The sequence below is a fragment of the Lolium perenne genome, chromosome 4 (genome assembly GCF_019359855.2).
Source record: "Lolium perenne isolate Kyuss_39 chromosome 4, Kyuss_2.0, whole genome shotgun sequence".
Taxonomy (NCBI): Eukaryota; Viridiplantae; Streptophyta; class Magnoliopsida; order Poales; family Poaceae; genus Lolium; species Lolium perenne.
The window spans coordinates 287223368-287295456 of NC_067247.2; the positions used below are offsets into that span (position 1 = coordinate 287223368).

Genomic DNA, 72089 nt, shown 5'->3' on the forward strand with positions numbered 1-72089 from the left:
AACATATCGCAAACCCATCTTTCTTTCAAGCCTTTCTCAAATCTCGAGGACGAGATTCCTTTTAAGGGTGGTAGTCTGTAACATCCCAAAATTTTATAAATTTTGAAATGTAAAAATAAATAAATTTAATTGATTGAATTGTGTGTCTTTGTTGAAATTTCACAAGGAATCAAAACTTTTGAGTTTTATTTAAAAGTCTTTCCCAAAATGGAGTTACCACACAATTTTGCTTTCAAAGTGTTTCCAAACCAAACCTATTTCTATTTTATAGTTCTGAAATCATATAAAATTTTATTTAAGACAAATGCCCCAAATCTTATTTTGGAATATCAATGCCCAAGTAGTCATATAAAGCATAACATGCATAATAACATTTTTGTAATTTGGTTTTGACCATAGTAAGTTTTATATATTCATTTGAGTCGTTTTCGACTACAATGTCAAAATCCAGGTTTGAAATAAAACCTTCGGAAAGTTTCGATTTCATAAAATCCAAAGTATGTTTCCAGTTTTCCTAAATAGACTATAAGGCAAGTGTGTAACAATCTACTCATGCATTTTTTTGAACTGAAAGAATAATTTGTGACCCAAAATCATACGGCGCAGATTACAAATTTACAAAATTTATTTAAATCAATTTAGTGGCTAAAACTGAAACTAGAAAATAAAACAGAAAAGAACACCGGCCGGGTCAACTAGCCCAAAGCCGGAATCGCACTTGACCTGGCCACGGCTGAACGAGAGCAGCCCCGTGACTCTTCTTTTCCCCTATTTCTATAATCCTTTTTATTTCTGACAGCTGGGGCCCGCAATCATCACCAACCTCCAGCCGTTATTCTCACGTACCAGTTCGTTCGTACTGACTCGATATCCTGGCGATTTCTTCGCCAAATCCGTTCCGATTCTTGCCCCCTTTCCACGAAAAATCACCCCATAAATACCCAACACTCTCCTCTACTTTTGCCCCTTCGAAACCCTAATTTTGGTGCCGCCAGGCTGCCGAAATTTCTCGCCGGAGTTCATCACCATCCGAGCTGCTCCATCCGCACGCAGCAGCCGCTCGGGGAGGAGAAAGAGGACGCGAAGACCGCTGCTGTGACCGGCATCTCCTACCGCACCTCGTCGCCCCAAGCCCTTCCTTGTTCGTCTGACCTTTTCCCCTAAACTCACATCGTCGTTTTGATTATTTACCACCTCGCGCAGAGCACCGGCACGAGCCGCATCCGTCGCCGGAGTTTCGTCGAAGCTGAGCTCGGTCAGCCAACCACCGTCGTTGAGATGACGCCAACACGATCGAAAAAGAACGCCCACACGCCGTTGTCCGCTTCGCCGAGCCCAAGAACCACAGGGGCAGCATCGGCGAAGACATTCCCAGCAACTCCGTCTGGCATCCTCACTAACACCACCGGTAATGGCAACCTGTGTACAGTTTACTCCCTCCGTTCCTTTCTACAGTGCCTATTGTTTTTTGGCACGGAAATTAGCGCGAGCCATTTTTTCACACAAAACCTCCTAGCGATATCACAGACAAAATAGGAAACTAAAAACAGATCTCAGAAATACATGACCAGATTGGTTTCCAGATTTTTTGGACTTGACCTGTTCGGTGGAAGGGGTTCTTTGCAAAAAAAACATAGCTTTACTCTTATATTATGAAATAAATGCGAAAAAACAATAGGCATTATAGAAAGGAACGGAGGGAGTATTACATTAGATAAAAGTCAAATCCATCTTAGACCATTCGATCTGAATCTGACGGGTCACTTCAGCCAAATTAAGTGGATCACCACGTGAACACAGATCGATCGATCGGTTCGTGTGTTTGCTAGCTCATAGCTGATGTCCAACCTTAAAATTCCATAACAATAGATCTAGAGATCCGTTTTAGATGATTTCTCTGATGTTGAATTCGTAATTAAATTCTCTATAACTTCCATGTAGACAGTGTTTCCATCAAATAAACTTTTTCGGACAACTTTTCGTACAACATCAAAATTTAACCGCAGACATGTTTAATCTTGTAAACATTATAGGAAAATGTACCCCATGACCAAATATAGCGAATAATATACCCCTGAATTCATAAAAATAAGTACAACACAATTATGACATAAAATTTGACTTTTAGACAAGTTGTAAATATTCAAATTTAAATATGTGAATTTGAGTATTTTGGATATAGTTCAAATTATATAAACCCAATTTAGGTATTCCTTTTTGCAAATGAATTATAGTTGAACTCTCCATCCAGTATCACTCCTGTTCAAATTAGTTGATCATATTCAGTTCACATGGATTTACAATTGAAGTTGTATCCTTCTATATGTCATATCACGCCACCCATAACCCTTTGATACATATCTTTCCCCTATAGTTTTATATTAATCATCGGTATCTATAGAAAACTCACCAATGTTTTAACGCACACATTTAATTTGAAGCTTAAACTCATAATCCCATTTTGTCAAAGTGAATCATATGATCATACCCATCTACCCAAATCATTTAGATATTTTCATCATGTCCAAGATCATATCTATCTTAATTATGTTTGCCTAGTTCACAATATTCCAAATACACATGATTTATTTGAGTAAATTGTGACAAATCTTATTTATATATTTTCCCTGTGCAAATGTTGTGGAGACACTCTACACATGTGTTGAAACCTTGACATCCTCTAGAATCTTTGATCCACATCTTGAATTACCATTCATGTCTATCCAATCTCATGTCATTTGATCATATTTATTAAGTTTGGGCTATTCAAATTACAAATGTGTTATTGGAGTAATTCAATATATCATTAGTCCATACCCAAGCCCTTGTGTAGCTTGAGCTATCGTGATAAGTGTTGTCACACTTAAACTTAATAGCATCTAACTTTTCACCATGTGGAATCTATGTGATTCTTATCACATGGACCATTACAATTTTGTCTGTTCCTTTGTAACCAATCTGTCTTCTCCTATTGGTCATTGATGGTACTTCTCTTTCTAAGTAATTGAGCTCATCATTCAAATTCTCAAATCATATCTTGCAAACCATACCTTCAATTTCTCATTTATTCACAAATTAAATGGAAACTAAAATACAATGCATAATAACTCTTTGTTTGTACGTCTTGCTTGATTTTGTTGTTGTTTGAATGTGTGTTTATGTTGTGTTACTTGTATGTTATAGTTGTACGGAGAGCTACGAGTTTTGATTGAGAGAAGAGCAGAATTCTTCAGATACCAAAAAGGCAAGTGTCACACACTATTCCGTCCTATTATTTTTGTATGCACATTGTAGTTATTTTCAGTAGCTATGTATGTGTAGGAGTTGTTTCAAATTATTTATTGCTATGCCAATAAACCTATTTAGGATAGCCATATGATTCCATGCCTTGTTCTTTGTCGCCACCGTACTGTAGTATGCTTAGCATTGCTATTGTAGATGCGTGGTTGGGATTTCATGATGTGATATGTGGTATTGTGAAAGTATGGTTTTATGTAATAAAACAACCTAAAATAATGAACCCCTGGGTGGTAAGTGGTAATGCTTGGTTTATGTTGAGTGATTGCACCGGGGTCATTTCTATGGCAGCACCGTGTGCATCACACTTGAGGTTAGCCACCCAGGAACAAAGAGATTAGCCCGGTTTTCTTTTTTTAGTAGCTTCCAGTACAACCACATGCTATATGGGCTCTGGCTAGATTGAGTAGGTTGCGAGAACTCAACCCAATGTACAGAGGGTGGTAGGTGTTGGTAGGACGGAGCGCGTCCATTGTGGTTGAGGTATTGCTTCTGAAAGGTCTTGTCCTAGTCGACATCTGTCCATTTGAGCAAAATGCGCATCATGGAAGAAGAACAGACTAGGTCATGTGGGGAATGTGTACAGCCTCTCGAAAGTGTCAAACTAAGTACTTAGCCGTGTCCCCGGTTATGGACATTATGAGCAACTAGAGTCTGGAACTGTTTGGAGGATCTCATCATTCCAATTTCTTAATAAAACTTGATTGTAGCACCCTACCTTTAAATAAAGGCAAGATACTTGTGTATAGTGCTATTCCCGGGATCACTGATAGCACACACATTACAAAATATAGTAATCATTGCAATAGTATCAAATTACTGCATCGTCGATCCAGAGGGTACAATAAAACCTTACATTTTGCTTAGTCACATGGACTAGCTCAGAATAAACACAGCGGAAAGTAAATCAGCAATGAGCCTTCATCATCTTCATGTGCCACAGGCAGTCATGTTGGAATATAGACTCGAGATCCTACCACGTACTTCTCCTCAGAAAATCCTGCACGTTTGAATATGCAGCCCCACGAATGGAGGTCAGTACAATGATGTACTGGCAAATGACACTTATATGGTGGCTGTTTTGGGCTTAACTATCTACATGATATTTGGCAAGTGGAGTTTAGGCAATTTTGCACAAAGCCAATTTTATCCTACATTTTATTTCAAAACAAAACATTTTACAAAACTCATAATGATGTCATAAACAGTATCATGGTTACATCTCCCATGTACTATTCGACAGTTGCTACTCAAGTTTTAACTTATTCAGAAAAGGTGATGAGATTCTTCCGTACATTCTGTAGGGATTCGTTGCATAGAAAACAAAAATTTTCCTACCGCGAACACGCAATCCAAGCCAAGATGCAATCTAGAAGACGGTAGCAATGAGGGGATTATCGAGTCTCACCCTTGAAGAGATTCCAAAACCTACAAGTTGAGGCTCTTGTTGCTGCGGTAGACGTTCACTTGCCTCTTGCAAAAGCGCGTAGAAGATCTTGATCACGGCGCCACGAACGGGCAGCACCTCCGTACTCGGTCACACGTTCGGTTGTTGATGAAGACGACGTCCACCTCCCCTGCCTGGCCGGCAGCGGAAGTAGTAGCTCCTCTTGAATCCGGCAGCACGACGGCGTGGTGTCGGTGGTGGTGGAGAAACCCGGCGGAGCTTCGCTAAGCGTGCGGGATGTGGTGGAGGAGAGAGGGCCGCTAGGATTTGGGAGAGGGGGGCGCCGGCCATCTAGGTGGTGCGGCCACCTTGTGTTCTTAGGGTGGTCGGCCCCCTCCCCTTGGCCCCTCATTATATAGGTGGAAGCCCCAAGTGTTGGACTACAAGTCTTCGAATAAGACCCGAACCCAAAACCTTCCATGTGATAGGGAAACCTACCCAAGGTGGGAATCCCACTTGGGGTGGGATTCCCCCCTTCCATGTGGGGGGTTGGCCGGCCCCCTTGGTGGAGACCAAGGTGGACTCCCCCCTCCTAGGGTTGGCCGGCCATGGGAGGTGGAGTCCCTCCGGGACTCCGCCTTCCTTAGTGGTTTCTTCCGGACTTTTCTAGAACCTTCTAGAACCTTACATAGAACCTTCCGGATCATTTTAAATCTCATAAAATGACTTCCTATATATGAATCTTATTCTCCGGACCATTCCGGAAATCCTCGTGATGTCCGGGATCTCATCCGGGACTCCGAACAAATATTCGAATTCCATTCCATATTCAAGTTCTACCATTTCAACATCCAACTTTAAGTGTGTCACCCTACGGTTCGCGAACTATGCGGACATGGTTGAGTACTCACTCCGACCAATAACCAATAGCGGGATCTGGAGATCCATAATGGCTCCCACATATTCAACGATGACTTTAGTGATCGAATGAACCATTCACATACGATACCAATTCCCTTTGTCACGCTATATTTTACTTGTCCGAGGTTTGATCATCGGTATCACTCTATACCTTGTTCAACCTCGTCTCCTGACAAGTACTCTTTACTCGTACCGTGGTATGTGGTCTCTTATGAACTTATTCATATGCTTGCAAGACATTAGACGACATTCCACCGAGAGGGCCCAGAGTATATCTATCCGTCATCGGGATGGACAAATCCCACTGTTGATCCATATGCCTCAACTCATACTTTCCGGATACTTAATCCCACCTTTATAACCACCCATTTACGCAGTGGTGTTTGATGTAATCAAAGTACCTTTCCGGTATAAATGATTTATATGATCTCATGGTCATAAGGACTAGGTAACTATGTATCGAAAGCTTATAGCAAATAACTTAATGACGTGATCTTATGCTACGCTTAATTGGGTGTGTCCATTACATCATTCATACAATGATATAACCTTGTTATTAATAACATCCAATGTTCATGATTATGAAACTAATCATCCATTAATCAACAAGCTAGTTAAGAGGCATACTAGGGACTCTTTGTTGTTTACATATCACACATGTATCAATGTTTCAGTTAATACAATTATAGCATGGTAAATAAACATTTATCATAAACATAAAGATATATAATAACCACTTTTATTATTGCCTCTTGGGCATATTGATATGTCTCCGAAGTATCGATAATTTCTTATGTTCCATGCCACATTATTGATGATATCTACATGTTTTATGCATACTTTATGTCATATTTATGCATTTTCTGGCACTAACCTATTAACGAGATGCCGAAGAGCCAGTTGTTGTTTTCTGCTGTTTTTGGTTTCAGAAATCATAGTAAGGAAATATTCTCGGAATTGGACGAAATCAACGCCCAGGGGCCTATTTTTCCACGAAGCTTCCAGAAGACCAAAGGGAAGACGAAGTGGGGCCACGGGGCGCCGCCACACTAGGGCGGCGCGGCCCAGGGGGGCCCGCGCGGCCCTAGCGTGTGGGGCCCCGTGTGGCCCCCTGACCTGCCCTTCCGCCTACATATAGTCTTCGTCGCCGAAAACCCCGCACGAGAGCCACGATACGGAAAACCTTCCAGAGACGCCGCCGCCGCCAATCCCATCTCGGGGGATTCAGGAGATCGCCTCCGGCACCCTGCCGGAGAGGGGAATCATCTCCCGGAGGACTCTTCACCGCCATGGTCGCCTCCGGAGTGATGAGTGAGTAGTTCACCCCTGGACTATGGGTCCATAGCAGTAGCTAGATGGTTGTCTTCTCCTTATGTGCTTCATCGTCGGGTCTTGTGAGCTGCCTAACATGATCAAGATCATCTATCTGTAATGCTATATGTTGTGCTTGTTGGGATCCGATGGATAGAGAATACTATGTTATGTTGATTATCAATCTATTACCTATGTGTTGTTTATGATCTTGCATGCTCTCCGTTATTAGTAGAGGCGCTGGCCAAGTTTTTACTCTTAACTCCAAGAGGGAGTATTTATGCTCGATAGTGGGTTCATGCCTCCATTAAACTGGGACAAGGATGTAAAAGTTCTAAGGTTGTGGATGTGCTGTTGCCACTAGGGATAAAACATCGATGCTATGTCCGAGGATGTAGTTGTTGATTACATTACGCACCATACTTAATGCAATTGTCTGTTGTTTGCAACTTAATACTGGAAGGGGTTCGGATGATAACCTGAAGGTGGACTTTTTAGGCATAGATGCATGCTGGATAGCGGTCTATGTACTTTGTCGTAATGCCCAATTAAATCTCACTATACTCATCATATCATGTATGTGCATTGTCATGCCCTCTCTATTTGTCAATTGCCCAACTGTAATTTGTTCACCCAACATGCTATTTATCTTATGGGAGAGACACCTCTAGTGAACTGTGGACCACGGTCCATTCTTTACATCGAATACAATCTACTGCAATACTCGTTCTACTGTTTTCTGCAAACAATCATCATCCACACTATACATCTAATCCTTTGTTACAACAAGCCGGTGAGATTGACAACCTCACTGTTTCGTTGGGGCAAAGTATTTTGGTTGTGTTGTGCAGGTTCCACGTTGGCGCTGGAATCCCTGGTGTTGCGCCGCACTACATCTCGCCGCCTTCAACCTTCAACGTGCTTCTTGGCTCCTACTGGTTCGATAAACCTTGGTTTCTTATTGAGGGAAAACTTGCCGATGTACGCATCACACCTTCCTCTTGGGGTTCCCAACGATCGCGTGTTGTACGCGTATCAAGACTGTTTTCTGGCGCCGTTGCCGGGGAGATCAAGACACGCTGCAAGGGGAGTCTCCACATCCCAATCTCTTTACTTTGTTTTTGACTTGCTTTATTTTATCTACTACTTTGTTTGCTGCATTATATCAAAATACAAAAAAATTAGTTACTTGTTCTACTTTACTTAATTCCATGCATGTTTTTATTTCACTAGTTAGGCTTAATGGAAAATAACAAAAATATTAAAGATCTTTATAGTATTTATCTTGAGTTAGGACATGAGGTGTTTGAAGAGAAAATTAAAAAAACCCATGGAACTTTGTTTGCAAAATAGTTGTAGCAATGTTATTAGCATGAACTCTTTGAACACTATTATTGCTAATGCTATGGAAGAATTTAAGCTTGGGGAAGCTGGTTTTGATGAGCATGATATTTTTAGTCCCCCAAGCATGGAGGAGAAAATTTACTTTGATGATACTTTGCCTCCCATTTATGATGATAGTGGTATCTTGGTGCCACCTAATATGGAGGATAAAGTTTATTATGATTACAATATACCTCCTACATTTGATGATTATGGTGATGAGAATAAAAATGATAGCTACTTTGTCGAATTTGCTCCCACTGCAATTAATAAGAATGACTATGCTTATGTTGGGAGTAGTAATTATTTTATGCATGAGACTCATGATAAGAATGCTTTATGTGATAGTTATATTGTTGAGTTTGTTCATGATGCTACTGGAAATTATTATGAGAGAGGAAAATATGGTTGTAGAAGTTTTCATGTTACTAAAATACCTCTCTATATGCTGAAATTTTTGAAGCTATACTTGTTTTATCTTCCTATGCTTGTCACTTTGTTCTTCATGAATTTGTTTATTTACAAGATTCCTTTTCATAGGAAGTGGGTTAGGCTTAAATTTTTTTTGAATTTGCCTTTTGATGCTCTCTTTTGCTTCAACTCTTCATTCTTATGTGAGCAACATTAAAATTAATGAGCCCATCTTAATGGCTATAAAGAAAAGCGCTTATGGGAGACAACCCATTATTTTACTACAGCACTTTTGTTTTATATTTGAGTCTTGGAAGTTGTTACTACTGTAGCAACCTCTCCTTATCTTAGTTTTGTGCATTGTTGTGCCAAGTAAAGTCGTTGATAGTAAGGTTCATACTAGATTTGGATTACTGCGCAGAAACAGATTTCTTTGCTGTCACGAATCTGGGCCTAATTCTCTGTAGGTAACTCAGAAAATTATGCCAATTTACGTGAGTGATCCTCAGATATTTACGCAACTTTCATTCAATTTGAGCATTTTCATTTGAGCAAGTCTGGTGCCTCAATAAAATTCGTCTTTACGAACTGTTCTGTTTTGACAGATTCTGCCTTTTATTTCGCATTGCCTTTTTTGCTTGATGGATTTTTCGATTCCATTGACTTTCAGTAGCTTTGTGCAATGTCCAGAAGTGTTACGAATGATTGTGTCACCTCTGAACATGTGAATTTTGATTGTGCACTAACTCTCTAATGAGTTGTTTTGAGTTTGGTGTGGAGGAAGTTTTCAAGGATCAAGAGAGGGAGATGATACAACATGATCAAGGAGAGTGAAAGCTCTAAGCTTGGGGATGCCCCGGTGGTTCACCCCTGCATATTTTAAGAAGACTCAAGCGTCTAAGCTTGGGGATGCCCAAGGCATCCCCTTCTTCATCGACAACATTATCAGGTTCCTCTAGTGAAACTATATATTTATTCCATCACATCTTATGTACTTTGCTTGGAGCGTCGGTTTGTTTTTGTTTTTGTTTTGTTTGAATAAAATGGATCCTAGCATTCATTGTGTGGGAGAGAGACACGCTCCGCTGTTGCATATGGACAAATATGTCCTTAGGCTTTACTCATAATATTCATGGCGAAGGTTGAATCTTCTTCGTTAAATTGTTATATAGTTGGAATTGGAAAATGATACATGTAGTAATTGCTAAAATGTCTTGGATAATGTGATACTTGGCAATTGTTGTGCTCATGTTTAAGCTCTTGCATCATATACTTTGCACCTATTAATGAAGAAATACATAGAGCTTGCTAAAATTTGGTTTGCATAATTGGTCTCTCTAAGGTCTAGATAATTTATAGTATTGAGTTTGAACAACAAGGAAGACGGTGTAGAATCTTATAATGTTTACAATATGTCTTTTATGTGAGTTTTGCTGCACCGCTTCATCCTTGTGTTTATTTCAAATAAACCTTGCTAGCCTAAGCCTTGTATCGAGAGGGAATACTTCTCATGCATCCAAAATCCTTGAGCCAACCACTACGCCATTTGTGTCCACCATACCTACCTACTACATGGTATTTCTCCGCCATTCCAAAGTAAATTGCTTGAGTGCTACCTTTGAAATTTCTATTCTCTACCTTTGCAATATATAGCTCATGGGACAAATAGCCTAAAAACTATTGTGGTATTGAATATGTACTTATGCACTTTATCTCTTATTAAGTTGCTTGTTGTGCGATAACCATGTTCCTGGGGACGCCATCAACTACTCTTTGTTGAATATCATGTGAGTTGCTATGCATGTCCGTCTTGTCTGAAGTAAGGGAGATTTACCGCTAGAATGGTTAGAGCATGCATAATGTTAGAGAAGAACATTGGGCCGCTAACTAAAGCCATGATCCATGGTGGAAGTTTCAGTATTGGACAAATATCCTCAATCTCATATGAGAAAATTAATAATTTTTGAATGCTTATGCATAAAAGAGGAGTCCATTATCTGTTGTCTATGTTGTCCCGGTATGGATGTCTAAGTTGAGAATAATCAATAGCGAGAAATCCGATGCGAGCTTTCTCCTTAGACCTTTGTACAGGCGGCATAGAGGTACCCCTTTGTGACACTTGGTTAAAACATGTGCATTGCGATGATAATCCAGGTAATCCGAGCTAATTAGGACAAGGTACGGGCACTATTAGTATACTATGCATGAGGCTTGCAACTTGTAAGATATAATTTACATAACACATATGCTTTATTACTACCGTTGACAAAATTGTTTCTTGTTTTCAAAATCAAAGCTCTAGCACAAATATAGCAATCGATGCTTCCCTCTGCGAACGGCCTTTCTTTTACTTTTATGTTGAGTCAGTTCACCTATCTCTCTCCACCTCAAGAAGCAAAAACTTGTGTGAACTGTGCATTGATTCGTACATACTTGCATATTGCACTTGTTATATTACTTTACATTGACAACTATCCATGAGATATACATGTTACAAGTTGAAAGCAACCGCTGAAACTTAATCTTCCTTTATGTTGCTTCAATACCTTTACTTTGAATTATTGCTTTATGAGTTAACTCTTATGCAAGACTTATTGATGCTTGTCTTGAAGTACTATTCATGAAAAGTCTTTGCTATATGATTCATTTGTTTACTCATGACATTTACATTGTTTTGATCGCTGCATTCATTACATATGCTTACAATAGTATGATCAAGGTTATGATGGCATGTCACTCCAGAAATTATCTTTGTTATCGTTTACCTGCTCGGGACGAGCAGAAACTAAGCTTGGGGATGCTGATACGTCTCCGACGTATCGATAATTTCTTATGTTCCATGCCACATTATTGATGATATCTACATGTTTTATGCATACTTTATGTCATATTTATGCATTTTCCGGCACTAACCTATTAACGAGATGCCGAAGAGCCAGTTGTTGTTTTCTGCTGTTTTTGGTTTCAGAAATCCTAGTAAGGAAATATTCTCGGAATTGGACGAAATCAACGCCCATGGGCCTATTTTGCCACGAAGCTTCCAGAAGACCGAAGGGAAGACGAAGTGGGGCCACGGGGCGCCGCCACACTAGGGCGGCGCGGCCTAGGGGGGGGGGGCGCGGCCCTAGCGTGTGGGCCCCCCGTGTGGCCCCCCCGTGTGGCCCCCTGACCTGCCCTTCCGCCTACATATAGTCTTCGTCGCGAAACCCCCAGTACCGAGAGCCACGATACGTAAAACCTTCCAGAGACGCCGCCGCCGCCAATCCCATCTCGGGGGATTCAGGAGATCGCCTCCGGCACCCTACCGGAGAGGGGAATCATCTCCCGGAGGACTCTTCACCGCCATGGTCGCCTCCGGAGTGATGAGTGAGTAGTTCACCCCTGGACTATGGGTCCATAGCAGTAGCTAGATGGTTGTCTTCTCCTTATGTGCTTCATCGTCGGGTCTTGTGAGCTGCCTAACATGATCAAGATCATCTATCTGTAATGCTATATGTTGTGTTTGTTGGGATCCGATGGATAGAGAATACTATGTTATGTTGATTATCAATCTATTACCTATGTGTTGTTTATGATCTTGCATGCTCTCCGTTATTAGTAGAGGCTCTGGCCAAGTTTTTATTCTTAACTCCAAGAGGGAGTATTTATGCTCGATAGTGGGTTCATGCCTCCATTAAATCTGGGACAGTGACAGAAAGTTCTAAGGTTGTGGATGTGCTGTTGCCACTAGGGATAAAATATCGATGCTATGTCCGAGGATGTAGTTGTTGATTACATTACGCACCATACTTAATGCAATTGTCTGTTGTTTGCAACTTAATACTGGAAGGGGTTCGGATGATAACCTGTGGACTTTTTAGGCATAGATGCATGCTGGATAGCGGTCTATGTACTTTGTCGTAATGCCCAATTAAATCTCACTATACTCATCATATCATGTATATGCATTGTCATGCCCTCTCTATTTGTCAATTGCCCAACTGTAATTTGTTCACCCAACATGCTATTTATCTTATGGGAGAGACACCTCTAGTGAACCGTGAACCCCGGTCCATTCTTTACATCGAATACAATCTACTGCAATACTCGTTCTACTGTTTTCTGCAAACAATCATCATCCACACTATACATCTAATCCTTTGTTACAGCAAGCCGGTGAGATTGACAACCTCACTGTTTCGTTGGGGCAAAGTATTTTGGTTGTGTTGTGCAGGTTCCACGTTGGCGCCGGAATCCCTGGTGTTGCGCCGCACTACATCTCGCCGCCTTCAACCTTCAACGTGCTTCTTGGCTCCTACTGGTTCGATAAACCTTGGTTTCTTACTGAGGGAAAACTTGCCGCTGTACGCATCACACCTTCCTCTTGGGGTTCCCAACGGTCGCGTGATGTATGCGTATCACATATCTCCTTCAGTCTCCCACTTGCACTAGAGTCAATAATCTAGATTACATTGTAAGGTACCTAACACCCATGGCATTCTGGTGTTGGTCATGCTTTGCCCTAGGGAGAGCTTTAGTCAACGGATCTGCTACATTCAGATCAGTGTGTACTTTGCAAATCTTTACTTCTCCATCTTCGATGTACTCGCGAATCGAGTGGTAACACAGCTTGATATGCTTTAGCCTCTTGTGTGACCTTGGCTCTTGTGCATTGGCGATGGCACCCGTGTTATCACAGTAAATGATTAATGGGTCCAATGCACTAGGAACCACACCGAGCTCTACAATGAACCTCTTCATCCATACCGCTTCTGATGAAGCTTCTGAAGCCGCTATGTACTCTGATTCTGTTGAAGACTTCGCCACCGTGCACTGCTTCGAGCTTGCCCACCATCGCAAAGCACCATTCAATATAAACACGTACCCAGACTGTAACTTAGAGTCATCAGGATCAGTGTTCCAACTTGCATCGGTGTAACCATTTACAACGAGCTCTTGGTCACCTCCATAACAAAGAAACATATCCTTAGTTCTTTTCAAGTACTTTAGGATATTCTTGACCGCTGTCCAGTGTTCCATTCCTGGATCACTTTGATATCTGCTAGTCAAACTAACAGCATGTGCTATATCCGGTCTAGTACATAGCATGGCATACATGATAGATCCTACTGCCGAGGCATAGGGGATATTACTCATCCTTTCTCTTTCTTCTGCCGTAGCCGGTCCTTGAGTCTTACTCAAGACCTTGCCTGGTAACATAGGTAAGAACCCTTTCTTACTTTCGTCCATTCTAAACTTTTTTAGAATCTTGTCCAGGTATGTACTCTGTGATAGCCCTATTAGGCGTCTTGATCTATCTCTATAAATCTTGATGCCTAATATATACGATGCTTCACCAAGGTCTTTCATTGAAAAACTATCTATTATATACTAAAAGCAAAATAAGGATATTTTTCGAGGCACCAGGTTAATCCACATATGCTTAAAAAATATAAACCGATGATATTGATGTGAACGTCTAAGATTTAAAGATAAGAAGTGTTACGTACAACAATACGCGTGTACAAAAATAAACTAATGTCACGTTTGTCACGTCTTATAACTACAGGATTTTCCTTTAAAACGTAGACCCGCCAAGAGATTTCCATTGAAACATATAATCGGAAAGAGAAATTAACTAGACGTGAAGGGAATCGTACAAGAGTTGGCTATCCACATCTGTTTGAAACCAAATGAGCAGATACCCGACACGTTCTAGATAAAACGGACAAAACGAGCAGGACACGGTCTATGGTAAACTTCGTATCTCCATGGGACTCTTGGTACATCCTTTTATTCTTTTTATGGTAGCCAATCTACAATATTTGAAGTACATACAAGTTCAAACCTGCTGCACTAGGGATGCATGTATATCATTGAGAGATGCAAGAAAACGTATTTCCGTGACATGTAAAGCATCACCTACAAAATATTGCAAGGTACAAAGTTTAGCAATCAGGCTAATTAATGCACGAACTTGATTAATATACAATTAATTATTTTCCTGGAGGCATTTCCAAAACAAAATCTCAACCCGGTATTTCCGGTTACTAGCGAGAGAATTTGTACAAGACGAAAATTACTGGTATCTATATAATTTGCTCAAAATTGATACTCTTTGGTAAATTTTGGACGAGTTTGCAAATTTGCTTGACAAATCTCAGACGATATTACTAAATGGTAATTTTGAAAACCAGTAATACCGGTGGCCATCGGTATTTTTACCCACCCGAGATAAAAAAATGATAATACACATTAATATGTCAATATAAAGAAAAAAAATTCAAGTCCAAAAGAAAAACCAGATTTGAAATATCGGTCGGTGTTTTTGGTTACTAGCTAGAAATTTTGTACCAGACAAAAAATCCCAGTATCTATATAATTTTCTAAAATTTAATTTTCTTTCGTAAATTTTGGATGAGTTTGCAAATTCGTTTGACAAACCTCGGATGGTATTCGATCGGTATTTTTGGGTATTTACAAAAAAGTTACTTGTGACTACTGGTATTTTTCCCACCCGATATAAAAACGATCATACAAGTTAATCCGTCAACCTAAAGAAAAATTTCATGGGGCAAAAGTAATGGCAGATTCGAAATCGGTCGATGTTTCTGGCTATTATTGAGCAAATTTGTACCAGACGAAAATTACTCTGTCTATATAATTTTCTAAAATTCATTTCGTAAATTTTGGATGAGTTTGTCAACTCATTTGACAAATCTCGAATGGTATTCCATCGGTATTTCCAGGTATTTTGTGACCACATGTTCTTCCCACCCGAGACAAAAAACGTTGATATACGCTAATACGTCGACCTATAAAAAAATTCACAGGAGGCAACGGTAGTGTATCAGCAACAACCTCTTTTCAAAAATAACAACGTATTTAAACTATTGGTATTTCCAGAAACCGGTAATATCTATGACTACCGAAGTTTTGTTGCTCCCGAGATGAAACTCTCTGATATAACTTAATACATCGATGTAAAAAAATATATTTTACAGGAGGCATTAGTGGTGTATCAACAAATTCCTCCTTTCCAGAACTAACGTCACATATTATATTTGTAGGGACATGAGAAAATTAGGCATTAATTGCATGATCTAGGCCGATTACATCAGTCTATTAGTTTCTATAATGTATGATAGTTGACATGGTTTTATCTCATATGTTATCTATACGAACAATTCTTTTTTCAGTGGAGTATGTTTAATAGATAAGAACAAGCTCTCATTACCCGTGCAAAGTTAGGGCAAGAATTTTATGGTCAAATCTTGAAAAGTCACGAGTTTTTCTTAGGAAATGCTGATGTGCCACCATATCTATCTATCAGAGACACCACATTAAGCCATATAACCCAAATTATATTGATAGTTAGATCTAAATGTGTGGTTTGGATTTAAAGAACGATTAGCGGTTAACTGTATAATCTGATTTGACACTGCTGATTATCGAAATTCAAAATATGAAGGAGACTAACGTACCAAATAACCGTTAAAAAGAAAATTTATACTTCTAACCAAAGACGATTATATAATAGTTTGTAAACAAATGATCATACCCGATTAGTCTAGCGTATCAGGACCTCCGGTTTGGATAGCTTGCTAGATGCACACCATAAATTCTTTGGAGAGAAGATAACTTCCGTTTTTAGCGCATGCATGACCTCATGAATAGCATCAACAAATGCAACATACGGTTTGTACATTTATCTTGCAACAACCATGGCAATTGTCCCCGTGGGCACTTTTGACACGATAAGGATAATGCCCTCACAATTGTGAGGTTGCACACGAATCTTGCTCCACAATTATTTAGCTCGAAGCCTTGGATACAAGTCATTTCCATGATTTCAAGTAATATACCATCGGTCATTTCCCTAAGCGCACACACTCATGCATGGTGAGTGCATGATACCATGTGTACATCACACATACATGCCATGGGGTTTATCACAACTCTTTGTTAATTAGTTATTATGAGGAAAGTCTGTAGTTGGTTCCAAAAGAGTGAATAAACCCCGTGTTAGATAAATTATATCCGATATACTGCAATGTTTCAAAAAAAAAACATGTTGGAAAAAAGCTATGTAAATGATTATAAATAATTTATTACGTGATTGGATTAAAAACTCACCGCTATGTTTGGCTACGAAATTTTTCAAATGGTAATTTCAAGATAGACATGTCCAAATTCTAAACCCGGTCCACACAAATTTATGGTTATACTCCCTCCGTTCCATTCTGTAGTGCCTATTGTTTTTTGGCACGGAAATTAGCGCAAGAGTATTTTGTACACAAGATCCCTAGCTGAACGATTTGAGATCAACGTAAAATTTAAGAAATCCATATCTTCCTAACTTATCATAACAATTTTGGGAGCTGGGTGATTTGGGAGCTGAACGGGGAGGGGGTAATTGAAAAAAAGCTAAGCTACAACCTTATATTATGAAACAAATGCCAAAAATCTATAGGCACTATAGAAAGGAACGGAGGGAGTATTGATTTGGAATTTGGGTGAGAGCATATTTCGCAGTAAATAAACAATAATTATATTCATATTTCTAATTTATTATTGTTTTAATATTATTCTGTATGGATTTATGTTGTTTTATCAAAATTTCCACACTAGCATAATGATATAGAATCAAGAGAAGATTTCTCCATGTGCCACATGAGTTAGTTTTAGAAAGATCATGTGAACAACCGTTGGAGTTCTTATTTGGAGTCGCACTCAGTCATACATAAGTAATCTGTTAGCATAGTCAGATTAAACAGAAAATAGAGTAAGAATAATATATACATGGAGGTGGTTCGTCGGTCTATAATTAGAGACAACAATGATGCAATAACAATATGTTGGATTCTCGTGATAAAAATCCACTAATACAAGGTCACACCTTCAATATCGACTCAAAAGTTTGGTGGACTTTTAGTTACCAATTTTTTTGTAGAATATGTGACATGGTATTATTGGAAATGTCATGGTATCTATTTTTGAAAAATAAAAATGATTCAAAAATAATATCACAAATGTGATGTTTTACCTTATATAATTTTGTTGGAGAATTTCAAATTTGTATTATCTATGACACCATAAATTTATATCATCATGAGCTTTAACAAGTTAAAGATGATGCCCTCGCATTTGCGAGGGACACCTTGCTAGTTATTCAAATAACCTTTTACACTGCTTAATAGTTCTATATCATTCCCAATCAATAATATGTCATCTACGTATAATATCAGGAATGCTATAGAGCTCCCACTCACTTTCTTGTAAATACAGGCCTCTCCATGACACTGTATAAACCCGAAGTCTTTGATCACCTTATCAAAGCGTCGGTTCCAACTTCTTGATGCTTGCTTCAGTCCATAGATTGAACGCTGAAGTTTGCATACTTTGTCAGCATTTTTAGGATCGACAAAACCTTTGGGTTGTACCATATACAACTCTTTCTCAATGTCTCCATTAAGGAACGCCGTTTTGATATCCATCTGCCAAATCTCATAATCGAAAAATGCAGCTATTGCTAACAAAATCCTCACAGATTTTAGCTTCGCTGCAGGTGAGAAAGTCTCATCGTAGTCAACTCCTTGAATTTGTCGGAAACCCTTTGCGACAAGTCGAGCTTTATAGACAGTAATATTACCATCAGCATCTGTTTTTCTCTTAAAGATCCATTTATTCTCGACAGCCTTGCGGCTATCAGGTAAGTCTACCAAAGTCCACACTTTGTTATCATACATGGATCCCATTTCGGATTTCATGGCTTCTTGCCATTTGTTGGAATCTGGGCTCATCATTGCTTCTTCATACGTCGCAGGGTCTGATACGCGTGGTTGACGTATTGTCTTTCCGTTCAACACGCGTCCGTTGGGAATCCCAAGAGGAAGGTGTGATGCGTACAGCGGCAAGTTTTCCCTCAGTAAGAAACCAAGGTTTATCGAAACAGTAGGAGCCAAGAAGCACGTTGAAGGTTGAAGGCGGCGAGATGTAGTGCGGCGCAACACCAGGGATTCCGGCGCCAACGTGGAACCTGCACAACACAACCAAAGTACTTTGCCCCAACGAAACAGCGAGGTTGTCAATCTCACCGGCTTGCTGTAACAAAGGATTAGATGTATAGTGTGGATGATGATTGTTTGCAGAAAACAGTACAACAAGTATTGCAGTAGATTGTATTCAATGTAAAAGAATGGACCGGGGTCCACAGTTCACTAGAGGTGTCTCTCCCATAAGATAAATAGCATGTTGGGTGAACAAATTACAGTTGGGCAATTGACAAATAGAGAGGGCATGACCATGCACATACATGATATGATGAGTATAGTGAGATTTAATTGGGCATTACGACAAAGTACATAGACCGCTATCCAGCATGCATCTATGCCTAAAAAGTCCACCACCTTCAGGTTATCATCCGAACCCCTTCCAGTATTAAGTTGCAAACAACAGAAAATTGCATTAAGTATGGTGCGTAATGTAATCAATAACTACATCCTCAGACATAGCATCGATGTTTTATCCCTAGTGGCAACAGCACATCCACAACCTTAGAACTTTCACATCGTCCTGCATTTAACGGAGGCATGAACCCACTATCGAGCATAAATACTCCCTCTTGGAGTAACTAGCCAAAACTTGGCCAGAGCCTCTACTAATAATGGAGAGCATGCAAGATCATAAACAACACATAGGTAATAGATTGATAATCAACATAACATAGTATTCTCTATCCATCAGATCCCAACAAACACAACATATAGCATTACAGATAGATGATCTTGATCATGTTAGGCAGCTCACAAGACCCGACAATGAAGCATAATGAGGAGAATATGACCATCTAGCTACTGCTATGGACCCATAGTCCAGGGGTGAACTACTCACTCATCACTCCGGAGGCGACCATGGCGGTGAAGAGTCCTCCGGGAGATGATTCCCCTCTCCGGCAGGGTGCCGGAGGCGATCTCCTGAATCCCCCGAGATGGGATTGGCGGCGGCGGCGTCTCTGGAAGGTTTACCGTATCGTGGCTCTCGGTACTGGGGGTTTCGCGACGAAGACTATATGTAGGCGGAAGGGCAGGTCAGGAGGCGTCACGGGGGCCCCACACGCTAGGGCCGCGCGGGCCCCCCTGGGCCACGCCGCCCTAGTGTGGCGGCGCCCCGTGGCCCCACTTCGTCTTCCCTTCGGTCTTCTGGAAGCTTCGTGGCAAAATAGGCCCCTGGGCGTTGATTTCGTCCAATTCCGAGAATATTTCCTTACTAGGATTTCTGAAACCAAAAACAGCAGAAAACTTGACAATCGGCTCTTCGGCATCTCGTTAATAGGTTAGTGCCGGAAAATGCATAAATATGACATAAAGTATGCATAAAACATGTAGATATCATCAATAATGTGGCATGGAACATAAGAAATTATCGATACGTCGGAGACGTATCAGCATCCCCAAGCTTAGTTTCTGCTCGTCCCGAGCAGGTAAACGATAACAAAGATAATTTATGGAGTGACATGCCATCATAACCTTGATCATACTATTGTAAGCATATGTAATGAATGCAGCGATCAAAACAATGTAAATAACATGAGTAAACCAATGAATCATAAAGCAAAGACTTTTCATGAATAGTACTTCAAGACAAGCATCAATAAGTCTTGCATAAGAGTTAACTCATAAAGCAATAATTAAAAGTAAAGGTATTGAAGCAACACAAAGGAAGATTAAGTTTCAGCGGTTGCTTTCAACTTATAACATGTATATCTCATGGATAGTTGTCAATGTAAAGTAATATAACAAGTGCAATATGCAAGTATGTAGGAATCAATGCACAGTTCACACAAGTGTTTGCTTCTTGAGGTGGAGAGAGATAGGTGAACTGACTCAACATAAAAGTAAAAGAATGGCCCTTCGCAGAGGGAAGCATTGATTGCTATATTTGTGCTAGAGCTTTGGTTTTGAAAACAAGAAACAATTTTGTCAATGGTAGTAATAAAGCATATGTGTTATGTAAATTATATCCTACAAGTTGCAAGCCTCATGCATAGTATACTAATAGTGCCCGCACCTTGTCCTAATTAGCTCGGATTACCTGGATTATCATCGCAATGCATATGTTTTAACCAAGTGTCACAAAGGGGTACCTCTATGCCGCCTGTACAAAGGTCTAAGGAGAAAGCTCGCATTGGATTTCTCGCTATTGATTATTCTCAACTTAGACATCCATACCGGGACAACATAGACAACAGATAATGGACTCCTCTTTAATGCATAAGCATGTGGCAACAATTAATTTTCTCATATGAGATTGAGGATATTTGTCCAAAACTGAAACTTCCACCATGGATCATGGCTTTAGTTAGCGGCCCAATGTTCTTCTCTAACATTATGCATGCTCTAACCATTCTAGCGGTAAATCTCCCTTACTTCAGACAAGACGGACATGCATAGCAACTCACATGATATTCAACAAAGAGTAGTTGATGGCGTCCCCAGGAACATGGTTATCGCACAACAAGCAACTTAATAAGAGATAAAGTGCATAAGTACATATTCAATACCACAATAGTTTTTAGGCTATTTGTCCCATGAGCTATATATTGCAAAGGTAGAGAATAGAAATTTTAAAGGTAGCACTCAAGCAATTTACTTTGGAATGGCGGAGAAATACCATGTAGTAGGTAGGTATGGTGGACACAAATGGCGTAGTGGTTGGCTCAAGGATTTTGGATGCATGAGAAGTATTTCCTCTCGATACAAGGTTTAGGCTAGCAAGGTTTATTTGAAACAAACACAAGGATGAACCGGTGCAGCAAAACTCACATAAAAGACATATTGTAAACATTATAAGACTCTACACCGTCTTCCTTGTTGTTCAAACTCAATACTAGAAATTATCTAGACCTTAGAGAGACCAATTATGCAAACCAAATTTTAGCAAGCTCTATGTATTTCTTCATTAATAGGTACAAAGTATATGATGCAAGAGCTTAAACATGAGCACAAAAATTTCCAAGTATCACATTATCCAAAACATTATAGCAATTACTACATGTAGCATTTCCCGTTTCCAACCATATAACAATTTAACGAAGAAGATTCAACCTTCGCCATGAACATTATGAGTAAAGCATAAGGACATATTTGTCCATATGCAACAGCGGAGCGTGTCTCTCTCCCACACAATGAATGCTAGGATCCATTTTATTCAAACAAAACAAAAACAAAAACAAACAGACGCTCCAAGCAAAGTGCATAAGATGTGATGGAATAAAAATATAGTTTCAAGAGAAGGAACCTGATAATTTGTCGATGAAGAAGGGGATGCCTTGGGCATCCCCAAGCTTAGATGCTTGAGTCTTCTTGAAATATGCAGGGATGAACCACCGGGGCATCTCCAAGCTTAGAGCTTTCACTCTTCTTGATCATATTGTATCATCCTCCTATCTTGACCCTTGAAAACTTCCTCCACACCAAACTCAAAACAACTCATTAGAGGGTTAGTGCATAATCAAAAATTCATATGTTCAGAGGTGACACAATCATTCTTAACACTTCTGAACATTGCCCAAAGCTTCTGAAAGTTAATGGAACAAAGAAATCCATCCAACATAGCAAAAGAGGCAATGCGAAATAAAAGGCAGAATCTGTCAAAACAGAACAGTTCGTAAAGACGAATTTTATTGAGGCACCAGACTTGCTCAAATGAAAATGCTCAAATTGAATGAAAGTTGCGTACATATCTGAGGATCACTCACGTAAATTGGCATAATTTTCTGAGTTACCTACAGAGAATTAGGCCCAGATTCGTGACAGCAAAGAAATCTGTTTCTGCGCAGTAATCCAAATCTAGTATGAACCTTACTATCAACGACTTTACTTGGCACAACAATGCACAAAACTAAGATAAGGAGAGGTTGCTACAGTAGTAACAACTTCCAATACTCAAATATAAAATAAAGGTACTGTAGTAAAAACATGGGTTGTCTCCCATAAGCGCTTTTCTTTAACGCCTTTCAGCTAGGCGCAGAAAGTGTATATCAAGTATTATCAAGAGATGATGTATCAACATTACCTTGGGCTTTGCCCTTACCTTTCTTGTTCTTTTTCTTACCCTTTGATTTAGGAAATACATGTCTTCCCCCCGGTGTAGAGGTGAATTTCAGGGTGCCTTCTCCCATATCTATGACTGCTCCCAATAGTTTCAGCAGGGATCTTCCGAGTGTGATTTGTCCTGTTCCTACACATTCAATAACAAGATAATCAATGGATATTGTTCTTTCAAGAATGGTTGTATGCACACCTGCGGCTATTCCCTTAGGGATTATAACAGAGTTATCAATAAGAGTTATTCCTTCTCCCCCTTCGACGAATCCCCAAAGTTTCAAAGATTCATGAATACTCTTAGGCATAAGGCAAAATTCCGACATAATATCACAATTGGCATGAAGAGTTTGATCACCGATAACAATTTTAATAGTAGGATCCCATAATGAAGGTTCAGAGTTCACTAAAACTTGTTCAAGACGGTTACGAACATAGCGATAGTTGTCATTCAAGCGAGATGCACTTGTCTCAAGAGTGTTTAATCTATTATAAATGCTAATAAGGGCTGAATCAAAGTTATTAGCTGAATCATGTGATGCAACCAACTTCTTTATGACATTAAAAGCCTGATCCCCATTGCAATGAAGGAAATCTCCTCCTACTAAAGCATCCAAGGCATATCTATAGCGAATCATAAGACCAAAATAAAAGTTACTAAGGAGCAAACTTAGAGTCATTTGAGGTTCAGCTTTATGATAAGAAGTAAAAATTCTGGACCAAGCATCTTTAAAACTCTCCTCATCCCCTTGTTTAAAAGTGAAGACTAATTCTTCAGGTGAAGAAGTAACAAGTGCAGAACTAGACATGGTAACAAAAGTAAAATACAAGTAAATATTTTTTTTTTGTGTTTTTAATATAGAGTATGCAAACAAGACAGTAAATAAAGTAAAACTAGCAACTAATTTTTTTGTGTTTTGATATAATGCAGCAAACAAAGTAGTAAATAAAACAAAGCAAGACAAAAACAAAGTAAAGAGATTGGATTGTGGAGACTCCCCTTGCAGCGTGTCTTGATCTCCCCGGCAACGGCGCCAGAAAATCTGCTTGATACGCGTGGTTGACGTATTGTCTTTCCGTTCAACACGCGTCCGTTGGGAACCCCAAGAGGAAGGTGTGATGCGTACAGCGGCAAGTTTTCCCTCAGTAAGAAACCAAGGTTTATCGAACCAGTAGGAGCCAAGAAGCACGTTGAAGGTTGAAGGCGGCGAGATGTCGTGCGGCGCAACACCAGGGATTCCGGCGCCAACGTGGAACCTGCACAACACAACCAAAGTACTTTGCCCCAATGAAACAGCGAGGTTGTCAATCTCACCGGCTTGCTGTAACAAAGGATTAGATGTATAGTGTGGATGATGATTGTTTGCAGAAAACAGTACAACAAGTATTGCAGTAGATTGTATTCAATGTAAAAGAATGGACCGGGGTCCACAGTTCACTAGAGGTGTCTCTCCCATAAGATAAATAGCATGTTGGGTGAACAAATTACAGTTGGGCAATTGACAAATAGAGAGGGCATGACCATGCACATACATGATATGATGAGTATAGTGAGATTTAATTGGGCATTACGACAAAGTACATAGACCGCTATCCAGCATGCATCTATGTCTAAAAAGTCCACCTTCAGGTTATCATCCGAACCCCTTCCAGTATTAAGTTGCAAACAACAGACAATTGCATTAAGTATGGTGCGTAATGTAATCAATAACTACATCCTCGGACATAGCATCGATGTTTTATCCCTAGTGGCAACAGCACATCCACAACCTTAGAACTTTCTCACATCGTCCTGCATTTAATGGAGGCATGAACCCACTATCGAGCATAAATACTCCCTCTTGGAGTTACTAGCAAAAACTTGGCCAGAGCCTCTACTAATAATGGAGAGCATGCAATATCATAAACAACACATAGGTAATAGATTGATAATCAACATAACATAGTATTCTCTATCCATCGGATCCCAACAAACACAACATATAGCATTACAGATAGATGATCTTGATCATGTTAGGCAGCTCACAAGACCCGACAATGAAGCATAATGAGGAGAAGACGACCATCTAGCTACTGCTATGGACCCATAGTCCAGGGGTGAACTACTCACTCATCACTCCGGAGGCGACCATGGCGGTGAAGAGTCCTCCGGGAGATGATTCCCCTCTCCGGCAGGGTGCCGGAGGCGATCTCCTGAATCCCCCGAGATGGGATTGGCGGTGGCGGCGTCTCTGGAAGGTTTTTCGTATCGTGGCTCTCGGTACTGGGGGTTTCGCGACGAAGACTATATGTAGGCGGAAGGGCAGGTCAGGAGGCGTCACGGGAGCCCCACACGCTAGGGCCGCGCGGGCCCCCCCTGGGCCGCGCCGCCCTAGTGTGGCGGCGCCCCGTGGCCCCACTTCGTCTTCCCTTCGGTCTTCTGGAAGCTTCGTGGAAAAATAGGCCCCTGGGCGTTGATTTCGTCCAATTCCGAGAATATTTCCTTACTAGGATTTCTGAAACCAAAAACAGCAGAAAACATCAACTGGCTCTTCGGCATCTCGTTAATAGGTTAGTGCCGGAAAATGCATAAATATGACATAAAGTATGCATAAAACATGTAGATATCATCAATAATGTGGCATGGAACATAAGAAATTATCGATACGTCGGAGACGTATCAGGGTCCTCATCATTGTTATCCATAATCATGGCATTTAGACAAGGATCATACCAATCAGGAGTGGCACGCTCCCTTGTCGATCTGCGAGGTTCAGTAGTTTCCTCGTTCGAAGTTTCATGATCATTATCATTAGCTTCCTCTGTTGTCGGTGTAGGCGGTACAGGTACAACTTCCAGTACTGCGCTACTCTGATCAACGAGTATAGATTCATCAATCTCATCGAGTTCTACTTTTCTTCCAGTCACTTCTTCAGTGAGAAATTCTTTCTCAAGAAAGGTTCCGTTCTTAGCAACAAAGATTTTGCCTTCGGATCTGTGATAGAAAGTGTACCCTATAGTTTCCTTAGGGTATCCTATGAAGATGCATTTCTCCGCTTTGGGTTCTAGCTTGTCCGGTTGTAACTTCTTTACATAGGCTTCGCAACCCCAAACTTTAAGGAACGACAGCTTAGGTTTCTTATTAAACCATAATTCATACGGTGTCGTTTCTACGGATTTTGATGGTGCCCTATTTAAAGTGAATGCGGCTGTCTCTAATGCATAACTCCAAAATGATAACGGCAAATCAGTAAGAGACATCATAGAACGAACCATATCTAAGAGAGTTCAATTACGACGTTCGGACACACCGTTTCATTGTGGTGTTCCCGGCGGTGTCAATTGTGAAAGTATTCCGCATTTCTTTAAATGCATGCCAAACTCATAACTCAGATATTCACCTCCGCGATCAGATCGTAGAAATTTAATCTTCTTGTTACGTTGATTTTCTACTTCACTTTGGAATTCCTTAAACTTCTCGAAAGTTTCGGATTTATGTTTCATGAAATAGATATACCCATATCTACTCAGATCATCTGTGAAGGTTAGAACATAACAATAACCACCACGCGATGCTACACTCATTGGTCCGCACACATCGGTATGTATGATTTCCAATAAGTCAGTAGCTCGCTCCATCATACCAGAAAATGGAGTCTTAGTCATTTTGCCCATTAGACATGCTTCGCATCTATCAAGTGACTCAAAGTCAAGTGATTCAAGTAATCCATCGGTATGGAGTTTCTTCATGCGTTTCACTCCAATATGACCAAGACGACAGTGCCACATATAAGTAGAATTATCATTCAATTTAATTCGCTTAGCATCAATGTTATGTATATGCGTATCACTACTATCGAGATCTAACAGAAATAAGCCATTCTTTTCAGGTGCTCGACCATAAAAGATATTATTCATAAAAATAGAACAACCATTATTCTCAGACTTGAATGAATAACCGTCTTGCATTAAACAAGATCCAGATATAATGTTCATGCTCAACGCGGGTACAAAATAACAATTATTTAGGCTTAAAACTAATCCCGAAGGTAGATGTAGAGGAAGTGTGCCGACATCGATCACATCGACTTTGGATCCGTTTCCAACGCGCATCGTCACTTCATCTTTCAGTAGTCTTCGTTTATTCTTTAGTTCCTGTTTCGAGTTACAAATATGAGCAACCGAACCAGTATCAAATACCCAGGTACTAGAACGAGAACCAGTGAGATAAACATCTATAACATGTATATCAGATATACCTTCTTTCTTCTTCTTGACAAGGCCGCTCTTCAGATCAGCCAGATACTTGGAGCAATTACGCTTCCAGTGTCCCTTCTCCTTGCAGTAATAGCACTTAGCATCAGGCTTAGGGCCGTTTTTAGGTTTCATAGGAGGCGTGGCAGCTTTCTTGCCACCCTTCTTGAATTTTCCTTTAGACTTGCCCTGTTTCTTGAAACTGGTGGTCTTGTTGACCATCAACACTTGGTGCTCTTTCTTGATCTCAATCTCAGCAGCTTTTAGCATGCCAAAGAGTTCAGGTAACTCCTTGTTCATGTTCTGCATATTGTAGTTCATCACAAAGTTCTTGTAACTTGGTGGCAGTGATTGAAGGACACGATTAATCCCCAGTCTATTAGGAATCACTATTCCCAAGTCACTGAGTTTCTTCGCCTGCCCGGTCATAACGAGCATGTGCTCACTAACGGAGCTGCCTTCTTCCATCATACAGCTGAAGAAGTGTTTCGATGCTTCATAGCATTCCACGGCCGCATGAGTCTCAAATATAGCTTTCAGCTCATTGACCAACTCATGAGGATCGTGGTGCTCAAAACGTTTTTGAAGATCGGCTTCCAGACTGCACAGGAGGGCACACTGAACTTGAGAGTACCAAGTTTTCCGAGTTGCGTAAACATTCTTTACTTCCTCGGTTTCAGTTTCTGCAGGAGGGTCACCTAGCGGTGCATCAAGCACAAATTGCAGATTTCCGCCAGCGAGGAAGATCCTCACATGACGGAACCAGTCGGTGAAGTTGCTACCGTTGCTCTTAAGCTTTTCTTTCTCTAGGAACTGGTTAAAATTGATTGGGGACGCCATCTCTACAACATATATTTGCTAAAGTTTAGACTAAGTTGATGACAAATTGAGTTCAAATTATAATTCAACATAATTAAAAATCTAGGTGAACTCCCACTCAAAACAATATCCCTCGCATTGTCTTAGTGATCACACGAACCAAATCCACCGCACCTAAGTCCGATCATCACGAGACAAGGTGTGATTTCAATGGCGAACACTCAAAGTGTGCATCATATCAACCATATGATTCATGCTCTACCTTTCGGTATCACGTGTTCCGAGACCATGTCTGTACATGCTAGGCTCGTCAAGGCCACCTTAGTATCCGCATGTGCAAAACTGGCTTGCACCCGTTGTATGCACTTGTTGATTCTATCACACCCGATCATCACGAGATGCTTCGAAACGACAAGTCTTGGCAACGGTGCTACTAAGGATGAACACTTTATTATCTTGAGATTTTAGTGAGGGATCATCTTATAATGCTACCGTCGCAGTCTAAGCAAAATAAGATGCATAAAAGGATTAACATCACATGCAGTTCATATGTGATATGATATGGCCCTTTTGTCTTTGCGCCTTTGATCTTCATCTCCAAAGCACGGACATGATCTCCATCATCTTCGGGCATGATCTCCATCATCGTCAGCGTAGCGTCAAGGTCAATGGCGCCGTCTTCATGATTGTCCTCCATGTAGCAACTATTACAACTATTTTGAAATACTACTCAACATAAAATTTAAAGACAACCATAAGGCTCCTGCCGGTTGCCACAATACAATAATGATCATCTCATACATATTCATCATCACATTATGGCCATATCACATCACCAAACCCTGCAAAAACAAGTTAGACGTCTCTAATTTGGTTTGCATATTTTACGTGGTTTAGGGTTTTCGAGAGAGATCAAATCTACCTACGAACATGAACCACAACGTTGATACTAATGTTGTCAATAGAAGAGTAAATTGAATCTTCACTATAGTAGGAGAGACAGACACCCGCAAAGCCTCTTATGCAATACAAGTTGCATGTCGAACGAGGAACAAGTCTCATGAACGAGGTCATGTAAAGTTAGTCCGAGCCGCTTCATCCCACTATGCCACAAAGATGCAAAGTACTCAAACTAAAGACAACAAGAGCATCAACGCCCACAAAACCATTGTGTTCTACTCGTGCAACCATCTATGCATAGACACGGCTCTGATACCACTGTAGGGATTCGTTGCATAGAAAACAAAATTTTTCTTACCGCGGACACGCAATCCAAGCCAAGATGCAATCTAGAAGACGGTAGCAACGAGGGGATTATCGAGTCTCACCCTTGAAGAGATTCCAAAACCTACAAGATGAGGCTCTTGTTTCTGCGGTAGACGTTCACTTGCCGCTTGCAAAAGTGCGTAGAAGATCTTGATCACGGCGCCACGAACGGGCAGCACCTCTGTACTCGGTCACACGTTCGGTTGTTGATGAAGACGACGTCCACCTCCCCGTTCCAGCGGGCAGCGGAAGTAGTAGCTCCTCTTGAATCCGGCAGCACGACGGCGTGGTGTCGGTGGTGGTGGAGAAACCCGGCGGAGCTTCGCTAAGCGTGCGGGATGTGGTGGAGGAGAGATGGCCGCTAGGGTTTGGGAGAGGGGGGCACCGGCCATCTAGGTGGTGCGGCCACCTTGTATTCTTAGAGTGGTCGGCCCCTGTGGTGACCCGGCATACCACTGCATGGTGTAGTATGCAAGTCTGATATAACACCAATGAAACACCGTTCCACTAGTATTATATCGCTCAGAGTGGAACAACAGAAACATATGCGGGTCCAAGGTATGTCTATAGAATTACAACATCGACTCTGTTACATAAGATCATCACAGCCTCTTACTTTACAATGAGGTAAAACTGTAAATAAACTCCAGAAGAACGACTCGTAGTCTAGTCTTATCACGGACTCTATTTGTAGAGTATTTCACTAACTACAGAGGCTAAGAATAGACTCTAGCTAAATAGGAGCTAGGTTTAGGAAGCTAGTTCCCTTCCATGGCTAAACTAGGTTTTCTCCTTGTTGGATGTGGTATCTGACTCCTCTGACAGGGTCCCGTCTCGTGAAGTAGTTGTTGACTCCTCGGTCTTCGAGTTGCACTGTAGATCCTCATTCGATGCCTCCATATCTAAGCAGGGGATTTAAGAGTGGGATGAGTACGAGCGTACTCAACAAGTTCATTATAGGAAAGAGGTGTTTAATGCACTAGCTACAGCATTAGACCAGAAAGTCTAATACCAATGCAAGTTTTCGTAACCATTTCTTCAAAAGATTGCTTTTATTCAGAAGAACTATGTCCGTCAGCCTTCACCGGTTTACTAGAACTTCATGGAGCTCCTTTCCGGCAGCGTTCGCAGTTCCAAATCCCGGAACAGGGAGTGACAGGTCACGATTCATTACACTCTGCAGAGGTGTGTTGCTTTACCCATAAGAGATCTTAACCTTGGTGCCAACCGGGTGATCTTCCCGTCCACACTTCCTATGGTGTGAGGCCCGGTATAAGGTCTAGCCAATCATGTTCCTCCGCTACCTCGAACACCCACCCTTTGTTGCATGCCCCGACCCTGGGTCCTCGCCGGTCCCATTATTCCCACTCACGGGTGGACCCCGACCACGACGATAGTTTGGGATCGAACCAAACTCCTTCGCCGGTAGCTGCAACCCATCATAGACCACAATACCGTGGGGACTTAAGGCTTCCCCAGCCAACCGCTTGCACTTCGAGCGACAAGTGTCTACGGACTATGCCGTGGGGACTTAAGGCTTCCCCAGCCAACCGCTTGCCCTGACAGATACAAGTGTCTACGGTGAAGCGCATCCGTTGATGAACGAGAGGTGGAAACACTTTTGACTACTCCGTCCCACTCCGGATCTTATGGTTAACACGGGTATTACGGCACAAGAATCACTGGCGACATTTGTTGTTTAATCCTAGATGGATATAAGCCCGTGCAATGGAACCTCCACCATATCAACACAATCCATGGTTCCATTGCCCACCACATAGTCATATTCATAGGTATGAAAGTAGTGGTTTTGATTTTTATGCAATAGTGATAACCATAATACTTTGCAAGTAATTTGATAGAAATAGTCAAATGACATGAGCAAGTGATGAACTTGCCTTTCTTGGCTGCAAGATTATGCAGACAAGGTCTTCGATACGCAATAACTCCAAATTCTGAAATAGCATCATCGTCCGGTAAGGACGATGTTTAAAAGATTGGCAAGGATGCAATAATGCATAAGAATGAGATGCAATCGCTCTAAGCGTGATCTAACCCCGATGATTTAGGATTAGTGAGTTAAAAATGATTTGTTTTAGGGTGTGTTACACTTTTAGAGTGATTCAAAGATTCACAAACAAGGTTCTTATTAAGAATTGGTTGCTTGTTATCATAAACAGGTGATGTAATAAATAATAACAACAATAATAGCACATAACAATAACATTTGGTATAATCTTAACATGTAATGAATAGTGGTTGGTTTTAGCACTATATGGCATGGTTAATGATTGATTATCATATACTTCAAAAGAATAACTTTTGAAGAACATGTTCTTTGATAAAGAACAAGTATGATAATTAGGTTGGGTTTCTATGGTTGACTATGGTTTCAGGTAGTTGCTGGAGTAAATATTAGATGGATCCCAACAAAGTTGGATTTATCAACACCTAGGGCTTGTAAGGTTAAGATAAGCTTAGGTATCCTAAGCAGTTCATTATACATGGTTGTTGTCAAGGTTGGTTTATCTTGCTAGTGATAGTTGGCTAGGGTTTATAGGTCCTTATAAGCAGGGTTGGTGATAATTCTTTATTTACTTCAAAAGAATAACTTTTGAAGAACATACTTCTTAAGTAATAAGAAGTATATCAATTAGGGTTGAGGTTGTCTAGGGTTTGCTATTGGATCTACTAAGTAAGGAATGATTGGCTCCTGAATAGGATGGTTCATAATTATGAAGTATTTGTAAGGTTCAGTGGACTATGGTTATGTAATGATAAATATTAGGCCTAGATGCTATTGGGGTTCATCACAATGGTGTGATGCTAAGCATGGATGATTAAGGATGATGGTTTTGACAGTAGAAGCTAGGGTTTAAGCTTGGTTTAACCCCACTTGATTATCTAGGTCTGATAAGATGAACACATGGAATACTACATTGCTAGTGATAGGGTTCTATATTTTATGTGGACATATGTAGGTCTTTTAGTTGCTAATGATGGCTCTATGATTTGAAATAAAGTACCATGATCACCTGTTCTAACCTTGGGTTTAGGTTAGAAGCAAATTAGGGTTCACATGTAATAATGGAACTAGGGTTCCCACTGGAGTTAGGGTTTTAGGGTTTCTCATGAAATGATAGGTTTCTAGTTTTCTCCCTTATGGAACTAGGATTCCTAATTACCCTAAAATTCTTGAATTAATAACTTGTTTGCAAAGTTAAAGTTATTAATAATTTTTAAATAAAATTATATTGGATTTGGCATTTTTTCTATTTTAGAACAATTAATAATTAGGACAATTAGGGTTTAAATCCTTTTAATAAGGATTTAATAAAATAACAAATAAAGAAAATTAGTTTTTAAGTTTTCTTTATTTATTTACTGGTTTTTATTTAATTTGTAAAGTTTTCCTAATTATTGAATTTTAATTCAATCAAGTATAAAAGAAAAGACTTAATTAATGAGTTTAAAATAACTAAATTTTTATTAAAAATAAAAATTTCATATTATATTTTTATTGGATAGAGTTTACTTTTCTAAGAATTTTGATGTCTCATTTTTATTTTTCTGAGCTATATTGAATTTTACAATTTGTTGCAAAGTTTCTGGTAATTTCTGGAATTGAATTAAAATGACAAATACTAACTACACCCGGATTGATCCTACCCAGCTACTGACTAGTGGGCCACATGCCATGTCACATGCCACGGTGGCGTCTACGTGGCCTGGTTCACGGTGTCTGCGAGGTGGCCGGCGACGGCGACGTCGCCACAGACCGCGCGGGGTCGAGTGAATGGGCTCAGTAGCTGCGGCTTGAGGTGCTGAACGTAATAGGGTTGGCGCCCCCAGAAAATGGTCGTCGGAGCCAACTCCGGCGAGCATGGAAACGGCGGCGCACGGCGGACTCTGACGATAGCGAGCTACGGTGGATGTTAAAGGCTAATAACAGGTTGCCGAGAAGCGCATGCTCACCCTTGCTGCGTATTGCTTCGAATTGGCGAAGGAGATGGCCGGAGACGACGACACGGTCGACTTTTCCTTCACAGAACCGTGGAGGGGAACGGTGAAATTACTCCACCGCCGAGCTCCCCTTGATGTGTGGCTGTACCAGGTGATTGAGGACGCCGAGGCGCTCCTCCTGAGCTCAACGGCGGCTCCAGGGGTGACCGGAATCGGTGTGGCGGTGTGGTCTCCGGCGAGCTAGGGTTTCGGTGTTTTGGACGTTTGAGACAGAAAGAGGGGAAATTGAGGGCTTCTCCTCCATTTATACTCCCTCCGGTGTGTGCTGGTGGTCAGCAAAAACGGCGGCGACCGCAGGACGTGGAGGGTGCGTCGCGGTGGCGAGCTCCAGAGCATCCAGAGAGGAAGACGAAGACCTCTTCGTCCCTCTCGTTCTTATCCGAGCGAAGGGGTAAATGGGTTGTGTGGGCTGCGACTTGGGCCGGTGATTGGGCTGTGGCTTGGGCTGCTGCGGCTAGGTAGTCTGGTAAGTCCCCCCTTTTCCTTTCTTTATTTTGTTTTCTGTTTTTTATTTACTGTTTTCAATTCTGTTTTGAATTCATGTTTTAACTATTTTATATTTTGTAGGTGTTAAACAATTGGTCTTTTATGAAGACTAATAAAAGTATTATTGTAATACTCAATTGTTTTGATTAAACATTTCACATATGTGAGCTTTATTACAAATTGTAATTAATCATGATTTTATGCACTCATTTTAATTTCCTTTTTCTTGTGTAATCAAATCTATTTTGAATTATTAGGGTTGATATTTTCTAATCTAAGTGTTTTAGAATTTATCATTAGGGTTTGAGCTCTTAATTGGGAGTTTAGTTCCCTGCATATGATTTTATGTGATCCTCTATTTATTAAGATTTTATAATTTTGATTATCACTCTATGTCAAGGTTAGCACTGGTATTATATTTTAATAACACTTTGAATTACCTAGAGTAGACATTACTCTCCTCATGGTTGGACTTTGGTTATAAAGATAAGTGGTTATTAATCACACTTATGGTTCTAATTATAGGATGTATCACAAAAGTTTTCCCAGGTTTAATAATTATAGCTTAAGATTTTATTAATGTGCCATACTAGGTTTCTAATGATATTTACCTACTGGCAATTTGTTTGAATCTCAGTTATGGCCTAGGTTTATATTATGATCCCCATAGTGATACATAAACTAGGGTTGAGATATAATTCTAGTCTGTAGAGTTGAGATGACATTATATTGCAATTGCTAGGGCTTAATCTCCTCCAACCAAAATAGGATGGTTACTTACTTTAATTATTATTGTTCTCATTTAGTTGTTAAGGACCTGAGAATTGATTCTATCTTACTCCTATAGACTTCTTTTGTATCCTTAATCTATTATTAAAGTAACTAAAGTAGTTATACTTCTTTTTATAGTTAACTTTGGTTATATTGATGAAGGTTTTCTCACCATATAAAATATACAGTTTGACTTTAAGGTTTTCTTAGTTTCTTTGATTAAGTAATAGATGGAATGTAGAGGTGGTAGGATTCTACTTATGATCACCAAGTGATTCACAAGTAAAGGTTGGGATATAACCTAGGGTTGCTTACTAATGATCTCCTTATAATTTCATGTGGTGAATAATATCTTCTAATCATATAAGTGTTAGCACTTGGATTATTCTCCTATTTCTCCAAAGCATGGTCATGGATTAGGCATGATCCACTTGTTCTTAATATCCTTACCTCAAGTTCTTAGGGTTTATGATCATTACTCAATTTATGATGGTCAAGGTTTGGCTTGCTAAGGTATCTCTGATGAATTTGGTTTCTCACTCCCAAGATCAAGTGTTGTCTTGATCAACTAAACATAGACTTTCTTTTATAGTTTCTTGAATGGGCATGGTTATGGTTGTCTCAATTATCTTGAGTATAACACCATAGGTTGAGCTCTCTCATTTAAGAACAGTTATTCTAGGTTATGGTGTACTCCTAATACTCTAGTTCAATTGTTGTCCTTGATTCTTAAGTAGGTAAAGCTAAGGTTAGTATAAATGGTCTCTCTCATTTGGGAAGGAATTCAATGATAACCTAAGGTTAGGCTCCCTAGAAGTTGATGTGATCATCAAAATCTAGGGTTAACATAGGTGTATCCTCTCTCTAGGAAATATCTTGAATAAGTTTCTAGGGTTCCTCTTTAAGATGATGATTTAAATACTTGGATGTATATCCAAGGTTTAGCTCAAGGTTTGTTGCTTCTCTAATAATTATAATAGAACTCTCTCACCTCTCTAGGTTTGATGTAAAACTATTTGGAATAGAGAAGAATGTATATTTCTTAAGTTGAATCTCCTTGTCTTGTTTCCAAGATTAAAGTAGAATGGATATCATAGGGTTTATGATAAGAGCTTGGATTAATTTAAGATATGGAGAAGATAAGTCAAGAATGGTTTCTCCATTTTATTGTTACTTGGTTTGTAATTGAATAGATGTTCATATGCTATGGCAAGGTTTACCATATTATGATCTGTTTTGAGATCAAGCAATTGATCATTTAGTAAAGTGTTGTTGTGTTGATTATTAGTTCCATTTGATCTAACCCCTTAGATCATATCATCTCTACCCAAAACAAGGTTTTAACAAAGTCACGTTGAGGTTTATAGCGCTTGACTTGATGAGCTACTTCAATTCCACCAAGGTCAAGTGAAACTTCGATTCTTGTGGATCGTTTTACTTTAAAGCGCGAAAATTCCCCAGATTTTCTATGCATGAATGCAATGCACACATCTGTTTCCTCTATTTTTGTAACCCCATTACCTGGGATATTACAGTCTCTACCCCTTAAACTAAACTTCGTCCTCGAAGTTTGATCTCTCTCACGTTTCGGAGTTTGGATCTGTCTTGTGCAGATTACATCTTTTCTCAAACTCCTTGGTGATCTCACTGGATATAATTGAATATATCCCTTGTCCAGATTCTTCCTGGAATCCATTAGGGTTTGTCTCTGAACCATGGTTCTTACTTTTATTCTTTGATTTCTTCCAACTCTATAAGCTTGTTTCCTCTCTCATTGAATATTCAATTATTGGGACTTCTTCTTGTCCTGACAGTCTTAATTGAGGACTAATTGGATAACATTCTCCTATTTGATAAAATAGGTCTTTGTTTTTCCCTTACTACCACAACTGCAATAATAGTACTTGGTGAGGTACTTACTATGGAATTGATCATGATGGTTTATTCCTCTAAGAATGGATTAGACTCATTTAGTCCATCCAATCAGGGATTATAGTTGATACCTATAACTATTTTGGGTTATTTAGGTTCCATGAAAGGAATCATTCTATTAGTCTTTGGTATTGGTATATTCAATCTTCTTCGGTATTTGGCCTTTTTGAGCTGTATTTTGTCTATGGTAGTTCCTTCATCCAACTTCATTAACCTTGGATTACTTGAGCTATCGAACTGCTGAGTAAATATTACTCACTTGATCAAGTTATAGTCCACTTCTTACTTCCTCGAGGTGTAAACCTCGGCTTCTGGCCTGACATCCTTCTGAAAGTAGTGTTCGATAATCTTATGAAAATAAGATCGAACTTCCTCTCAGTTCAGACCTTCTGCTTCTATCAAGCTTAAAGTAATGAGTCATTATACATCCAACTCGATCTTTACTCTACCGCTTAGGGTTTTCTTATGATCTTCAACTCCATTTCTTCCAACCATTGAATTGATGGTTAGAATATTGATCTTGGTGTAGCTTATGGTTTATAATTTTCTAAAAGTCTTACGAAGAATGTTTGTGGTATATCCACTCAATTGTGCACATCCAACATGAATCCTTCTACTAAATGATTATAGGTCATTGTTATTTGGTTAACAAAATTTTATTTGTTCACAACTTCTTGGTACAAATAATCCAATGGTGGACTACTTGATACCAATTGTAGCTATTTGTTATCTAAAAATGGATTCTATTATAGGTTCTGATCAACTGGACGAGACATCTTCTACTTTATCTCGCAGTATTGATCCTATACTAATTGTGGTCTTCTGATATCAACTATGGTCTTCTTATATCTGCTATGGTTTCATAAATCATCTTCCTTCATTCAGGGTTTATTTTGCAGAAAAACCACTAGTTGACACTATGAATATAGTATTCTGAGTGATTTCCCATGCATTCCCTCTTCCATAATGACTATGGTTCTACTTCTACTACTCCATAATCACCAGATTTCTCACCTTCATGCTTCTTTCGTACTAAAGTACTCCTTTGTTGAGGTAAGAATGAGTTTCTAATTGTACTTCCTTCAGAGTATTGTGGTTACTTCCCACAACTTTGTTTCCTTTATCTGATGAACCTTCATTTTGTCTTCCGAATCTTTAGAATTCGTCACTTCCTCACACGAATACCATTACCCTCTAGATCTATAGCATCAAGTCAGAACTTGATATTGCAACATGCATTTGCATATCAAAGTCGAACTTCATGTATGGATCTAGTCAAACAATGAAAATCCAATAAAATCCAAGAAAATTCAGCTTTGTGCATATGATACACACCATCATAAGCCTGAATATACTAGTTGAGTAAGACATCTCTAAACATCAGGCTCTGATGTGTAGTATATAACACCACATAAGATAGGTTTATATCGTGATACTTAGCACGAGTATATGGGATTCTACTATTTGTCTCAACCTTTACCTTAATTGCACATTTGCAATGAGATAAACTTGAAACAAAGTGGTCTGGGATGGTTAAGGTTAACCTAATTTTCTTTGGAAGTACTACTTAACCTTCATTTTATTGAGGACTATCTCACATGATATGTCTAGGTTCTAACATTGCTACACTAAACACACAACTATGGAAATATAGCTCCTATACTTCCAAGTGTTTCTATCATAAGACTATGGTCATGATGTGCTTGGTACACTTCCCATACTTTTGGGAACACAATTCTTGCACTATTGTCTGGTTCTTATTGTTCTCCTCCTAAATGATGTTCTATTCCATCACATAATGATTCTCAAATGAATCATATATGATTAGCAACTCTACCATGTAAGTAGACATATATTTTTCCTATCACTCTTCCTTACTTCCCATGATTGACTCATCATGGTTTATACTACCTCGTATAACTTATATTCATTCCTTACTATCAGTTGTTTCACAATTTTAGATAAATTTTACTTACTCATTACTTATCTGGGTCTACATCTTCTATTAGGATATCTTAATTAACTTCATCACTTGATATAACTCCTATTACAGTTCTGGATAACTCTTACTTAACCATAACCCGTGTTGGTACACATCTTCCAATAGGATATCTTCCTTATGGTTGTATCCTCTCTTTGTACTACCATGTATTGTATACCAACTGTGATCTACTCATATATTGTTTTAGGGACTTAATGGTGTGCTCTATGTTTAGCTAACTAACTTAAGGAAGAAACATTGACTTAAGTGTGTCAGGATTATTCTCAAGTGAATATCCATCTCAAGTCATAAGAAGTATTTGGTTTACCTAGGACAATTTCCTATAGACACTACCAATCCTATAGGTCTCCTTTAAAGGGTTTTCATCCTAAGGTCAAAGCATTTGCTCTGATACCAACCGTGGTGACCCGGCATACCACTGCATGGTGTAGTATGCAAGTCTGATATAACACCAATGAAACACCGTTCCACTAGTATTATATCGCTCAGAGTGGTACAACAGAAACATATGCGGGTCCAAGGTATGTCTATAGAATTACAACATCGACTCTGTTACATAAGATCATCACAGCCTCTTACTTTACAATGAGGTAAAACTGTAAATAAACTCCAGAAGAACGACTCGTAGTCTAGTCTTATCACGGACTCTATTTGTAGAGTATTTCACTAACTACAGAGGCTAAGAATAGACTCTAGCTAAATAGGAGCTAGGTTTAGGAAGCTAGTTCCCTTCCATGGCTAAACTAGGTTTTCTCCTTGTTGGATGTGGTATCTGACTCCTCTGACAGGGTCCCGTCTCGTGAAGTAGTTGTTGACTCCTCGGTCTTCGAGTTGCACTGTAGATCCTCATTCGATGCCTCCATATCTAAGCAGGGGATTTAAGAGTGGGATGAGTACGAGCGTACTCAACAAGTTCATTATAGGAAAGAGGTGTTTAATGCACTAGCTACAGCATTAGACCAGAAAGTCTAATACCAATGCAAGTTTTCGTAACCATTTCTTCAAAAGATTGCTTTTATTCAGAAGAACTATGTCCGTCAGCCTTCACCGGTTTACTAGAACTTCATGGAGCTCCTTTCCGGCAGCGTTCGCAGTTCCAAATCCCGGAACAGGGAGTGACATGTCACGATTCATTACACTCTGCAGAGGTGTGTTGCTTTACCCATAAGAGATCTTAACCTTGGTGCCAACCGGGTGATCTTCCCGTCCACACTTCCTATGGTGTGAGGCCCGGTATAAGGTCTAGCCAATCATGTTCCTCCGCTACCTCGAACACCCACCCTTTGTTGCATGCCCCGACCCTGGGTCCTCGCCGGTCCCATTATTCCCACTCACGGGTGGACCCCGACCACGACGACAGTTTGGGATCGAACCAAACTCCTTCGCCGGTAGCTGCAACCCATCATAGACCACAATACCGTGGGGACTTAAGGCTTCCCCAGCCAACCGCTTGCACTTCGAGCGACAAGTGTCCACGGACTATGCCGTGGGGACTTAAGGCTTCCCCAGCCAACCGCTTGCCCTGACAGATACAAGTGTCTACGGTAAAGCGCATCCGTTGATGAACGAGAGGTGGAAACACTTTTGACTACTCCGTCCCACTCCGGATCTTATGGTTAACACGGGTATTACGGCACAAGAATCACTGGCGACATTTGTTGTTTAATCCTAGATGGATATAAGCCCGTGCAATGGAACCTCCACCATATCAACACAATCCATGGTTCCATTGCCCACCACATAGTCATATTCATAGTTATGAAAGTAGTGATTTTGATTTTTATGCAATAGTGATAACCATAATACTTTGCAAGTAATTTGATAGAAATACTCAAATGACATGAGCAAGTGATGAACTTGCCTTTCTTGGCTGCAAGATTATGCAGACAAGGTCTTCGATACGCAATAACTCCAAATTCTGAAATAGCATCATCGTCCAAGGAGACGATGTTTAAAAGATTGGCAAGGATGCAATAATGCATAAGAATGAGATGCAATCGCTCTAAGCGTGATCTAACCCCGATGATTTAGGATTAGTGAGTTAAAAATGATTTGTTTTAGGGTGTGTTACACTTTTAGAGTGATTCAAAGATTCACAAACAAGGTTCTTATTAAGAATTGGTTGCTTGTTATCATAAACAGGTGCGGTAATAAATAATAACAACAATAATAGCACATAACAATAACATTTGGTATAATCTTAACATGTAATGAATAGTGGTTGGTTTTAGCACTATATGGCATGGTTAATGATTGATTATCATATACTTCAAAAGAATAACTTTTGAAGAACATGTTCTTTGATAAAGAACAAGTATGATAATTAGGTTGGGTTTCTATGGTTGACTATGGTTTCAGGTAGTTGCTGGAGTAAATATTAGATGGATCCCAACAAAGTTGGATTTATCAACACCTAGGGCTTGTAAGGTTAAGATAAGCTTAGGTATCCTAAGCAGTTCATTATACATGGTTGTTGTCAAGGTTGGTTTATCTTGCTAGTGATAGTTGGCTAGGGTTTATAGGTCCTTATAAGCAGGGTTGGTGATAATTCTTTATTTACTTCAAAAGAATAACTTTTGAAGAACATACTTCTTAAGTAATAAGAAGTATATCAATTAGGGTTGAGGTTGTCTAGGGTTTGCTATTGGATCTACTAAGTAAGGAATGATTGGCTCCTGAATAGGATGGTTCATAATTATGAAGTATTTGTAAGGTTCAGTGGACTATGGTTATGTAATGATAAATATTAGGCCTAGATGCTATTGGGGTTCATCACAATGGTGTGATGCTAAGCATGGATGATTAAGGATGATGGTTTTGACAGTAGAAGCTAGGGTTTAAGCTTGGTTTAACCCCACTTGATTATCTAGGTCTGATAAGATGAACACATGGAATACTACATTGCTAGTGATAGGGTTCTATATTTTATGTGGACATATGTAGGTCTTTTAGTTGCTAATGATGGCTCTATGATTTGAAATAAAGTACCATGATCACCTGTTCTAACCTTGGGTTTAGGTTAGAAGCAAATTAGGGTTCACATGTAATAATGGAACTAGGGTTCCCACTGGAGTTAGGGTTTTAGGGTTTCTCATGAAATGATAGGTTTCTAGTTTTCTCCCTTATGGAACTAGGATTCCTAATTACCCTAAAATTCTTGAATTAATAACTTGTTTGCAAAGTTAAAGTTATTAATAATTTTTAAATAAAATTATATTGGATTTGGCATTTTTCTATTTTAGAACAATTAATAATTAGGACAATTAGGGTTTAAATCCTTTTAATAAGGATTTAATAAAATAACAAATAAAGAAAATTAGTTTTTAAGTTTTCTTTATTTATTTACTGGTTTTTATTTAATTTGTAAAGTTTTCCTAATTATTTAATTTTAATTCAATCAAGTATAAAAGAAAAGACTTAATTAATGAGTTTAAAATAACTAAATTTTTATTAAAAATAAAAATTTCATATTATATTTTTATTGGATAGAGTTTACTTTTCTAAGAATTTTGATGTCTCATTTTTATTTTTCTGAGCTATATTGAATTTTACAATTTGTTGCAAAGTTTCTGGTAATTTCTGGAATTGAATTAAAATGACAAATACTAACTACACCCGGATTGATCCTACCCAGCTACTGACTAGTGGGCCACATGCCATGTCACATGCCACGGTGGCGTCTACGTGGCCTGGTTCACGGTGTCTGCGAGGTGGCCGGCGACGGCGACGTCGCCACAGACCGCGCGGGGTCGAGTGAATGGGCTCAGTAGCTGCGGCTTGAGGTGCTGAACGTAATAGGGTTGGCGCCCCCAGAAAATGGTCGTCGGAGCCAACTCCGGCGAGCATGGAAACGGCGGCGCACGGCGGACTCTGACGATAGCGAGCTACGGTGGATGTTAAAGGCTAATAACAGGTTGCCGAGAAGCGCATGCTCACCCTTGCTGCGTATTGCTTCGAATTGGCGAAGGAGATGGCCGGAGACGACGACACGGTCGACTTTTCCTTCGCAGAACCGCGGAGGGGAACGGTGAAATTACTCCACCGCCGAGCTCCCCTTGATGTGTGGCTGTACCAGGTGATTGAGGACGCCGAGGCGCTCCTCCTGAGCTCAACGGCGGCTCCAGGGGTGACCGGAATCGGTGTGGCGGTGTGGTCTCCGGCGAGCTAGGGTTTCGGTGTTTTGGACGTTTGAGACAGAAAGAGGGGAAATTGAGGGCTTCTCCTCCATTTATACTCCCTTCGGTGTGTGCTGGTGGTCAGCAAAAACGGCGGCGACCGCAGGACGTGGAGGGTGCGTCGCGGTGGCGAGCTCCAGAGCGTCCAGAGAGGAAGACGAAGACCTCTTCATCCCTCTCGTTCTTATCCGAGCGAAGGGGTAAATGGGTTCTGTGGGCTGCGACTTGGGCCGGTGATTGGGCTGTGGCTTGGGCTGCGGTGATGGGCTGCTGCGGCCAGGTAGTCTGGTAAGTCCCCTCTTTTCCTTTCTTTATTTTGTTTTCTGTTTTTTATTTACTGTTTTCAATTCTGTTTTGAATTCATGTTTTAACTATTTTATATTTTGTAGGTATTAAACAATTGGTCTTTTATGAAGACTAATAAAAGTATTATTGTAATACTCAATTGTTTTGATTAAACATTTCACATATGTGAGCTTTATTACAAATTGTAATTAATCATGATTTTATGCACTCATTTTAATTTCCTTTTTCTTGTGTAATCAAATCTATTTTGAATTATTAGGGTTGATATTTTCTACTCTAAGTGTTTTAGAATTTATCATTAGGGTTTGAGCTCTTAATTGGGAGTTTAGTTCCCTGCATATGATTTTATGTGATCCTCTATTTATTAAGATTTTATAATTTTGATTATCACTCTATGTCAAGGTTAGCACTGGTATTATATTTTAATAACACTTTGAATTACCTAGAGTAGACATTACTCTCCTCATGGTTGGACTTTGGTTATAAAGATAAGTGGTTATTAATCACACTTATGGTTCTAATTATAGGATGTATCACAAAAGTTTTCCCAGGTTTAATAATTATAGCTTAAGATTTTATTAATGTGCCATACTAGGTTTCTAATGATATTTACCTACTGGCAATTTGTTTGAATCTCAGTTATGGCCTAGGTTTATATTATGATCCCCATAGTGATACATAAACTAGGGTTGAGATATAATTCTAGTCTGTAGAGTTGAGATGACATTATATTGCAATTGCTAGGGCTTAATCTCCTCCAACCAAAATAGGATGGTTACTTACTTTAATTATTATTGTTCTCATTTAGTTGTTAAGGACCTGAGAATTGATTCTATCTTACTCCTATAGACTTCTTTTGTATCCTTAATCTATTATTAAAGTAACTAAAGTAGTTATACTTCTTTTTATAGTTAACTTTGGTTATATTGATGAAGGTTTTCTCACCATATAAAATATACAGTTTGACTTTAAGGTTTTCTTAGTTTCTTTGATTAAGTAATAGATGGAATGTAGAGGTGGTAGGATTCTACTTATGATCACCAAGTGATTCACAAGTAAAGGTTGGGATATAACCTAGGGTTGCTTACTAATGATCTCCTTATAATTTCATGTGGTGAATAATATCTTCTAATCATATAAGTGTTAGCACTTGGATTATTCTCCTATTTCTCCAAAGCATGGTCATGGATTAGGCATGATCCACTTGTTCTTAATATCCTTACCTCAAGTTCTTAGGGTTTATGATCATTACTCAATTTATGATGGTCAAGGTTTGGCTTGCTAAGGTATCTCTGATGAATTTGGTTTCTCACTCCCAAGATCAAGTGTTGTCTTGATCAACTAAACATAGACTTTCTTTTATAGTTTCTTGAATGGGCATGGTTATGGTTGTCTCAATTATCTTGAGTATAACACCATAGGTTGAGCTCTCTCATTTAAGAACAGTTATTCTAGGTTATGGTGTACTCCTAATACTCTAGTTCAATTGTTGTCCTTGATTCTTAAGTAGGTAAAGCTAAGGTTAGTATAAATGGTCTCTCTCATTTGGGAAGGAATTCAATGATAACCTAAGGTTAGGCTCCCTAGAAGTTGATGTGATCATCAATATCTAGGGTTAACATAGGTGTATCCTCTCTCTAGGAAATATCTTGAATAAGTTTCTAGGGTTCCTCTTTAAGATGATGATTTAAATACTTGGATGTATATCCAAGGTTTAGCTCAAGGTTTGTTGCTTCTCTAATAATTATAATAGAACTCTCTCACCTCTCTAGGTTTGATGTAAAACTATTTGGAATAGAGAAGAATGTATATTTCTTAAGTTGAATCTCCTTGTCTTGTTTCCAAGATTAAAGTAGAATGGATATCATAGGGTTTATGATAAGAGCTTGGATTAATTTAAGATATGGAGAAGATAAGTCAAGAATGGTTTCTCCATTTTATTGTTACTTGGTTTGTAATTGAATAGATGTTCATATGCTATGGCAAGGTTTACCATATTATGATCTGTTTTGAGATCAAGCAATTGATCATTTAGTAAAGTGTTGTTGTGTTGATTATTAGTTCCATTTGATCTAACCCCTTAGATCATATCATCTCTACCCAAAACAAGGTTTTAACAAAGTCACGTTGAGGTTTATAGCGCTTGACTTGATGAGCTACTTCAATTCCACCAAGGTCAAGTGAAACTTCAGTTACTGTGACTGTTTTACTTTAAAGCGCGAAAATTCCCCAGATTTTCTATGCATGAATGCAATGCACACATCTGTTTCCTCTATTTTTGTAACCCCATTACCTGGGATATTACAGCCCCCTCCCCTTGGCCCCTCATTATATAGGTGGAAGCCCCAAGTGTTGGACTACAAGTTTTCGAATAAGACCCGAACCCAAAACCTTCCATGTGATAGGGAAACCTACCCAAGGTGGGAATCCCACTTGGGGTGGGATTCCCCCCTTCCATGTGGGGGGTTGGCTGGCCCCCTTGGTGGAGACCAAGGTGGACTCCCCCCTCCTAGGGTTGGCCGGCCATGGGAGGTGGAGTCCCTCCGGGACTCCGCCTTCCTTAGTGGTTTCTTCCAGAATTTTCTAGAACCTTCTAGAACCTTCCATAGAACCTTCCGGAACATTTTAAATCTCATAAAATGACTTCCTATATATGAATCTTATTCTCCGGACCATTCCGGAACTCCTCGTGATGTCCGGGATCTCATCCGGGACTCCGAACAAATATTCGAACTCCATTCCATATTCAAGTTCTACCATTTCAACATCCAACTTTAAGTGTGTCACCCTACGGTTCACGAACTATGCGGACATGGTTGAGTACTCACTCCGACCAATAACCAATAGCGGGATCTGGAGATCCATAATGGCTCCCGCATATTCAACGATGACTTTAGTGATCGAATGAACCATTCACATACGATACCAATTCCCTTTGTCACGCGATATTTTACTTGTCCGAGGTTTGATCATCGGTATCACTCTATACCTTGTTCAACCTCGTCTCCTGACAAGTACTCTTTACTAAATCTTTTAGTGGTATGTGGTCTCTTATGAACTTATTCATATGCTTGCAAGATATTAGACGACATTCCACCGAGAGGGCCCAGAGTATATCTATCCATCATCGGGATGGACAAATCCCACTATTGATCCATATGCCTCAACTCATACTTTCCGGATACTTAATCCCACCTTTATAACCACCCATTTACGCAGTGGTGTTTGATGTAATCAAAGTACCTTTCCGGTATAAATGATTTATATGATCTCATGGTCATAAGGACTAGGTAACTATGTATCGAAAGCTTATAGCAAATAACTTAATGACGTGATCTTATGCTACGCTTAATTGTGTGTGTCCATTACATCATTCATACAATGATATAACCTTGTTATTAATAACATCCAATGTTCATGATTATGAAACTAATCATCCATTAATCAACAAGCTAGTTAAGAGGCATACTAGGGACTCTTTGTTGTTTACATATCACACATGTATCAATGTTTCGGTTAATACAATTATAGCATGGTATATAAACATTTATCATAAACATAAAGATATATAATAACCACTTTTATTATTGCCTCTTGGGCATATCTCCTTCACATTCCCTGCCTAGAAAGCTCAAATTGTCCGTAACCTGGGACACGGCTAAGATCTTAGGTTTACTCTCGAGAGGTTGTGCACTTTCACCTTACGACCCACCCTTCCCAAGAGAAGAATGAGACAAGATCTTTCAGTAGAAGGTTTCAACCATACTAGCATAGACTCGTACCCATTTGGCTGCAGCCACATCTTCCTGTCTATCAAACAAGTTGGACCTCACAACTTACTTAATCCCGGCAGAGCCCATAATACCATAAGGCTGCACTGGAAGCTAACTAAAACATGGACGACATAATAATCTCTTTAATCCTGGGTGGCCAACCACAAGTGAAACCCACGGGCTTAAAGCCATTACAGATAATAAACCCCCGCACGATCCCCTGGTGAAAACCAGAGGTGCAGTCCAGGGCAACCACCATTCAACAACGCACTCTCAGGCACCCACCCGTCCACTGGTCCATCCCCAGGGATCGGAGCCCTGAGCAGCCGCCCACCACACAACCAATCCACCCAGGTGATTCATTAAGGTTGTTAATTTTAATTCTCAATTCTCACAATCCAAAATAATCAAAACAGCAGTGGCATTTTCTTATTTCTAGACAAACTAAGAGTGCTAGCAAGGGTTCATGGTGGCTATACACTACTAGGATTGATAAGCATAGCATAACTTTCGAAAACAAAATTCCTACCATGCATTCTAATTTATAAAACACTAATGCTTAACAAAATAGATAGGTAATTGAGTGCCACTTGCCTTTTTGGTAGTCGTAGCGCGTTCACTTCTCTTAATCAAAATACGTTACTCTCCGTACAAACTATAACATAGAATATAGCACAACATAAACATACCATTCAACAACAACAACAAAAATAAACGAACATTCGATATGAACAATCATAGACATGCATGCATGCTATGCACCAATTTATTTCACAAGAGAGGTAGTGTGTATGTGTTGTATTGTGTGTTCTCTGATATGTGCAATAATAATAAAGCTTCCTGGGTATTTAATTTGGTTTAGAAAAACAATAATTGAGTATCCACTTAACATACACAACCTTATTAAATTTCTACCGCAAGATTTATGTTTAGTAAAAATATAAACTTGACTTCAATGGATAGGTTACAGTACTACAAGATTAGACCAATTGGAATTTTTCAAAAATAATTTATAGAATTTGAATTATCGTCAAATTACTGATTTGTATAGGTTTTACTAAACCAAGTTTGCGCATGTGTCAAAGTTGTACAACTCCTATATCATGTTGAAGTACATGATCTGAGGATTCCAGAAAGTACAAAAACATAAGATTTGGCCCGGTAGATTATTTTATACAAATTTTATAGTATGAAAGGCTTAATTTAACAATTTGAATTATGACGCAAAATCTATCACAAAACCTATACAGTATCATTTCATATTTGGATTCTACAGCTTATAAGCTTTCCAACGATATAAAATTTGCAAATTTTGGACCTCTGGATGATTTTATAATGAATTTCCAAGTTGGACATATAATCTAATATTTAAAATTAAATTTAAAACGAGTTTGACCAAGTTTGACTGTACTGCTGACTGTAGTTTGACTTTAACCAGACTGAGTTGACTATGCTGATGTCATGATTATGTCATAAATGTTGACAGAAAAAGTTGCTCAAATGAGAAAACTTTGTACATCAAAGTTGTATAGAATTAATAGATCTATTTAACGAACAAATTACTTTTCACAATGGCACAATTAGTTTGACAAGATCTGGGTTATACCTTATAAGATCTGAATCTTGTAACACGTTATTCTCCTTGCTCGGTGAATGAAACAAGGTGAGACTCGCGGCAATGGAAAGATTTTGACGAGAGGAACAACTTCCGTGTTGAAGTCATGACGATTCGAGATAGTTTTGAAACTCGATTTGGCTCCGGTTGACTCGAAATAGATCTGTAGATGAACGATAAATCGGTACTTCAAATCGAAAAACTTCTAACATGAAAGTTGTGGAGGATGATCAGATCTACATACTCACCAAAGGAATTTGGATTTCGTGGAACGAGCACGAACTAATTGAAGATTCCCTTTATCAGACCTGACGCCTTGCGATGCGAAATTGTCCGTGTATGGTGGATGAAAAGAGATGAGATTGGTCGGGATTGAAAGATCTCGACGAGATCTACAACTTTCGTGTAGAGCCCGAAGCGATTTGAGGTGGTTTTGGTAGTCAAAACAACGAGTTAAGATTTCGTTGATGTAGGGTTTCGAGAGGAGGAAAGGGAAAACGAAACTGCGTGGTGGTGATTTTATATAGGCCATATGTCGGTGGAAAATGTGAACCTCTAAGTTAGGAACGCGTAGAAACAAATGGATCTGAAATCGGAGTTGTGTAATTCAAGAAAGATGCGTTTAAGTGGAGATAAGTTTTACAAACACGGGATTAGGGTGGTTGGTTCGGTGACTGTGGGGTTCGATCGATCCGGCTGGGCCTGGCTGCCTGGGCCGGTCGGCCGGGTGGCCGGCCCGTTTGCTTTTTTTTTCTGTTTCCTTTTTTTTATCTATTACTTGTTTCTTTGATAAAATGAGTTTCGTAACTCCGATTTAAGTGAATCAAATTTCTATAAATCTGTAAAATTATTTTGCTAATTATAGAACAACACAAACACTTAAATTTTATAAATTATTATTTTATATTATTTTTATTACAATTATGCCACTATGGCTATGTGTGAATAGTTTTCAACATACGCATACCAAACAAGTTTATAAAAATTTGTAAAATTCAAAATAGTGTTTTAGGACAACAAGGAACCTGTTTAAAATCCATTTGTGAAAATAATAATTATACGCACTTGGTCTAATTGCTACTTTGACAATATTTTACAAATATAGTTTTCTATAGTTTTATTTTCTTAAATAGAAATCCATTAAGGATTTGAAAGCTTTGAAAATCAAAATATGTTTGATTTTGAAAATACTTGAAACCAAGAGTATTTGAAAAATAATAGTTTGGAAAATACGTTTAAATAACTCCAAAAAGTTTTAATTCTTTGTGGATTTTCAATCAAGTTCAAACAATCAAGCATTAAATTCATTTTTATTTTTCATTCCAAAATTTAGAAAATTTTGGGATGTGACAGACTACCACCCTTAAAAGAAATCTCGTCCTCGAGATTTGAGAAAGGCTAGAAAGAAAAAGGTTTGGGTTAAAGTCTTCTAATAGGTTTATGCTCACTATTGCTTTCTTTTCAAACATCTCCGAGGAGATTTTGGAAGTCAACCTTGGGCTTTGAAAATGTTACACTAAACCATATGCGGTTATATCATCAACTGTGTCCATTTTTGTGAGGGTACTCATCACATGGGTATTATCTTGTACTTGAGTATACTCAGGGAAAACTCCTTATGATACCTTCTCCAAATACCATCTAATGTGGCATCTCGGGTAAATCTTTAATCCAAGTGTATGGCTTCTACCACCCTTAAAAGAAACTTTTGTTGGTAGTCTTATTTCTTGGGTTTAGGCTAACCTCATATTGGATATGACTTGGCACAGGTCATATTTGGAAAACATATATGGCTTAGGGCTTCTGAGTTAACTCCAATAGGCGTATGCTTATTCACATATAGTGAACAACATATATCTCCAAGGTGAATCAAATAGGTTCCCTTCATAGTAGGACTTCTAATCCAAAGATTGGCTGTTGAACTACTTTTGGTACTGATGGGTCACATCCTTGGGTCAATGATATTACTTCAAGGCATCCATCATTTTCTTACTTGTCGATGTCATCGACGGTCTTCTGCTATTCTTCATCTAGTAGTTGGATGTGCCTTCTCCTTTTAGTCCTACGCTTGGCAGCACTTGCCTAGTATAAGGGTATAATATTTATCCACCCTAAGGTTTAGGCTTATTCGCTGATATATCTTTTGTAGGTATGTCTCTCTAGATTCGCAAAGTCAATATTATGGTGATCAATCCATCCTGCACCCAAATCATTACTCCGTATTTGATTTATTGAATCTCGCGTTCTAACCCTTGGTCTACCTCACAAGTTTGATAAAAACTTTCATGGAGAATTGAATCAATGTTTCAATCCCCATTATTGAACTGTTTTGAAAATATTTCTATCGATCCTTAACTAGGATTTTGCGTATCTCGCACTCTTCGGTTCTTCATTTTGATAGGAACATCAAGGTTAGTTTCACTACTGTTCTCTTCATGGCGAGTTGCCGAGAAAACATTCTCTGGGTTGGGTATAGATGAGAATAGATAGAAAGATTCTAAAGAAGATTTCCTACCCAACACGTCAGATAAAAGCAAAACATCTTACAAACAACATCTAACAAGCATCAAGAAATATGTTTCAAACACCAAATAACCAGTATGGTCATACCTCAATTTGGTAAGATCAATACTTTCTAATGCTAGCGTTGTTTTAACAAAAAGAGAGCTAATAGTGGTCTAGTGTATTTCTGCTTTGGATATTTCAAGTTTCTATTCTACTCCTTCGATGCATCTTCGTGTGTTGTGCAGTCTTCATCGAAGTCTTTCTTCAAATTCTTCATTTGTCTCCCATGCAACACTTCTAGCAAAATCAAAAAATGTCACATGAAGCAGCAGTCCCTCACTTCAGGTACAAGGTCATCATCTCTACTTCCTTGAGGGTTTTCATGAAATTGGTCATCTAAGGTGAGAGCAAAACAATTTTGAAGGTGGAATGGATGAGAATTCAAGAGGTTCAAAATCCAAACATCTTTTAAATTGAAATAGGATTATAATTTTTTTATATCCTAGGGTCTTCCTATTTCTAATCCAAACCTAGGGTCTCGATCCTACAGGCAACACTATGCTCTGATACCATTCTGTAGCACCCTACCTTTAAATAAAGGCAAGATACTTGTGTATAGTGCTATTCCCGGGATCACTGATAGCACACACATTACAAAATATAGTAATCATTGCAATAGTATCAAATTACTGCATCGTCGATCCAGAGGGTACAATAAAACCTTACATTTTGCTTAGTCACATGGACTAGCTCAGAATAAACATAGCGAAAAGTAAATTAGCAATGAGCCTTCATCATCTTCATGTGCCACAGGCAGTCATGTTGGAATGTAGACTCGAGATCCTACCACGTACTTCTACTCAGAAAATCCTGCACGTTTTGAACATGCAGCCCCACGAATGGAGGTCAGTACAATGATGTACTGGCAAATGACACTTATATGGTGGCTGTTTTGGGCTTAACTATCTACATGATATTTGGCAAGTGGAGTTTAGGCAATTTTGCACAAAGCCAATTTTATCCTACATTTTATTTCAAAACAAAACATTTTACAAAACTCATAATGATGTCATAAACAGTATCATGGTTACATCTCCCATGTACTATTCGACAGTTGCTACTCAAGTTTTAACTTATTCAGAAAAGGTGATGAGATTCTTCCGTACATTCCCTGCCTAGAAAGCTCAAATTGTCCGTAACCGGGGACACGGCTAAGATCTTAGGTTTACTCTCGAGAGGTTGTGCACTTTCACCTTACGACCCACCCTTCCCAAGAGAAGAATGAGACAAAATCTTTCAGAAGAAGGTTTCAACCATACTAGCATAGACTCGTACCCATTTGGCTGCAGCCACATCTTCCTGTCTATCAAACAAGTTGGACCTCACAACTGACTTAATCCCGGCAGAGCCCATAATACCATAAGGCTGCACTGGAAGCTAACTAAAACATGGACGACATAATAATCTCTTTAATCCTGGGTGGCCAACCACAAGTGAAACCCACGGGCTTAAAACCATTACAGATAATAAACCCCCGCACGATCCCCTGGTGAAAACCAGAGGTGCAGTCCAGGGCAACCACCATTCAACAACGCACTCTCAGGCACCCACCCGTCCACTGGTCCATCCCCAGGGATCGGAGCCCTGAGCAGCCGCCCACCACACAACCAATCCATCCAAGTGATTCATTAAGGTTGTTAATTTTAATTCTCAATTCTCACAATCCAAAATAATCAAAACAGCAGTGGCATTTTGTTATTTCTAGACAAACTAAGAGTGCTAGCAAGGGTTCATGGTGGCTATACACGATAAGCATAGCATAACTTTCGAAAACAAAATTCCTACCATGCATTCTAATTTATAAAACACTAATGCTTAACAAAATAGATAGGTAATTGAGTGTCACTTGCGTTTTTGGTAGTCGAAGCGCGTTCACTTCTCTTAATCAAAATACATTACTCTCCGTACAAACTATAACATAGAATATAGCACAACATAAACATACCATTCAACAACAACAACAAAAATAAACGAACATTCGATATGAACAATCATAGACATGCATGCATGCTATGCACCAATTTATTTCACAAGAGAGGTAGTGTGTATGTGTTGTATTGTGTGTTCTCTGATATGTGCAATAATAATAAAGCTTCCTATGTATTTAATTTGGTTTAGAAAAACAATAATTGAGTATCCACTTAACATACACAACCTTATTAAATTTCTACCGCAAGATTTATGTTTAGTAAAAATATAAACTTGACTTCCCTGGATAGGTTACAGTACTACAAGATTAGACCAATTGGAATTATTCAAAAATAATTTATAGAATTTGAATTATCGTCAAATTACTGATTTGTATAGGTTTTACTAAACCAAGTTTGTGCACGTATCAAAGTTGTACAACTCCTATATCATGTTGAAGTACATGATCTGAGGATTCCAGAAAGTACAAAAACATAAGATTTGGCCCAGTAGATTATTTTAACAAATTATATAGTATGAAAGGCTTAATTTAACAATTTGAATTATGACGCAAAATCTAACACAAAACCTATACAGTATCATTTCATATTTGGATTCTACAACTTATAAGCTTTCCAACGATATAAAATTTGCAAATTTTGGACCTCTGGATGATTTTATAATGAATTTCCAACTTGGACATATAATCTGATATTTAAAATTAAATTTAAAACGAGTTTGACCAAGTTTGACTGTACTGCTGACTGTACTGCTGACTGTAGTTTGACTTTTACCAGACTGAGTTGACTATGCTGATGTCATGATGATGTCATAAATGTTGACAGAAAAAGTTGCTCAAATGGGAAAACTTTGTACATCAAAGTTGTATAGAATTAATAGATCTATTTAACGAACAAATTAATTTTCATAATGACACAATTAGTTTGACAAGATCTGGGTTATATCTTATAAGATCTGAATCTTGTAACACGTTATTCTCCTTGCTCGGTGAACGAAACAAGGTGAGACTCGCGGCAATGGAAAGATCTTGACAAGAGGAACAACTTCCGTGTTGAAGTCATGACGATTCGAGATAGTTTTGAAACTCGATTTGGCTCCGGTTGACTCGAAATAGATCTGTAGATGAACGATAAATCGGTACTTCAAATCGAAAAACTTCTAACATGAAAGTTGTGGAAGATGATCAGATCTACATACTCACCAAAGGAATTTGGATTTCGTGGAAGGAGCACGAACTAATTGAAGATTCCCTTTGTCAGACCTGACGCCTTGCGATGCGAAATTGTCCGTGTATGGTGGATGAAAAGAGATGAGATTGGTCGGGATTGAAAGATCTAGACGAGATCTACAACTTTCGTGTAGAGCCGAAGCGATTTGAGGTGGTTTTGGTAGTCAAAACAATGAGTTAAGATTTCGTTGATGTAGGGTTTCGAGAGGAGGAAAGGGAAAACGAAACTGCGACGTGGTGGTGACTTTATATAGGCCATAGGTCGGTGGAAAAGGTGAACCTCGAAGTTAGGAATACGTAGAAACAAACGGATCTGAAATCGGAGTTGTGTAGTTCAAAAAAGGTACGTTTAAGATAAGTTTTACAAACACGGAATCAGGGTGGTTCCTTCGGTGACTGTGGGGCTTCGATCGATGGCTGCCGGTCGGTCCGGCTGGCCCTGGCTGCCTGCTGGGCCGGTCGGCCGGATGGCCGGCCCGTTTGCTTTTTTTTCTGTTTCCTTTTTTTATCTATTATTTGTTTCTTTGATAAAATGAGTTTCGTAACTCCGATTTAAGTGAATTAAATTTCTATAAATCTGTAAAATTATTTTGCTAATTATAGAACAACACAAACACTTAAATTTTATAAATTATTATTTTATATTATTTTTATTACAATTATGCCACTATGGCTATGTGTGAATAGTTTTCAACATACGCATACCAAACAAGTTTATAAAAATTTGTAAAAATCAAAATAGTGTTTTAGGACAACAAGGAACCTGTTTAAAATCCATTTGTGAAAATAATAATTATACGCACTTGGTCTAATTGCTACTTTGACAATATTTTATAAATATAGTTTTCTATAGTTTTATTTTCTTAAATAGAAATCCATTAAAGATTTGAAAACTTTGAAAATCAAAATATGTTTGATTTTGAAAATACTTGAAACCAAGAGTATTTGAAAAACAATAGTTTGGAAAATACGTTTAAATAACTCTAAAAAGTTTTAATTCTTTGTGGATTTTCAATCAAGTTCAAACAATCAAGCACTAAATTCATTTTTATTTTTCATTCCAAAATTTAGAAAATTTTGGGATGTGACATTGATGGGACAAACAATGGGTTTAGGAGCATGCAAAGCTAGGTTGTCTTGTGTTTACATGGGCCTATGCTAGCATGTCCGTAGATGTTTAGGAGCATATGAAGCTAACTGTCTTGCGACGGTATGGGTTATGCTAATATGTTCCTAGACGATGATTTTTAAAGAATAAATTTGTTTATAAAAGATAGGGAAACTATTGCTTTCCGCAAAAGAGCCGAAACTCCACTTTTCAAATGAGCACGTAGTTGTTAGGCGCCATTTATATATCCACCAAAAGTGATATTTGCCAATACAATTCCAAATGTATTGACCCTGCGTGGCTGCAACGTTTTATGTTGCAGATATTCCGATGAACGAGTGAGGTTCGATGGTTAGGGTTACGAGTCTATACTCGACATGCTCGCCTGTGGCACATGAAGACGAAGGACTCCATGCTTCTATGGTTCGTTGTGAACTCTGATATTGAGCTAGCCTTGTGCTATGCAGTTTGTAAGTTATTATGTAAATTTTGGATCATGCGATATAATAAAGACCTTTGTTTCTTGGTATTACATCTTAAACTGTGTGTGCTAGCGATTGATCCAGGGACTAGCACTATTAAGCACAGAGATTCAACCTGTACCGGGTTGGATCGCTACACCAAACTCATAACTCAGACATTCGCCTCCGCGTTCAGAATGCAGAAACTTAATCTTCTTGTTACGTTGATTTTCTACTTCACTTTGGAATTCCTTAAACTTCTCGAATGTTTCGGACTTATGTTTCATGAAGTAAATATACGCATATCTACTCAGATCATCCGTGAAGGTTAGAACATAACTATAACCACCACGCGATGCTACACTTATTGGTCCACACACATCGGTATGTATGATTTCCAATAAGTCTATAGCTCGCTCCATTGTACCAGAGAATGGAGTCTTAGTCATTTTTCCCATTAGACATACTTCGCATCTATCAAGTGACTCAAAGTCAAGTGACTCAAGTAGTCCATCGGAATGGAGTTTCTTCATGCGCTTCACTCCAATATGACCAAGACGACAGTGCCACATATAAGTAGAATTATCATTCAATTTAATTCGCTTAGCATCAATGTTATGAACATGTGTATCACTACTATCGAGATTTAACAAGAATAAACCATTCATCTCACGCGCATGACCATAAAAGATATTATTCATATAAATAGAACAACCATTATTCTCTGACTTAAATGAATAACCGTCTTGCATTAAACAAGATCCAGATATAATATTCATGCTCAACGCAGGCACCAAATAAAAATTATTAAGGTTTAAAACTAATCCCGAAGGTAGATGTAGAGGGAGCGTGCCGACGGCGATCACATCGACCTTGGATCCATTTCCAACGCGCATCGTCACCTCGTCCCTCACTAGGCTTCTTTTATTCCGTAGTTCCTGTTTCGAGTTACAAATGTGAGCAACCAAACTAGTATCAAATACCCAGGCACTACTACGAGAACCAGTTAGACATCAATAACATGTTGATACGTCCATTTTGCATCACTATTTTATATCATAATTTACTGTTATTCATTGATATATTTCATATTTAGAGATGATACTTATGTTATTTCACCTATTTTGCATGTTTCATGATTATTGGAGAATTACTCGCCGGAGTCAGGATTCTGCTGGAAAAAGCACCGTCAGGATACAATATTTCTGAAGATCAACAATTGACGGAAAATACACCGAAAGTCTTATTTCTCCAGAAGAAGGAGCCAGCCAAAAGGAGGGGCCGAGGAGGGCTGCCATGGCCCCCTCATAGGCCGGCGCGGGCTTCACCCTGGCCGCGCCGCCTTGTGGGGAGGGGGCCCACAGCCCCCCTCGGCCGTCTCTCCTTCGCGTACTTCATCTACCCGAAAACCTAAGGTACTGGGAGGCATCGCGAATAGAAACAGCCGCCTCTGTGGGGCGGAAAACACCAGAGAGAAAAGAGCTCTCCGGCAGGCTGAAATCCACCGGGGAAATTCCCTCCCGGAGGGAGAAATCGTCGCCATCGCCACCGTCATCGAGCTGGACTTCATTGGGATCATCATAACCGTCATCTCCACCGCCGCACCTCGTCTCCACTGTAACATCTAGGGTTGAATCTTGATTATTTCATAGGGGAAACTCTCCCGGTGTTTATTACTCCTTGTTATTGATGCTATTGAGTGAAACCATTGAACCAAGGTTTATGTCAGATTGTTATTCATCATCATATCACCTCTGATCATGTTCCATATGATGTCTTGTGAGTAGTTCGTTTAGTTCTTGAGGACATTGGTGAAGTCTAAATGTTAGTAGTGAACTATGTTGAGTAATATTTAATGGTTTGATATTTAAGTTGTGGTGTTATTCTTCTAGTGGTGTCATGTGAACGTCGACTACATGATACCTCACCTTTATGGGCCTAGGGGAATGCATCTTGTACTCGTTTGCTAATTGTGGGGTTGCCGGAGTGACAGCAACCTGAACCCCCATTGGTATATCGATGTAGGAGGGATAGCAGGATCTCAGAGTTTAAGGCTGTGGTTAGATTTATCTTAATTACTTTCTTGTATTTGCGGATGCTTGCAAGGGGTTTAATCACAAGTATGTATTAGTCCTAGGAAGGGCGATGCATTATCATATGTTCACCCACACAACACTTATCAAAACAATGAAGATTATTCAACTATATGAAGCGAAAACACTAGACTAAATCCCCGTGTGTCCTCAAGAACGTTTGGTCATCATAACTAAACCAACCGGCTTGTCCTTTGTGCTAAAAAGGATTGGGCCACTCGCTGCAATTATTACTCTAGCATTTTACTTACTTGTATTTTATTTATCTGCTATATCAAAATCCCCTGAATACTTGTCTGTGAGCATTTACAGTGAATCCGTCATCGAAACTGCTTGTCAACACCTTCTGCTCCTCGTTGGGTTCGACACTCTTATTTATCGAAAGTACTACGATACACCCCTATACTTGTGGGTCATCAAGACTATTTTCTGGCGCCGTTGCCGGGGAGTGAAGCGCTATTGGTAAGTGGAATTGGTAAGGGAAACTTTTACTGTACGTGCTGATTTTATTTCTGTCTGCTGCTATAATTCATTATGGAGAGATCTTCTCTTGAATTCCTATTTGGAAAATCTACTACTACTGCAAAGGTAGTGGATGAGGCGCTAGGTGAGAAAGAGGTTCCATACAAAATACCTATGAAAATTATTGAACGTGTTGTGGATAACCGCTATGAAGGGGATGGAACTGTCCATCCTGGAGATCATTTACTGTTTTTACATGAATTATGCGGGTTATTAAAGTGTGCAGGTATTGCTATGGATGAAGTTAGGAAGAAACTATTCTCTATATCGTTGTCTGGTAAAGCGGCGCATTGGTACAAATTGTTGAAGAATGGGGATTCTCTTGATTGGAAGGATATTGTGCCCCTATTGTATTCTAAATTCTATCCTCCAAGTGAAATTCACAAAGACCGAAACCGCATATATAATTTCTGGCCTCATGATGGAGAGAGTATTGCCCAAGCATGGGGGAGATTGGAGTCTTTAATGCTCAAATGCCTCATTCATGAGCTTCCTGGTAATATCATCATTGATAATTTCTATGCAAGACTTTCTTTTCAAGATAAAACCTTGCTGGATACTACTTGTTCTGGATCATTTACACGCAACAAAGAAGAGTTTAAATGGGACCTTCTTGATCGGATTCAGGAGAATACTGAAGGATGGGAGAACGACAAAGATAGAGAGTCAGGTATAAATTATGATTATGAATGCATTGAAACCTTTATGGATACTGATAAATTTCGTAATATGAGTGCTACTTATGGTCTCGACTCTCAAGTTGTTGCAAACTTTTATAAAGCTTTTGCCTCTCATTTTGAATTTCCTAGGAAGAATTTTAATAAGTATCATGAACCTTACAAAGATAAAACTGATTCACCTATAGGTAAATGTGTTGAAATTAAAACTGTTGATCATATTCTTCCTGAAGCTTATATTGAAAAAACTCCTTTTCCTACTAAAATGAAGGAGTATTCTGTTATAACTAGTGTGGTTAATAAAAGTGCAAAGAAACCTATAGAACCTGAAGAACAAATAAAGGTTGAACCTGCTATTGCAATAGTTAAAGATCTTGTGACTGAAAATGTAGAAGATGGTCATATCATTTTCTGTGAAGATGCTTCTAATATTGTTTCACATCCTAATAAGTCTAGGAAAGCCAGTGTTCCTATGCTCTCTGTTAGAATTGATGATCATTGCTATTATGGTTTATGCGATATTGGTGCAAGTATTAGTGCCATTCCTTATGAGCTTTACACAGAAATCATGCATGAAATTGGTTCTTGTGAACTTGAAGATATTGATGTGGTTATTCGGCTAGCTAATAGAGAAACTATCTCTCCTATTGGTATTGTTCGAGATGTGAAAGTTCTATGTGGTAAGATTAAATATCCTGCTGACTTTTTGGTACTTGGTTCTGCTGCTAGTAAGTCTTGTCCTATCATTTTTGGTAGACCTTTTCTAAATACTCGTGGAGCTGTTATAGATTGCAAGAAGGAGAAAATTGTAACTAAATTTGCTGGTGAATCTTATGAGTTTAATTTCTCTAAATTTTCCAAAGCTCCTTATAAAGCTGAATTGCCTAATAATGATTTTAGAGTTGAACAGTGTGCATCTATTGCTCTTGCTCCTAATGATCCTTTGCAGCAACATTTGGAGGATAGTGAGAGTGAAGTCTTTAGGGAAGAAAGGAATGAGCTTGATGAAATTTTCCTTCGTCAACCTATTCTTAAACATGACTTACCGGTTGAAGATCTAGGTACAACACCACCACCAAAGGAAGATCATGTTTTTGATTTAAAACCGTTGCCTGATAATCTTAAGTATGCTCATATTGATAATAAGAAAATATATCCTGTTATTATTAGTTCTAAGCTTTCAGATTTTGAGGAAGAAAGGTTATTGGAAATATTGAAGAAACACCGAGGAGCTATTGGCTACACTCTTGATGACTTGAAGGGGATTTCTACCTCTATTTGCCAACATGCCATCAACATGGCAGATGATGCAAAGCCTGTTGTTGAGCATCAGCGTCGTCTAATTCCTAAAATGAAGGATGTGGAAAGGAATGAGGTATTAAAACTTCTTGAAGCTGGTATTATATATCCTATTGCTGATAGTAGATGGGTTAGTCCTGTGCATTGTGTTCCTAAGAAAGGAGGAATAACTGTTGTACCTAATGATAATGATGAGCTCATCCCTCAAAGAGTAGTTCTAGGGTATAGAATGTGCATTGATTATCGAAAAGTTAATAAAGTTACTAAGAAAGATCATTACCCTTTACCTTTTATTGATCAAATGTTAGAAAGGTTGTCTAAAAATACTCATTTCTATTTTCTTGATGGTTATTCTGGGTTGTCACAAATTGCTGTTAAAACTAAAGATCAAGAGAAAACCACTTTCACTTGTCCCTATGGAACTTATGCTTATAGGCGTATGCCTTTTGGTTTATGTAATGCTCCTGCTACTTTTCATAGATGCATGTCTGCTATTTTTCACGGCTTTTGTGAAAAGATTGTAGAGGTATTCATGGATGATTTTTCTGTCTATGGGAATTCTTTTGATAATTGCTTGCGAAACCTTGATAAAGTTTTGCAGAGATGTGAAGAAACTAACCTTGTTCTTAATTGGGAGAAATGCCACTTTATGGTTAATGAAGGAATTGTATTGGGACATAAATTTTTTGAGAGAGGTATTCAAGTTGATAGAGCTAAAGTTGAAGCAATTGAGAAGATGCCCTATCCTAGGGATGTTAAATGTATTCGTAGTGTTCTTGGTCATGCTGGTTTTTATAGGAGATTTATTAAAGATTTCTCTAAGATTTCAAAGCCTCTTACTAATCTTCTTCAAAAAGATGTGCCTTTTGTTTTTGATGATGATTGTAAGGAAGCTTTTGAAACCCTAAAGAAAGCCTTGACAATTGCTCCTGTAGTTGAACCTCCTGATTGGAATTTACCTTTTGAAATTATGTGTGATGCTAGTGATTTTGCTGTAGGTGCTGTTCTTGGACAGCGAGTAGATAAAAAATTGAATGTTATTCATTATGCTAGTAAAACTCTTGATGCTGCTCAAAGAAATTATGCTACAACTGAAAAAGAATTATTAGCTGTAGTTTTTGCTTGCGACAAGTTTAGACCTTATATTGTTGATTCAAAAGTCACAATTCATACTCATCATGCTGCAATTAGGTACCTTATGGAAAATAAAGATGCTAAGCCAAGGCTTATTAGATGGGTGCTTCTTTTGCATGAATTTGATTTACATATTATAGATAGGAAAGGTGCCGATAATCCTGTTGCTGATAATTTGTCTAGATTGGAAAATATTGCTTATGATCCTGTTCCTGTTAATGATAGTTTTCCAAATGAACAATTGGCTGTAGTAAAGGTGAGCTCGCGAGATAGTCCTTGGTATGCTGATTATGCTAACTTTATTGTTTCCAAGTACTTTCCTCCAACCTTTTCAGCTCAGCAAAGGAGGAAATTCTTTTATGACTTGAGGCATCATTTTTGGGATGACCCACACTTATATAAAGAAGGAGTGGATGGTATTATGCGAAGATATGTTCCCGAATATTAACAACAAGAGATATTGAGTAAGTGTCATGGTAGTGTTTATGGAGGACATCACGCCGGAGATAGAACCGCACAAAAGGTTCTACAATCAGGTTTTTATTGGCCAACTCTCTTTAAAGATGCAAGAAAGTTTATTTTATCTTGTGATGAATGTCAAAGGGTTGGTAATATCTCCAGACGCAATGAAATGCCTATGAATTATACTCTTGTTATTGAACCATTCGATTGTTGGGGTTTTGACTTCATGGGTCCTTTCCCTTCTTCAGAAGGTAACACTCATATACTTGTTGCTGTCGATTATGTTACTAAATGGGTGGAAGCCATACCCACAAAAAGTGCTGATGGTGAGACCTCTTTAAGAATGCTTTTAGATATTATTTTTCCTAGATTTGGAGTACCTAGATATCTTACGACTGATGGAGGTTCTCATTTTATTCATGGTGGTTTTAGAAAAACTCTTGCTAAATATGGTATTAATCATAGGATTGCTTCCGCTTATCATCCTCAAACTAGTGGGCAAGTAGAATTATCAAATAGAGAAATTAAATCTGTCTTGCAAAAGACTGTTAATAAATCTAGAAAAAACTGGGCTAGAAAATTGAAGGAAGCACTATGGGCTTATAGAACTGCTTATAAAAATCCTATGGGTATGTCTCCTTATAAAATGGTTTATGGAAAAGCTTGTCATTTACCTTTAGAACTAGAGCACAAAGCTTATTGGGCTGTAAGAGAACTTAATAAAGATCCTAAACTTGCTGGTAAGAAAAGGTTGCTACAATTGAGTTCTCTAGATGAATGGAGAAGTGAATCTTATGAAAATACTAAACTTTTTAAGGAGAAAGTTAAGAAATGGCATGATAGAAGAATTATCAAAAGAGAATTTAATGTTGGAGATAAAGTCCTATTGTATCGGTCTTGTCTCAGATTTTTTGCAGGGAAATTACTCTCAAAATGGGAAGGACCATATGTCATTGTGGATGTGTATCGTTTGGGGGCAATAAAAATTGGTTCTCTGAAAGGTGATGCCACACAAGTGGTGAATGGACAAAGACTCAAGCATTATATTTCTGGAGATTCTTATAATGAAGATGTTGATGTTATTCGAGTGGTGACTCCGGAAGCTTTCATCAAAGGTCAAATTGACAGTTCTGCAGAGTTCGATTTCGAATAGGTAACAGTTCTGGTAATAAAAAGTCCGCGTTTAACTTTCCGAACAATGTTTTTGCTATTTTTGGAAAATATGAAAAATTACGAGATCAAAACGGAGCGGAGGAGACGCACGAGAGCGTGCCCCCATAGGCCGGCGCGGGCCCCACCTTGGCTGCGCCGCCCTATGAGGAAAGCCTCTTGGAGTCCCTCTCCAACTCTGGTTCGACCTGGTACTTTCCTTTTGTCGTGAAAATTTTTGCTATATAATCTCCCGGACCCCTGGAGGTCCTTATATCGTTTTCTCGTCGTGTTTTGTTTTGAGTTGTTTTCTGCCAGGATCCGTTTTTGATCTAGAAGCATCATGGTCTCCAACAATAAGGGCAAGGGGCTTTCGGAGGAAGATATTCAAGACCCCGAGTTCAAAGAAGAAGTCGAGAGCGAAGATGAAGGAGAAGTGGAGGAAGACCCGTGTGCATACCCGCGTGCCACCGTCGCAAGCATCGGGGTGGTGGAAAATCCTTTCAACCCCAAGAAGGGCGCATGAATTAGCACCGGAGGAAAAGTTCCACGTCGCTTCCTAGCTCCAAGGACATCTCCTCCAGGCATCGACAACCCCTTCCACACTCTAATTTATAATAGTCAAATTGAAAGGATTCCTAAGGCAGTATTGCCTAGCAGTTGGGATATGGATCGTTCTAACACTGCAGGAAGGATGAAACCTGAAGTTGAGGAGTGGGGAAACAACTCTAAGAGTTGGGACTCGCCGTCGGACATACTTCTTAACCGCGTCGAGCACAACTCGAAGATGATCCGCAACCTCATATACGAGATTTATGAGCTAAAGGAGCTTGTTAAGGAGCTTATCAAGAATTCATCACCACCACCACCGAAGGAGTAATTCATCATTGGTATTGGCACCCCCTTGGTTTGTTCCACGCTTGGGGGGGAGTGCCGCGGTATCACATCATCACTATATTTTACCTTTTTACTATTAAGTAGTGTCATATCATGAGTAGGGAAGTTATCATATAAGATGGTTGCAGTGTAGAAGTATCTCTCTCTTAGTTGGTTATCTATGTATCCCTTGGTGTGAGTTGTCGTTATGGAATATTAATGAGAAGTTTTATCATTTACTTATTGCACACCTTATTTTAGTTTGCAGTTTCTGTTATATGATTGATCTTGTTGTTAGTATTGGTATCACTTTGGGAGCATTGAGTAAATTTATTTGGTTTTGGCAAACTTAGCATTGGTCAATAGCAACAACACTTCGAGGTTTAAGTAGAAAAGAGGAAATACATGTAGATATGTTATTTCATTATCTTTCTTTCTTGTTAGCTATGAGCCTAGTATTCTGAAGTTAAAATTATTTTTTCTTACAAGGAAGATGCATGATTGTTCCTATCACATGTGTATTTGTTTGTTTCCCTCAACTCTTATGCTTGCTAATCAACCTTGCTAGCCAAAGACCTGTACTGAGAGGGAATGCTTCTCGTGCATCCAAACCCTTAAACCAAACCTATGCCATCAGTGTCCACCATAACTACCTACTATGTGGTATTTTTCTACCATTCCAAGTAAATACTTCATGTGCTACCTTTAAACAATTCAAAAGTTATTATCTCTTATTTGTGTCAATGTTTTATAGCTCATGAGGAAGTATGTGGTGTTTTATCTTTCAATCTTGTTGGGCAGACTTTCACCAATGGACTAGTGGCACATCCGCTTATCCAATAATTTTGCAAAAAGAGCTGGCAACGGGGTTCCCAGCCCCAATTAATTAACTTTCATTAATAACTCTCTTCACATGTTTTGCCCTAATTCATCAGTAAGTAACTTAATTTTGCAATAGACACTCCTCCATGGTATGTGAAATGTTGGAAGGCACCCGAGGATTCGGTTAGCCATGGCTTGTGAAAGCAAAGGTTGGGAGGAGTGTCATCCTTAAATAAACTAAAGTACATGTGTAAACAAAAGAGAAGAGGGATGATCTACCTTGCTGGTAGAGATAACGTCCTTCATGGGAGCCGCTCTTTGGAAGTCTGTTTGGCAAGGGGGTTAGAGTACCCACTACCATTCGTTGACAACAACAAACATCTCTCAAAACTATACTTTTATGCCCTCTATATGATTTCAAAACTTAAAAAGCTCTAGCACATGATTTAATCCATGCTTCCCTCTGCGAAGGGCCTATCTTTTACTTAGGCTTCTAGTGCCCTTCTCCTTGTAGAAATAGCACACAGTATCAGGTTTAGGGCCAGCCTTAGGCTTCTCAGGAGGCGCAGCAACTTTCTTGCCGCCCTTCTTGAAGTTTCCCTTCTTAGGTTTGCCTTGCTTCTTGAAACTGGTGGTCTTGTTGACCATCAACACTTGGTTCTCTTTTCGTATCTCTACTTCAGCAGATTTCAACATGGAGAAGAGTTCAGGTAACTCCTTGTTCATGTTCTGCATTTTGTAGTTCATCACAAAGTTCTTGCAACTAGGTGGCAGTGATTGGAGTACACGATGAATACCCAGCTGGTTAGGAATCACTATCCCCAAGTCACTGAGCTTCTTCGCATGCCCGGACATAGCGAGCACATGCTCACTAACGGAGCTACCCTCTTCCATCATACAGCCAAAGAAGTGTTTCGAGGCCTCATAGCTTTCCACAGCCGCATGAGTTTCAAAAATAGTTTTTAGCTCATGGACAAACTCATAAGGATCGTGGTGCTCAAAACGCTTTTGGAGCTCCTCCTCTAGGCTGCAAAAGATGGCACACTGAACTTGAGAGTACCGAGTTACCCGAGTCTCGTAAACATTCTTTACATCCTCAGATACTGTAGGTGGTGGTGGGGAACCTAGCGGTGCTTCGAGCACATATTGCAGATTTCCACCATTGAGGAAATCCTCACATGACGGAACAAGTCGGTGAAGTTGCTACCATTGCTTTTAAGATTTTCTTTCTCTAGGAACTGGTTAAAATTGATGGATGGGGACGCCATGATCTACAACATATTTGCAAAGAGTTTAGACTAAGTTTATGATAAATTGAGTTGAAATTTTAATTAATAAATTAATTAGGTGACCTCCCACTCAAAACAATATCCCTCACATTGTCTTAGTGATCACACAAACCAAATCCACTACACCAAATCCGATCATCACGAGAAAAGATGTAGCTTCAAAGGCGAACACTCAAAGTGTTCATCATATCATTCATATGACTCATGCTCTACCTTTCGGTATCCCGTGTTCCGAGACCATATCTGTACATGCTAGGCTCGTCAAGGCAACCTTAGTATCCACGTGTGCAAAACTGGCTTGCACCCGTTGTATGCACATGTAGAATCTATCACACCCGATCATCACGTGATGCTTCGAAACGACAAGTCTTAGCAACGGTGCATACTAAGGATGAACATTTTATTATCTTGATATTTAGTGAAAGGGATCATCTTATAATGCTACCATCGCGATCTAAGCAATAAAGATGCATAAAAGGATTAACATCACATGCAATTCATATGTGAGATGATATGGCCCTTTTGTCTTTGCGCCTTTGATCTTCATCTCCAAAGCACAGACATGATCTCCATCATCAACGGGCATGATCTCCATCATCGTCGGCGTGGCGTCAAGGTCAATGGCGCCGTCTTCATGGTTGTTCTCCCATGTAGCAACTATTACAACTACTTTGAAATAATACTTCAAAATGAAATTTAAAGACAACCATAAGCCTCCTGCCGGTTGCCACAATACAATAATGATCATCTCATACATATTCATCATCATATCATGGCCATATATATCACCAAACCCTGCAAAAACAAGTTAGACGCCTCTAATTTGGTTTGCATATTTTACGTGGTTTAGGGTTTTCGAGTAAGATCCAATCTACCTACGAACATGAACCACAACGGTGATACTAGTGTTGTCAATCGAAAGAGTAGATTGAATCTTCACTATGGTGGGAGAGACAGACACCCGCAATGCCACTTATGCAATACAAGTTGCACGTCAAGCGTGGAGCAAATCTCATGAACGCGGTCATGTAAAGTTAGCCCGAGCCGCTTCATCCCACCATCCCGCAAGATGCAAAGTACACGAACTAAAGACAACAAAAGCATAAACGCCCACAAAACCATTGTGTTCTACTCGTGTAACCAATCTATGCATAGACACGGCTCTGATACCATTGAAGGGATTCGTAGCATAGAAAACAAAAAATTTCCTACCGCAAGAACGAATAACAAGCCAAGATCCAATCTAGAAGATGGTAGCAACGAGAAGATCACGAGACTAACCCTCGAAGATTTCCAAAGCCTACGAGATTAGATCTCGTTGTTGCTGAAGATGATCACTTGCCGCTTTCAAAAGCGCGTAGAAGATCTTGACGGTGCCACAGTCGGGCAGCACCTCCGTACTCGGTCACACGTTCAGTGTTGATGACGACGTCCTTCTCCCCGTTCCAGCGGGCAGCAGAAGTAGTAGATCCTCCTCGGAATCTCGACAGCACGACGACGTGGTGTCGATGGCGGTGGAGATCTCTGGCAGGGCTTCGCCTAAGTTCTGCGGGAGAGGTGGGAGGAGGGAGGCGGCTAGGGTTTGGGAGTGGGGGCGCCGGCCTGGGAACCCTGGGGGTGCGGTAGCTTTGGTGTGGCTGGCCCCTCCCTCTCCTCCTCTTTATATAGGTGGATTCCCTAGGGTTTGCCCAAAGTGTTCGAATAAGACCCCAATTCAAAAACTTCCTTATGGACGAAACCTAGGGGGACTAGGACTTCTCCCTTTCCCCCCTTGCTTGGTCGGCCAAGATGGTGGAGTCCACCATGGACTCCACCTTCCCACTTGGTTGGTTGGTTAGGGTTGGTGGAGTCCAACCGACACTCCACCTTCCATGGTGATTTCTTCCGGAAGGTTCTAGAACATTCTAGCGCCTTCCATAAATGCACCGGATCATTTCCAAACTTGGAAAGTGAAATCCTAAATATGAATCTTATTCTCCGGACCATTCCGGACCTCCTCGTGATGTCATGGATACCATCCGAGACTCCGAACAAAATTCGAACTCCATTCCATATTCCATATCTACTTAAAATGACACCAAACCTTAAGTGTGTCACCCTACGGTTCGTGAACTATGTAGACATGGTCAAGACTCCTTTCCGACCAATAACCAATAGCGGGATCTGTAGATCCATAATGGCTCCCACATATTCAACGATAATTTAGTGATCGATTGAACAATTTACATATGATACCGATTCCCTTTGTCACGCGATACTCTACTTGTCCGAGGTTCGATCATCGGTATCTCCATACCTTGTTCAACCTTGTCACCGACAAGTACTCTTTACTCGTACCGTGGTATGTCATCTCTTGTGACCTAGTCACATGCTTGCAAGCTAATCATACAACATTCCACCGAGAGGGCCCAGAGTATATCTATCCGTCATCGGGATGGACAAATCCCACTGTTGATCCATATGTCTCAACTCACAATTTCCGAATACTTAATCCCATCTTTATAACCACCCATTTACGTAGTGGCGTTTGATGTAATCAAAGTACTCTTCCGGTATAAGTGATTTACATGATCTCATGGTAGAAGGACTAGGTAACTATGTATCGGAAGCTTATAGCAAGTTGAACTTAATGACGTGATCTTATGCTACACTTATTTGGGTGTGTGTCCATTATATCATTCATCTAATGACATAATCTTGTTATTAATAACATCCAATGTTCATGATCACGAAACCATGATCATCTATTAATCAACAAGCTAGTTATACAAGAGGCTTACTAGGGACTCCTTGTTGCTTATATAACACACATGTATCAATGTTTTGGTTAATACAATTATATCATGGTATGCAAACATTTATCATCAACACAAAGATATATTATAATAACCACTTTATTATTGCCTCTTGGACATATCTCCAACAATCAACATATTGCAGAATAACAACACCTTTCTCAATCAAATTAGGAGCAAAATGAGTAATCAACCTATTGTCTTGCCTTTAAAACCATCTTAGTAAGGCTTTCAAAAATCATGTTAAAGAGGGTCGGGGGAAAGAGATCCCCTTGCCTTACCTTCTTACCACTCTGCAAATAAGGTCCAGTTTTATCATTAAGCTTCACACTTACCTTTCCATTATGTAAAATCTGATAAGACCAAAAACACCATTTATGTGAAAATCCTCTAGCTCTATGACACTCAAGCAGGAAATCTTCTGGAAATAAGGTGCAATTTTATCATTAAGCTTCACACTGACCTTTCCATTATGTAAAATCTGATAAGATCAAAAACACCATTTATATGAAAATCCTCTAGCGCTATGACACTCAAGCAGGAAATCCTCTCGAAATAAGGTCCAATTTTATCATTAAGCTTCACACTAACCTTTCCATTATGTAAAATCCGATTATCTCAAGAGGGCATCCCGAGATGGCTTCCCGTCGTATTTCAACGCGCACATGCAAAAATAAGGCACTCCTCCTGCTATTCGAACTAGCAACGTCATGCAGGCGAGCACATCACATTCTCGTCGTTCACCAACAAATCCTTTATGGATTCTTGTTAGCACTAGGGATGATTGTTATTTTTACTACACCGCCGACACTGTAGATGGAAGTGAAACTTCAGCTTGTTGTACGTATACACTAGAAAACCCACCGAAAAGTACTAATAAATTGTCAGTTCACCGATCTTGGTGTTTTCACTATAATTCCTGACAAGTAAGTTTAGTGTGTGCGACGATTTAGTTTTTTTTACAAATCTCTATCAAATATTTACCATGCATGGACTATTCGACAAATTTGTTGAGGTTCCTAGGGCTAACAAGAATGTTAATGCCATATAGAATATTTGACAACAATTTATCTACCCCATCTCGGTTATTTATCAATGATAAATGAGAAAAGTTATCGATCCAAAAGTTAAATTTATTTAGAATATTTTTGGCAATATATTTAGCACACAATTTATCAACCTTCTGTTTGTTATTAGCACTGGTAAATGTGAAGAGTTATCAACTCAAAAATTTAATTTTATTTAGAATATCGGAGGAACATTTTAGCTCACAATTTATCAACCTCTGCCTGTTATTTATCAATGGTAGATCTGAAAAGTTATCGAATCCAAAAACTAATCTTATTTAAAAAAAATTGGGACATTTTTCGCTCTTAAATTTATCAACCCATCTACCCGTTATTTATCAACAGTAAATATGAAAAGGTATCAACCCGAAAAGCTTATTTCATTTAGAATATTTTTGGGACATTTTTAGCTCTGAAATTTATCAACCCATCTACCCATTATTTATCAACGTTAAATGTGAAAAGTTATCAAGTCGAAAAGCTAATGTCATTTAGAATATTTTTGGGACATTTTTAGCTCTCAAATTTATCAACCCATGTACCCGTTATTTATAAACGTTAAATGTGAAAAGTTATCAACCTAAAAAGCTAATTCCATTTACAATATTTTATGAATATTTTTAGCTCACAATTTATCAACCTCTCTGCCGATTGTTTATCAATGGTAAATGTGAAAAATTATCAATCTAAAAATATAATTTCATTTAGAATATTTTGGTAATATTTTTAGTTCACAATTTATCAACCCCTCTGCCCATTATTTATCAACGGTAAATGTAAAAAGTTATCGATCCAAAAAGCTAATTTATTAAGAATATTTTAGCGACTTTTTAACTTACAATTTATCAACCCCTCTCCGTGTTATTTATCAACGGTAAATGTGAAAAATTATCGACCCAAAAAGCTAATTTTATTTAAAATATTTGGGGATTTTTTTTAGCTTACAATTTATCAACCCCTCTTCCTATTATTTATCCACGGTACATGTGAAAATTATCAACGCGAAAATCTAATTTCCTTTTGAATTTTTTTAGCTTAAAAAATATCAACCCTATTCTCGTTATTTATCAACGGTAAATGTGAAAAGTTAGAGACCCGAAAAGCTAATTTCATTTCAAATACTTTGGTGAGTTTTTTTAGCTCACAAGTTTTCAACCGTATGCCTGCTATTTATCAACGGTAAAATGAAAAAGTTACAAACCCCAAAAGCTAACTAAATTGAAAAGTAAAATTCATTTTAGTTGCAATTGGTAGTTCATTTGAGTTGCAAGCGGTTCCCCACCCGTTATTTCCCCTCTTAAAATCCACTAGCCCAAAAAAAGAATTTTAAAAATTAGTCTAAATAACATGATTTTTATACAAAAGTAGAAACAAGAAACAAAAAATAACATTAGTTTTATAGTTTAGTTAAAAAGTGATAGTTATTTGAGTTGCAAGTGATTTCCCCACCCGTTATTTTTCTCTCTAAAAAACCACTACCCCGAAAAAGGGAACTATAAAAAAACTAGTCCAAAAACATGAATCTTGATACTAAAATAACACCTTCAAATATAACATAAAAGTAGAGTTTAACAATAAAAGGGGATTGTAAAAAGGTAAAATTCAAAAAATTTAGTCAATCCAGCAAAAGAAACTTGAATTTTGTTTGAAACTATATAGTCAAATACAATAACTGAAAAAAAGGACAAAAGGGAATTGAAGAAAATAGATATTAGCCTAGGTACCAATTGCCCATTTCCCACACGGCCACATAAAAAGGCTGGGACCATGGATCGAGCGAACGAGGATATGATGCCCGGACCTGATCTCCCGCCGGCAATTGCATCAAGATTGATGATTCACTTTTACGAAAAGGTCCTATGTTTTATGAAATTAACTGTTAGAAATCCTTTCTGTGCGTGGATCTATTTTTGTCACTCTAAAGTTCTTCGAAATTTTAATATCAGTATCTAACAATGGCAAAAAAAGTTCAGATTTTCAGTTGTTTTTATGAAGTTATTCACAAATTTGTATATGGATCCATTTTGTCTCTCTAAAGTTCTTCATAATTTCTTGATGAGTATCTAACAGCAGAAAATTTTCTTCACGTTTCGAGGTTAATATCAAAAAAATCCGTACAAGATTCATACACGAACCAGAGGGATCCACACACAGTAGTAAGATATCTATATACATATCCAAGAAGATGAGGTTAATATCCAAGAAATCCGTACAGGATTCATGCATGAAGCAGAGGGATCCACACACAGTAGCAAGAGATCTATGTACATATCTAAGAAAATGCAACACAAAATTACAGACTAAATCCATCAAGAAAAAACTACATCAGATCCATGGGAAACATGCATCCGATACGCCTGTTTCTAGTGGATCCATCTTAAGTTATTCACAAATCTAGTGGATCCATAAGAACAACCA

General features: G+C 39.0%; 2 long non-coding RNA genes across 2 annotated transcripts; one reads left to right on the top strand and one right to left on the bottom strand.

Moving 5' to 3' along the window:
• Nucleotides 1-789: 789 nt before the first annotated feature.
• LOC139830660 (uncharacterized) lies at nt 790-55542 on the top strand. The gene is made up of 3 exons (XR_011743681.1): nt 790-1408; nt 3184-3244; nt 55348-55542. It is a non-coding gene; the product is annotated as an uncharacterized lncRNA (long non-coding RNA).
• On the bottom strand, nt 47174-48674 carry LOC127295669 (uncharacterized). The gene is made up of 3 exons (XR_007848005.1): nt 48444-48674; nt 48187-48358; nt 47174-47235 (listed from the first exon to the last, which is right to left on the bottom strand). It is a non-coding gene; the product is annotated as an uncharacterized lncRNA (long non-coding RNA).
• Nucleotides 55543-72089: the final 16547 nt, after the last annotated feature.